The sequence below is a fragment of the Haemaphysalis longicornis genome, unplaced genomic scaffold, assembly GCF_048455015.1.
Source record: "Haemaphysalis longicornis isolate Haplotype H1 unplaced genomic scaffold, Haemaphysalis longicornis Haplotype H1 scaffold_4, whole genome shotgun sequence".
Classification (NCBI taxonomy): domain Eukaryota; kingdom Metazoa; phylum Arthropoda; class Arachnida; order Ixodida; family Ixodidae; genus Haemaphysalis; species Haemaphysalis longicornis.
Genome location: NW_027526361.1, coordinates 151,958,398 through 152,021,827, shown reverse-complemented (window position 1 = coordinate 152,021,827; position 63,430 = coordinate 151,958,398). Strand labels below are relative to the sequence as shown.

At 49.3% G+C, this 63,430-nt stretch overlaps 1 protein-coding gene across 1 annotated transcript; it reads right to left on the bottom strand.

Annotated features, from left to right (window-relative positions):
* Positions 1-14,877: 14,877 nt before the first annotated feature.
* On the bottom strand, positions 14,878-50,769 carry LOC144179446 (uncharacterized). Its single transcript, XM_077707805.1, has 14 exons — positions 50,665-50,769; positions 48,054-48,867; positions 47,189-47,605; positions 44,502-44,661; positions 37,490-37,607; positions 32,818-32,933; positions 31,591-31,785; positions 29,170-29,232; positions 27,775-27,866; positions 23,379-23,452; positions 21,280-21,508; positions 19,058-19,193; positions 15,706-16,000; positions 14,878-15,053 (listed from the first exon to the last, which is right to left on the bottom strand). Exons 1-13 carry the CDS (start codon positions 50,743-50,745, stop codon positions 15,721-15,723), a joined length of 2,775 nt encoding a protein of 924 aa, XP_077563931.1. The 5' UTR covers positions 50,746-50,769; the 3' UTR covers positions 14,878-15,053; positions 15,706-15,720.
* Positions 50,770-63,430: the final 12,661 nt, after the last annotated feature.

Genomic DNA, 63,430 nt, shown 5'->3' with positions numbered 1-63,430 from the left:
TGAGCATCTGTACAGCGTAGTTGGCCTTTAGGATGCTCTGTATCTAGAGTCCGAGTATCCTGATTAATGAGACTTCTTTGATTTTTTGTCCCTCCAGAATGGCATTAAGGTCTCCCGGGCTTTTGTATCTGCTGTTATTGACCCTAATTATTTCTGACTTCTCTGGAGCACACCGGGGGCTACTGTCCTGGGCGAGGTATACTACGAAGTTCGCCGCCTCCTGAAGTGCTTCTTCCTTTTGGGCCAATGAGCATTTGGTAGTCAATATGGTTATATCATCCGCATATAGCGTATGCGTAATGTTTGGTAGTTCTTGGAGTTTTTTTGCTAGCTTTATAATCGCTACATTGAAGGGTAGAGGTGATATTATAGATCCCTGATCTGTGCCTTTGTTTGGCATTTTGAGCCTTTTCGATATGACTTCCCTAGTCCTATGCTTTCAGTTCTGTCTGATAGAAACGCTTTTACATAGTTGTAAAATCTCTCTCCGCAAAGGATGTTATTGAGCTGTTTTAGAATAGCGTAGTGTGACACATTATCAAAAGCCCCTTTTAAGTCTAAGGCCATGATTATGTGTTCCCTTCCCTTGGAATATTGGTGAGCACCTCTTCTTTCAGTCGTCTTGCGCTGATAGGCCTTCTCTGAAGCCTACCATGGTGTGCGGTAAGTGGTCGTTGTCTTCCAAGTAGTTCTGTAGCCTTCTTAATGCTATTTTTTCGGAAACCTTCCCCAAGCATGATGTCAGTGAGATTGGTCTAAGCGCTTCAATTCCTGGTTTCTTCCCTGGCTTGGGGATGCTATTATTTCGGCATGTTTCCATTCCTATGAGACTTCTCCTTTTGTCCAGAGTTCTTCGTTTACGTGCTTTGTTAGGGCCTCTATATCGTCTTCGCTTAAATTTCTAATCATTGCATTTGTTATGAGTTCCGAACTCACCGCCACGTTCTTCTGTGCCGCTGTGATTGGCGCCCTAACTTCTTCCTTATTTATTTCTCCGTCCAGGGCTTCATTCCTGTTTACCTCGTATGGTAGCTTGCATGATGCCGTCTTCTGTGTGCCTAGGAATTTGTCTTTCAGGGATTTTAGTAATTCTTTTTCCGTGCCTTTAAACTGAATTAATAGATTTTTTAAGGTTCTGTTATTTCCGGTCCTTGTTTTGGCTGGGTCAGTCAAAGGGCCCAGGTTTTTGAGGTGCTCAACGTGCCCTTCAAGAAATTGCTGAATTGAGCCCCATGTTGTTGTCCCAGTTGGTTTGCGTATTCCGGTGCTCTCCGTGTCATTTCTTTAATTTTCTTCTTGAGCTTTTTGTTGCGCCTTTGCTTTTTCCACCTCTTCACCAGACTACGCCTTGCTTCCCATATGTGTAGTAAATGTTTGTCCATATTTGATTCTAATTCTGTGCTTCTCACCGCTATTGTTGCGTCCGGATTTGTTTGTTTCAGTTTTTTACGCCACTCTTTTATATGTGTTGTTTGAATTAATGAAGACGTCCTTTTCCTGTATTTCTCCCAATTGGTGATTTTATCTTCTTGTAAGGTCCTCCTGATAATAGCTGTAGGGAGGTATAAGCTTATTATACAATGGTCACAACCTAGTGTTTCCTCTAGATTAGACCAGTGTACTCCTTCTGCGCTCTTGATTATTTCAAGATCCGGGCAGGTGTCTCTGCTAGTTTGACTTTATATCCTGGTGGGACATTCGGGATTCGTTATCAAGGTATACGTCTTCATTTTCCGTGGCTTGTATCAGGTTTTGTCCTTTGTGTTAGTTTAAGTGGTAACCCTACTCTCCATGGGGTGCATTAAAGTCGTCCATTATTACGAGTTGGTTCTTGTTTGCTATTTTCATGGTCTCCCTGAAGGTTTCGGTGAAGGATTCTTTCTTGTTGCGATGATGACTGTATATGTTTAGGATGACTGTGCTCCCTCCCCCCCTCTTGTTTTGGAATATTTCAATTAGAGGTGCGCGCGCTAACTCTTATGAGCTTAGCTTGTGCTCAATTGCGGTGAGGTCTTTGTTTATCAGGGTCGCTATACCAGGGTTGTCTGTATCGATGATGACCTGGTATCCCAGAAGCGCTACCTTTGAGACTGCCTTCTGAAAACATATAACGTTTGATTTTACATGGCATTGATCAATATACTGTCTCAGGCTGTGTCTTTCCCCGCCACATGGACAAGGAACGCAACCCCAAACGCCGTCTTATTCGTGCCGCATACTACGCCAAGAAAGTAAACCGTGATACCGACATCCGCCACGTATTCACAGATACGGCATTTGAAGATGACCTCGGTGCGGCCGCCTTCATCACTTCAGGGGGTACTCACTACTCCATCACTGGACGGTGCACCTCCCCAGAAGAAGCCGAACTTCTCGGTATCGCTTTTGCCGCTGCTGACAACACATCCCCCATCCGCACGACAAATACCTACACCGATTCTAAGTCAGAATGCTACCACCTGGCTCAGGGTCTCGCCTTCCCCTCCACACTGTCCCTCTTCAACAATGTTAAAGGGCCTTTTCACATGCACTGGATCCCTGGTTACGCAGGCGTTGCAGGGAACTAACGCGCTCATCAGCTTGCCCGCGAAGCTTTCCTCCGGGCCCCTGTCGACGCTCGCGACACAAATCCTTGCCCTCCTCCTCGCTCTTCACCTTAGCAGACCTTCTAAGCATACGCCGCACGTTCCCTTCCCTCCATTCCGGGCTTACCCGTCGCGAGAAAGTAGTCATTCGGCAGGCGCAAACATATACACTGCACACACCCACTCGGCTCCATCTGTTCCAACGCACGCCAGACACCCCTGTCCCACTCTGTCCCCACCGCCTTATTCCTCCTACCCAGGACCACATTCTGTGGGAGTGCCCCTACAACCCTACCCTACCACACAATTACTCCGGAGAGTGGCTGGCTGTTCCGGCAAGTCTCCAAGAGCAACGGGAACCGGCGGCCCACATCATCAGGGCCCTCAGCGGCTGCATTGACCGAGGCGGCTGATTCGCCCCACCATCCCTTGATCAATAAAGTCTCTATCTATTTTTTTTCTTTTGGGAGTTCCTGCAGGTCCACTGCCAGGTGAATGTGTTCATTAGCATCAAGTTTTTTTTTTGCGAGAGTTTGCCTTACGGCATAACAGTCATATATACAACATTACATTGGTTTCACGCAGAAACGTCAACAGAGACCGGTACTGAGGCCCCCATATCCACCGCTGTAGATCAGGGGGTCTCCCAGGATGGAGCCCTGTGCCCCGGAGGTGTTGCAGGCGAGAGGTTTGAAGGGCAGGGTGGCTCGTGTCGGCTTCAGACGCAGGGACCGTACAAAAGGGACAGGTGTCCGCAAACGGTGCGTGATAGCGGGCAGGCCAAGCGTGGGTCACTGCTGGGGATAATGCCACCCCAACTCGAAGCCTCCGCAGCAGGACCTCCTCCCAGCGAGCGAGCCCACTGGGGAGGTCGGTTCCACGCGGTGGAAGTAAAGCACGCGTGGCGCGGCGGAGGTTCTCCTTTTCCACCAGCAGTTCTTCTCGGGTGGACACCGGAAGAAGTGGCAGCGGCCTTTGTAGGTCTATACGGCGACAGGCGCGACCCGCCGCTATGTGTGCAGGAAGCATGTCCCGGCGAACCCACAATACACGCACAGGGCATGGGTATGTGTCCAGGATCGCGTGAATACGTGCCGACATGCTGGTGCTACGCGCAACGCGACGTAGATCACGTATCGCCGTCGTTGAGTCCGTGTAAATTTCCAGTTTCACACCGGTAGTTACTGTCGATGAGAGCGCTTGGAGACCATCCCGAATTGCAGTAAGTTCTGCCAACAGGCTTGGGAGAGGTCGGAGGGTCTCGTAGGCGCAGCACTGGTTTAAGGTTGGGTGAGAGGGACAAGCCAAGGCTGTGGTTACGAGGCAGTCATGTGCCCCGGCGTCCACGAAAGCCTGTATGACTCGTGTCCGCGTCGCAGGCGCCCAGTGACGGACATGAAGGAGGGCTGCATCCGGAGGTTGATGAAGGCCAGAGGTTCGGACATGTAGCCTTGCCAGAGGCTTGTTGTCCGTCACCTGATGGTAGAGCCAGGGTGGTCTAGCCGCAGAAAAGGCTGGCATCGTATCAGGAACGTGGCCCATATACGCAGCGAGAGCCGCTGCCTCCGGTACATATCCACGCTTTAGCAGGCGAGCGGAACGACGCTGATGGATGATCTCATCTAGGGTGTTTAGCTGGGCTTCGGCTTGTAGCGGCGGGATTGGTGTTATGCGTGGGAGGGTTTTTCTTTCCATGAACCCAACCACTGCATCTCCTCGACTCTTGCGAGTGCCGATTCCAAATTTTCCCATTTGCCTTTCTGCTATTTGCTTCTCACCTACATTTACTTTAAAGTCCCCCATCAAAATAGTGAACTTTGTTGTTCACTTTTTTGGTTTGATGTCCTCGTGCGAACAATCGACGGCCTCACCATCGTAGCCAGCTCTTTGCGCATACGTTTGTACCATATTCAACAAATTAACCAGAAATTTCAAGTCTCCGGTCCGGCACCCCGTGCTGGCCGTTTATATCAGATCTTAGCCATTTCATTTCAAAATCCCGATAGCCTTTTTCTTGCTATAGTACAAAGTCCGAAGAAAAGTTTCCGGCTCCCGGTATAGGTAACGTTTGTAGTTTGTAGAACTTCACATAGCAGGGAACTGGATGTGGTTGCTTAGTACCAGAGCCCAAGGGAAGGTTTAGCAATCTCTGGCCTCGAGTCGAGTAGTTGACGGCCGTCCAGGTCAGCGCTTGTCGTCACGTTCTCCCACAACTCGGGAAAGGGAAGAGTATGGTAGAGGAAAAAGGGAGAGGGCTGGGTTGTGGGCATACCCGATGGCGATGTGGGTTAGGGTGCATAGTTGAGAAGAACATTCCCATTGTGCTGGGTCTTTGGTTGGGTAGGTGGCGTGTAGGCCGGTGGGTTGAGGGAAAGGGTTTTTGTGGATTCGACGCACACTAGTCTGTTTATTTTTCCTTTTTTGAGTGTATAAGGATAACGAGAACGAGGGGATTGTCTAACTGCGCGGTAATGCTGTGTGATGTCCTGCAAGGTGACGAGGGATGGAGTGCCAGAATTTGCATGCAAAGAATAGGATTTATGGAAGAAGTGAATACACATGAAGGAATCCGTAAAAGAAACTTATTAGCGCAAATCCACATTCGCCACATTATGAATTCGTTGTGGGGAAATCAGGTAAAACAATCCTGAGACCTTATGCGGGTTACCTATGTCAGAGAGAGCATGCTCGATATTTAAATGGACGGGACTGCGAGTTGAACAGAAATTATTATTCAAAGAAAGCAATTACAAATTCCCTCCCATACTTCTAGGGGGGTAATTTTAGAAGCCAGCGATTGTGAGCTCCTACACTATAGTAGGATTGTATACTCCCGAGATGTCGAGTTTCTAGGACCTTCATTTGGGCTGGGCGTTATCGCAGTATCCCCCGGCCATCGCCCTTACTCCTCCGGTATCACCCTTTGCGCACCCTCAATTCTATACGAACGAGCGACTACTCGTTTTCACTGCATGCGGAAGCCGTCGGAGCCACCGATTGGTTCGGTCGGTAACCGAATACTGGTCGGTGGCGGCTCCGTAGGCGCCTCAATAGCGCACGTGGCCTTAGTAAATTTCCAGTGCCAGGGGCACTTTCTTAAGGTCATATGGGGCGATATTTAGCGGTTCATTGATTTATACCTGCGGTACTTAGGTTCGCCTAACAAAACAACACAATGCTAAAGCAATTATTATGATGATAATAGGAGGAGACAATCCCACTACCGGAGGGTGACATGAGTTCTGTGTAGCCAAGCATGTGTGCCCTATTTGGTGTAGGTATTGCTAAACACGGATAATAGCCAAGCCTGTTAGTCTTAATAACTAAGAGCGATAGCCAACGCAATAGGAGAAGGGCAGTTACGGCATTGATGAAAAGATTGTAGCACCACTGGACAGCTTTCTTCTTGGCTGTGCTGTCTCCACTGCTGTGGACTTTGAAGCGTATACCTCGCCCACAGCTGTGAAGCGTGGTCGCGCGCGGAAGTTTGCCGGAGAAAAATGTGCTATGGAACACAGAAATGTCGCAAACAGACAGCTGCTCACTGCAGCTACAGCCACCGCCCGCAGACACAACCAGGACAGGTCTGTCGCAAAGATGCATCGGCACCGCAGAATGGGTTATTATCACGAATGACCTTCGATTACATTGTGCACGATGATACATTGTGCACGATGAAAAGTTGGGGTGTTTGTTTTGGTACATTACGGCAAAGTGCGCGAAAAAGGCGGTGACACAGAATTGTGGGGCGTCTTTCCTACGCCCTCTTAAAGCGAAGCTTTAGTGTCCACACCCGTGCCGTTGTGCGCCAACTTTCCCTGACTTTCTCTGACGATGGTGGTGGATGTTCGTGGGGTGAAGTGAAAGAAAAACACTACCCGTGTCCGGAATAGAACTCAGGTCACTCGCCTTATGCAGCCGGCGTCTACCGATTGCTACATGTCGACATGGTCTAAACGAACGCCCAGCAGCAGGTTTTAACAGATTTGCGCCGTACACCCCAAACTCGAACGTTAGAATTACGGATTGCGCACCCAAGACTTGCTCTCGGCATTCTAGCAAAGTGGTGCGTACCTACAGAGTAGCATATACTCGCAGTGTGGGATTGGCCATCCAATGAATTCATCACGAGAAAGCTTCGCGTTGAACCATCGTGGAGCGGTAGATGATTTTCTCGTAATCTACCATTACACACAGAGGGCCCCATAGTCTAAAAGGAAATTGTAATGAATAAACTTTATTACGAGATTATGGTCTAGGGCTCACACATCACGTATAATTGATTTCGCAACCCATTCACGTAAACAGTCTGAAGTATCCACCTGTATTCTAGTTACTAATTGCGATAATCGAGATTTGTTTTGTCATACAAAAGATTTTTACCCCACTGGCTTGTTTTATATTCCTGGATAAAGTGAAATTTATGACCTGTTTACGTTCAGTTAATAGGGGAGAATCCCTTTAGGTACTCGGGCTGTTGGAGTCTCCTGTCGTTGTCGTCATCGTAATCGTCGTTTAATGTAGTCATGGTACTAAAACACCTGGACACTCGTTTACGCCCCGCGTTAGACCGTAACGCGTACTACAAAAACACCGGGACGCGTGTTTCCAAACGCTTCGCTCCACAGAGCACCACGTGGCATGTATGATGTCACAGCGCGCGCTATTCTTTTGAGCGCCTGTTAAAACGAGCCCTCCGTTCGGGCTCAGGAAATACCGCAAAGTGTACTTTACAAAAACGGAGGCTTCCTCCATGGTGCACAGCTTTGCCGTACATGAAAGAAACTGGCTATGGTGTAACCAACCGAATAACGAAGTCTTTTTGCACGCGATTGACCCGGAGTTGAAATCAAGACTTCCAAGACAGCGCCCTCGTACCCTGGAGACATTATATCATCGCCTACGAGTGAACTCGGCTTACACCAACAGTTACCTTTTTCGCCTCGGACTGACGACCAACCCGTTCTTCTGAAAAAAGCATTGAACATATTTTATTAGAATGGTCGCCTACTTGGCACAAAGATCCCGTTTTTTTTTTTTTTGACGATATTGAACGCCTAGATTGAAGGCCTGTAACTCTGAAGACTATCCCATGCACCATGGACGTGCCCCTCAAAGTAGCGTCAGGCTCTAAAAAGCTTGTTTTCTGACTTTGAAAAAATTGGTCACATTTTAAAATTGTAAATTCTGTGACACAATCTGAAAAATTCCCCCGCATTTCCCCGAGGGGGAGAATGTGAAAGTGCGAATGCACGGTTGTCGGCCCGCTTGCGGCGCTTGCGCTCGGCCCCCGCAGCCCACCGCCTCGCCGCCTTCTCTTCCATCTCTTCCATCGGGTTTGTAGTATCACGTGTACACCACGCAGTTATCAAGCCGCTATAACGCCGCTGAGTCGCCAACGCACGCCGCTGACGACGTAGTTTGAATGCGTTAAAGATATAAGGCGCGTTACTGACAATATCAGCGTCGCGTCCGTGGCTTATTCCTTAGTCAATGCAAGGGCTTCGTGAACACTACGCTTGTCAACACAAAAATAGGCAATGTCATCAGCATACGCAAGAACTTTAACTTCACATGACGCTAACGAAAAACCACGTACTCTTTGACTCTTTTGTATGCTAACACAAAGAGGCTCTATGTACAGTGAAAACAGTAGCGGCGATAGAGGACAGCCCTGTCTAACAGACGATCTGATCTGAACTGGCTTCGAGAGGATGCGATTGACGACAAGTTGTGTAGTGCAATTCTTGTAGCAAAGCTGAATGCCTCTATATAGCACATCACCTACATTAGCCGCTTCCAAAAGTGCAAATAAAAAGTCGTGAGACACCCGATCAAATGCTTTCGCAAGGTCAATTTGGATAAGGGCCACCTGTTCAACTGAATCAGACACGCATTCCAATATAGAACGAGCAATATGTATATTCGTTTGAATACTTCTGTTACGAATACCGCACGTTTGGTGAGAACCAACTAAACTAGAAATTACGTGTTGAAGACGGTTGAAGACGATAAAACTTTGGCGAATATTTTATAGTCAACATTGCAGAGAGAGATTGGCCGATAGCCGTCTACAGATCGCAGCTTGTGTTCATCCGCAGTTTTTGGTATTAACACTGTGTGCCCTAAGTAAAAGGTAGGGGGCAAAACACCGTGATCGTATGCGGCTATGAATATGTCCAAGAGGACTGGAGCGAGGATATCAGAAAACTTCTGATAAAATTCCCCGCTCAGTCCATCCGGTCCAGGGGTCTTGTTTGTCTTGTGACGTGTCTGGAGCGGTCATGAATATGGAGAAAACTAAGGGGTTTTGGCTTGGCCTGTGGGGAACCAAACCTTCCAAATTTGCAGGTATTAATTGGGACAGCACACCGCTTGAGTACCTTGGCGTGCCTTTGCACCAAATAAGGAACTCAGGACCACACTGGTCTTCAGCACTCACGCATGTCAAGCGTGCCTCGCAGGCATGGATGGGGCGAGAACTTTCTGTATTTGCCCGTGCGCAAGTCTGAAATGTCTTCTTGGTAGCAAAGCTTGTTTATGTGCTTCAGGTACTGCACTGTGCGCGGGCGAAAGTCCAGGCTCTACACAGAGTGTTTGCTACCTTCGTGTGGGGATCTGAATGGGAGCCAATGCGCAGAGATAATTTGTTTCTTCCTTTACGGTCTGGTGGTGTTGGGTTAATGCATTTGTTTGTGCACCAACTTGTGTCTCGGTTTTTCTTCTACAAGTCGGCGGAGCATCCATTTTTACGTACTGTAATTCAAGAGCGCATAAGTTACCATTTGCCGTTTCTCCTTGTTTCTACGGGTGAGGTCAACCAAAAGCCGCCATGGGGTTTTCTAAAAGAAGTTGTAGATACTTTTCATTTCCTTACTGCGCGGTTTTCTCTGGAGTACCTGTTTAGTCTTTCAAGGACAGCTATGACGAACACTTTAATTCATAATCTATTCCCCGTGCCTCTTTATCGCCAGCCATACTTGCGGGACCATACGAATAATGTTTTAGACCGTGTCAAGCGTATGTGCGTGCCGCCAAATGCTAAAACGTTTTTCTTTAAGCTTCATTCGCAAACGCTTCCAGTTAAAACATGGCTGCGAGACAAAGGAATGTCGATCCCTTGGTCAGACAATTGCCGCTTGTGCAACCAACCAGAAACTATTGACCACTGTTTTGTGCTGTGCCGTGACGCGGTGTTTTTCTGGGACGTTTTGCAACGGACACTAAAAAAGGACATTGACATCACCCCATACACCATTCGCTTCTTGCCATTTGAGGACGTTAATCGGGTGCCGTATGACGTTTTTGTGCTCCTAGGTTTGTTTAGCTTGTGGAAGTGCCGCATGACTGATCGGCATGCTGAACCCCCTAGGCCGACCAAGGTCATTTTTCGGGAACAGGCGGCGTTGGTACGGAGCGTTTACGTCGCGCAGAGGATCCACCAGAGTGGCTGCATCTTTTGGATGCGTGCGTTTGCTTGCCTGAGTTTTGAATTGGTGCCGACCTTTGTTAGACTGACGGGCTTACCCTTTTCTGTCTGTTAGTGTTTATATTGTGTGTCAATTGTCTTGGCTGACTTCTCTCTAAAATTTCCATGTATTAAAGAAAAAAAAAAAAAAAAAAGTCCGTGGCTTATTCAGTAGAGCGTCGGGCTGCGGCCCGCGAAGTCCTCGGATCGAAACCTGGCGCCGGATGCTGTTTCTTCTTTAAATATAGAGGAGCACTGCGGACGCCGACGCCGCCGCCGCCGGCGGTGGATGGTTTGGGGTCGCTTATAAAGTGCATTCGCACTTAAAAAATAGTCCGTAGAGCACGTCAAGCCACGCCAGTGTTTTTTTTTTTCTTTCTGCCCACCTCTTTATATATGCCTGTTTTCGCTACATCGCCGACCCCTAGCAGGGGATTGCAAACACCGGCAAAACTCTCTGCTTTTTCAAAGCCCTCTCTCTCTCTCTCTCTCTCTCTCTCTCTCTGTGGCCTCGATGTAGAGCAGCGAGTACGGGCGCTGATGGCTTGGGTTCGAGCACGACCAGGTCAAGCTCTTAGTCTTTTTCAAAGCTTACCTTGTTTTGTACAGCTAATTTTTTTCTTAATAATTAACGTGTTGTTTTTTTTAATAATAGGGATTTGGTATCGCTTTTTGGTTAGGGGCGCAGCCAATTACCGTTTTGCCTCGCGCGAACCGGCATGTCACGTGGGTGCTCTGTGCAGCGAAGCGTTTGGAAATACGCCACCGGGACACTCGTTTACGCCTCGCGCTGGAGCGCTTTAAAATGCGTACTAAAAAACACCACGAAAATCGTTTACGCCTCGCGCTGGGGAGCTTCGTGCTTCAAAGACAAGATACTTTTACAGCATAGCTGTATGCCTCTACCCCCCAACGGTTTCAGCCCCATTGACAAAAAAAAACTCCCCCCACCTCCCCGAAGGGGATCGTGCGGAAATGCGAATGCATTGGGTGCACTGATGAGTGCGCTGCGGCAAGCAGTAACGGAGAGAGGCGTGCGCTCCACTGCATTTATATACATTTTCCGAGCGCAGCGAGCGGAGAGAGGGTACGCGGAGAGGAGAGAGAGACCCGCGCAACACGCCCGCCCCGCGCGCGAGCTCTCTCTCCCGCCGAGCTCCGGGATGCAAGCGCCCTCACACGCCCGAGCGCGCTCCTCCTCTCCACTCACTCTCCGCTACTCCGCCCGAGCTCCGCGATGCAAGCGCCCTCACACGCCCGAGCGCGCTCCTCCTCTCCCCTTGCCCTCCGCTACTCCCGCCCGAGCTACCACCTGCTCCGGTTGCTAGGCGCGTTACAGCTGTTGCTAGGGGCGAGGAGGAGCGCGGAGAGATAACACCTGCGGGCGCACGCCGACGGAGCACTACAACCCCCGACTGTAGCGGCGCGGGTCCGCCGCGCCGATACGACGACGACGACGACGACGACGAAGGCAGAACTACGAGGCGCGCGCTCACGTGCGCTCGCGCTGGAGGAATGCAGGCGCACCCCGACGGAGCACGACAACCCCCGACTAAGAAATGCATTCTCATTTAAAAGCAAGGCACCAAGAATACACTCTTACACTGCATGCTTCGCCCCTCCCCAGGTTTCACTTTAGTGGAGATGGCTCCGGATATTTTTTCAGAAAAATGAATCAAAACCATTTTTTGGAATTTTGTATCCTGTGCCCACCACTCATTCTTTTTATATTCGCAAACGCTTTAGGTTTTGTTTTCTGAAATGACTTACAATGACGTTCGCTCTACTTAGACTTCCCGACCATTTTGGTATGAAATATTAGCCTTTGTTGGCCACTCCTTCCGATAGGTTGCGCGGTGTTTTATGGCCCCACCGCCAGCACCACCATCGCGACAGCCACCGCTGTGCAGGAAAGTAACAGCGTGTGTATCTTTTCGCTTGTTGACGAACGCCACCGCCCCTACAGCTTTCGCCTTTACAGCAAGCACTGTGCCAACCACAGAGAGCCCCATCGCAACCGCTTGGCTTTCCCGGCCAGCTTCGCACCAGGTGGTTGGAAAAGGAAAGACCCCCAACCCAGCCGGGATGCCAAACAGCCTGGCGTCGCACGCTGTGGTGCTGAGACGTACTCGCGAGGCCTCACTGTCCTACTCCCTGCGGGACAATCTAATCGGGCTTGTAATCACCAGCGGCCTCCTGGCGTTCGCGCTCACATTGATCGGCATCGGCAGTACTCAAGCCCCGCTCAGAGCTCCTGGTTGACTTTGGGATTGCAGGTGTACGTGTGGCGCACCGGAGGATGCCTAACGTAAACATCGAAAGCGCCAACGGATCCGCATCAGATTGGCTCGTTCGGTGCACCAGAGCGTACTACAGCTGCTGGGCTTCCGACGGACTTACGACTCCGAACAAAAAGGCCCGCAGAGCCACGACGACTACGGACAGCTCCGTGACACCTCGTCTGGTAAACCTGAGAAGGCTGTTGATGAATGAAGCAGTGAAACCAAGCACACGGATTGGATTGGAAAAACATTTATTGTGCCTGCGGTTGAAGAAGCACTATTCCTTCCATACACTTCACCGTCTCGAAAACACAGCAGTAGTGTTGCTACCTAAGCCTTTATACTCCTGTTTTATTTCTTTTTACTTTCACGCTCAATTCTCCAGTGACACAGGTATCGTGGAGAGAGCGCTGTGCTCGGCGCTTCCGTATCAACATGCAGTAGCGCTTCCCGTTGTACTCAGCTGAGCAGGTTCACTGCCGTCATATCTTTAGTTCGTACTTCCCTGTATTTGCCTTTTCCCCCGAACCCTTATCGTCGTGTTTTAAACGGTGCTTTGATTTCTCGTCCGTTTTGTTTTAGTTTAATTGCCAGAGCATCACCGTCACTTTGACATACTCTAGTTTGGGCAGTTTCCGAAGCCCGTTAACGCCCGATTGCTTTTGACCACCGTTCGCGATCAGTTAGACGGTGTGACTTCACAAAATGCGTTGTTTATAACGGCAATACTTGTTTCGAAGACCACCGCCATTAGTATCTGATCCATTTTATAATTATTAAAATATTACGTATAAATGGCAGCGGGGTTCTTGTGTTTAAGCCAAACTCCCACACCCAAGCCCTCCCTCTCCGGATGGGAAGCCGCTGTTTCCAGCGCAACCCTGGACGACCAGCGCTGGCGGATCGACCGGGCAAAATGAATCGCAGAAGCAAATGGGGCGCTGGAGTTTGGTAATCGCCAACCGAGAGATCAATACTCAGCAAGGTTTAGTACTACTAGCGCGTCGGCAATAAAGAATTTTGTAGCCATTTAATTATGGCAGTCGCGGCTTCCACTGCCGGAGACCCCAGGTCAAGCATGGGAGCACGTAACCGCATCTATAGTATATAAAACAGGCTAAGTGCCGTCACGGCTTGTCCAGCTTTTCAACAAAGTTCAAGTTCTGTCACGCCTGATCTCAATACACCGCCTGTGTCTTGGACAAGACAGAAGGCACGACTTGAATAATAAGTTGCTCTGCAGAAAGGACATGTTAACTTCAACACAGGATGCGAGACAATGTTTTTGCTGCCTCGTTCGACCTTCCCCTGCAACTAGCCTGATGGTGACTTCCTTTATTGTGGTGCACTTCGCGGTACGACTAAGAATTGTATTTTCCGTCCACCAAGCTGTTACCTTAAATACTAACTGATCAAGATAACCTTGTAGAAATCTCCAGCACTCGACAAACTCAGGGCCTATATAAAGTGTAAAAGTAGCCCATAGTCTTTATCTGTTCTCAACTTATTAGATCCAAGCGTAAAAGGTAACTTGGTACTCTTAACACAAAAAAAAACATCCCAGCACACTTATTACGTTCAACGTAATCATGATGTTCACTGTAATGACACTTCCGAAGATGCTTAGCATAAACTCCTCCAAGCACGGTTTCTTTTCCTGTGGGGAGGGGGTATTTTGATTTCGCGATAATTAAAATTATGATTAAAATAAGAAAGACACCATGCAGATGAAGGCCGGATGGCTTCACCTCATGTTCATGAAGCAAAAGATTAGTTCTAGAAAAATAACTTCAGCACTGTTTTCATACGGTGAGCAAAGCATTATTACCGCACTGGACAAGCAGCGTGGAATCGTGGGCCTGAAGATTAATACGCACAAATGCTCAATAGCCTCGGGAGAGCACAGCGGTTTGAGATAGGTGGCGAGGCAGTGCAAGTGGTAAGCGTATATATCTACCTAGGCCAAGTTGTGACCATGGATCCCAACCATGAGGCAGATATTATTAGGAGGGTAAGAATGGGGTGGAGTGCATTCGGCAGGCATCCTCAGATAATGAATGGCAGCCTACCATTGTTTCTGAAGAAGAAAGTGTATGACAGCTGCATCTTACCGATACGCACCTACGGGGCAGAAACTTGGAGGCTCACTAAGAGGGTTCAACTTACGTTGAGGACGACTCAGCGCGCAATGAAACGGAAGATGATAGGTGTAACGTTAAGGGACAAGAAGAGAGCGGAGTGGGTCAGGGAACAAACGCGTGTTAAGGACATATTAGTAGAAATTAAGAATAACTGGTTGTGGATAACATTACCGTTGGTAAATAAGGGTAGCAGAGTGGATCCCTAGAGAAGGAAAGCGTGGCAGGGGGCGGCAAAAAGTTATATGGGCAGATGAGATCACGAAGTTGGCGAGGATAAATTGGTCGCAGTTAGCACAGGAGCTGGTGATTATGATGATGATGATGACATGGCAAAGTACTTGACCGTTCATGAAACAGGCCAACTTAAAGTGGCAAAAAAGACAACGACACAAATGCCACGTAAGGGACCCACGTCGTACTTTAATCAAGAAATCTACAGAGTAGCTGGTGTACGTATACACGCAAGAACGTTCTCATATCTTTGAGATATCAAGAAAATCAAATCCAGTAATCGTTAACGAACAAGTAGCTGATGTCCACTCAATCGCCTATTGGAGTCGGCTGGTTCCAGGCAAATCTAGACAGGAGGAGAAAACATAAAAGAAATGGTCACTTTCTTTATATCATTTCAAAAACTTCAGCCCCAGTGCGAACATTTTTACAAGCAAGAAAGTGAATGTATGCACTGGCAGAACTTCAAGGGAAGTGGAGTCAAGCGCACCGTCGTTCAGTTTGATAGAACTAGCCATTCGTTATCTTGCTCAGCCATATTCTAGCCACGAAACACGTTTTTAATATAGAGAATGCAAGAATAGTTGTAAAACATAGAAATTTAGCGCTTCAGTGACGCAATACTGACAGCAGTGACGCAATAGGGACCAGCACTAAAATAGATTATTAAGGGCACGTCAGTCATCAATCTATAGAGGTAAACATAACTAAACGATCCACTACAATCGCCCAGTCACGTTTCTCCGCCGACGCTTACGTCGGCGGCTGCCAATTGAACTGTGAAGCCACTGTGACGTCATAAAAACTGTGACATCATAAAGACAGCCAGAAAGTGGCTAAGGAGTTGCCACTGCTTCATCTTTTTTTTCTTCATTGTCTAAGTTATGTTTCGAAGTTTGCGATAAAAGCAGTATCATTGTTAACACGACAAATCAGTCTTTGTAATGGAGCAGCCGTGCACTTCGTCCTCTTTGCGCCTTGAATGTCACAAAGCTCACCGCTTGCGCGAAGCCTCACTTCCGCCGCAGCGCCATGGCGTGGTATCCGGGTGGGGGGGGAGCGTGCTCCTTGCGCCGCTTCCGGTTGGCCGGACGAGGGGCGGGAAACAGGCACTGGGTCACGAAGGCCCCGGCCGACGGGAAGGACGGCAGCTGGTTCTGCCACTCGGCGAGCCTGGCGCACATAGGCGGCGGGACGCCACCGGGGCATCTCGGGCGCTTGGCCAGCAGCTTGCGCGCCGTGTAGTCCAGCCACATGACGTTGGTGAACGGGTCGTACGTTTGCCAGTCGTTGCTGCGAGCCGTGTTTGTGGAGAGTGAACGAAGCGAGATCGCTGAGTGCACCGCATTGCCAGGAAGCTCAGAAGATGCCACCCAATATACCCTCGAGTATGTTCCCCTTGCCCTGTTTGGCACTGAATCACTATTAGAGGCAAAGCACGTGAGTGGAAAAGCACGCGTATGCACATGCATTTGCCGCTCCGCGAACCGGTTTCACGGCTGGAAGACCCGTGGGTCTGCCGGTCCGGCACGCAAGTGAGCTGCTAGAATCATGTGCAAGCTAAGAACGGCAGTAACTCATGCAGTCTATTAGTCCGCCGAAGCGATGAACCGGGTGTCAATGCGCGCGCGTTTCGATACGAGTTTGCGCTGAATGCGTAACATCGTTATCTTTTTCACACCTTTTTTTTTTTGTCGTCGCTGGAAGAATTTATAAGCAGATTAAGTGCGAGAAATCACGCAAAACGACTCGCATTACTTTCAAAATACTCGCAGTAACGCTCCGTTCGCGCAGCGCGGAAGAACGTCCGGCGGCGGTTATGAGACTTCCCTTGCCGTTCATAAGTTGTCCCCGAGTTGTTAAGTTTAGGTACTTTGCCGCGTTGCATCAGAAGCCGGATTTCTCAGACGCTCATGTGTCACGCGCTCTAGCTTACCTCTACCGCCTGCGCGAGGAATATGGGAAGCCTGTTATAAACCTACATTATAAAGCCTCGTTAATTGAGCCTGCCGTATTAACAGCGAAGCTGCGGAGCCAATCGTTTGTTTATGGTGTCCGCAGTTTTTAAAAGCACCAGAAAAATGCCGAACGCTCGTGCACGCGTGCCTCGAGCGCGCGTTCGTCAAGCTAGGCATACCCACTTAAGGACATTGGTCATCGTCGGCCACAAAAACACTCCAGCGTTCGCCGTGTCGTGGCAACACTTGCTCTGAACGAGAAAGACACGCGTTAGCGTACGCCCCTCGTTTGTTCGTCCTCGTGTCGTCGGGAGCATGCGCTCTGTACCGTAGAAGAGCCGCGACTGCCAAAGCTGCTGTAAGTGATCACTGACTCCATACGGCCCGGCTGTGGATAGTTCGCAGTGTCGAGGAAGAGGCCGCGCTCCGAGAGGCTCGGCGTGCAAAGCGTACGCTAGAGATAATAACTCGTTCTTTCAGATTGGCCTACAAAAATGTCGACCAAAACGACGCCCTCACTCTGGCCTTGATGAACATAAGGTCATTGAAATGCCACTAAACCTCAACTTTGTGTCCGCCACTGCTCACCTACAACAGCTTCGCCATTCAAGTCTCGGGCGGGAGTGCAGGCTTCCTTGATTTTCTTATTTCTGCAGTATATAGCTCGCTTGCGCGAACGTTACTTGGCAGCACAGCGAAGGGGCGACGAGGGTAGCCGAGACGGCCCAGCGTTTGACCCAACGCCGCCCTTTGGGGGCTAGCATCATCAACCGGTACACGTAGCTCGATGGACAAGCCGTGGCTGTGCTTGTTACTAAACCCAACGTTAAAATTTATTAATCGTTCAAGTTGCCAAACGGTAATCGTAAGCATTGGTCATTAGGCGTAACGTCATCCTTTGAAGCCCGACGTCGTCAACCATTACCCATTGAATAAAGCACTGAGCTTATTGATTCAACTTCATGTTGCGGGTAGCGGTTGACGTCGTTAGACGTTAGGGAGTTTTAGTATAGCGGGAGTTAGCGTTTAGCGCGCGCACTGGTGCGCATATGCCGTCCGCAGAAAGAGGGTTTGCGTTTCGCGGACGCATGCAACTTTCCTGAGTTTGCGGGCGGTGTGTTGCGGGCTTGCGGGCCGCAAGCGGCGGCCGCTGGTCCCGCGAAACATGTTTTCAGGAGGGGGCCTGTCCCCACTGGCCGCTGCCGGCCGGAATGGTTCTGTGCACAGGAGCCTCTCCTTCACCGACGCTCTGACGTTGCTGACAGTGACAGGTACCCGCGGTCACACAGAATACTATATAAAAAAACTATTTACTTCACTTCACTGTGTCGCTGTGCCAAGCCGTGCCGAACACAGTCGATGCGAGGGGTACCGCCGTTTACCTTTGCTCGCGTTCGTATGGGCTGGTTGGCTTGCCAAAATAAAGTTGCCTGTTCATAGCCTAGATGGCGCTAGCGACGATTATGAGCAGCGCCATGCTATTAGCGGAGCGTTGCGGGCGCTGTACTAAAAGCGGGATATGTAGAAAACGTTTCCGGAGCGCAAGCGCAATATTTTGCGCGCGCTAAACGCTAGCTCGCGTTATACTAAAACTCTCTATTAAACCGTAATGTTAAGCTCAAGCTCTTACGCTGAGGGCAATGCCCGACAGCTGCTGCCATTTGTTACAAGTGTGAGTGGTACATGTACATAGATGTTGACGTGTATTTTATTTTAGTTTTAATAAATACACAATAATGTTAAGCCTTTCGGTATTTTGAAACTATTTTTGCGCGAGTTTTATGCTCCAAACTGTAGTATAAAGTGATTTCGAAGCTCCCCGGCTTCAGGAAATATGAAAGCGTGCCTTCGTGCGAATCAGAGTCCTTAATAAGAAAAGAAGCTTCGTAGTGGATAGAAATGGCAGCATCTGCACTCCGTGGGTGATGGCGAGGGTGCGGAGTACGGGGACTCGAAATGACATCCAAGTTGCGCCCAGAGTGACATCCGAGTTGCACCCCGACCGTCATTCGATTTGAGCCTTAATTGAGCCTTGATTATTCCCTAAATGAAACCAACTCACGGCTGAAATCGAATTTCGCTTGATTTTCGGTTGGTGGTGTGCGCACAGAATGGACGCGGACGGACGTTCGGAGGTCCTAAGGTACTCCGCACCGTTACAGGCGAGGGAGTAAGCCGTTTGACTCTCGGGTACTAACTTACGGTTGTAGCACAATCGGTAAGACGACTGACACTAACTCTGTCTGGCCTACAAGACACAGGCTGGAATCTTGCCGGTGCCTGCGTGGTTTTTGCGATTGCAAATGCTATGCGCACGGACGCGAATGGACATTGTGCGGTCCTAAGGTACTCCGCACCTAAAAAGTGAAACAGCGCTCCTGCACACACGTACCCATTGCGTTCCCTCATGATCCGGTATATGTCATACTGGTAGCTGCCCGATCCTCCGAAGAGCTGCGAGTCGAGGGCGAGGTCTGTAAACAGCACCGACTGGGGCATTTTGGTGGCCGCGTATTCCGCCTCGTGCCCTGGGCGGCAATAAAAAACAGAGTGACGCATCCCACAGTCACCTCCCAACCTTCATTACCCACAATGAAGAGTGCGTCCTCAGGGGCGCCCGTGAAACAAATATCGGCCAACCTAGCGACGTAACGAAGTAATTGATTGCCTCCTTAGTGCGCACGATAACCGTGTAGAGCGTCCCCAATATGACCTGCAACGCTCATTGGTATTGACACCATCATGCAAGTATTTTCAGCCGCTTCATCAAGTAGTAGGCATTGATTTTATATAGCCCCAAGACAGGTCGAGCGTGAAGATGAAGTCATCGTTTCCCAGATGCACATCCAGAGCGATCCACTGCGCGTGCGTGTGGGGGCGGGAAGGGAAAGATGGGTGTGAAAGGTTGGCTACATCGGGGCATGGGAGAGAGGGTGATGACACTCACTGTAGGTGCTACAGTTGGCACAACGTTTTGGGGCACTCAAGGGGCGTCCCTTGAAGCGATCCCCCCCCCCAGCCGTGGATACCCCAATCCCCCATTGTCGTTTTGACGAAATGTTCCCCAGAATACTATTGAGCGTTTCACGTTCTACTGGGCGTGACTATAAATGACTCTTACGCTATGTACACACGCCAAGGTCCTATCAGAGCGAGGGTGAATATAATTTACTTGGTTGGTCGTACTTTGTATGGCTTGTGTGCATTCAAGCGTACGTTTTTCCCTCCTCCTTGGGTCATTCACACAGCTCTCAGCGGGTCTGGGACGCTAGCGGGACCACATTGCGATGAGCCGGCTTGGCGCGTCTACGCTACACCAATCTAGCAAGAAACCTTATGACGCTTTGGTTTTTGGGCTATGAGGATCGCCCAGATTGCAGTGGACATTTCAATCACTGATGCATGCTCGCGACTGTTACCACGCTACTCAGTTCTGGACACTCGAAAGTACCATGCCACAGTAAGATATATTTTTGCAAATACTCTGCTTAAGGTGATATTCTTGGAGCCCTTGTGTAGCCGAGCCTGCTCATTTTTAACCTGCACCCACCCAGTACGACTGCAAAGGAGATAAGGTTCTTGTTGCTGAGGTGTGTTGTCTCGACAGCAGCTCGTCCTGAGGACGCTCGCTAAATGAAGGCAGCCAGAAAGGCACAACCCGCAAGCCGAAAATTCCTCAGGGCACATACGTCTGCTAACGTACTTTAAAGGCAAAAGCCCAGTTATTCTAATCAAAGACACCTTTACTGCTACAAAATGTCTCCGTGCATTTGTACGCTATCGTTTCTTCGTCTGGTGGCGTGCATTACTTCGACAGGACCACTGGCAACCCTTCACGCCACAAGCTTCTACGTGGCCGGCGTGCACGCGTTCTACCAGTCACCCTCGCCTGTCACAGAGCGCCCGCCAATGTAACCGTTATTCCACCAATAGCCGCCCGCTCGGGTAGTGCGACGGTGCCGCATTCTGCTCAAACAGTGCAGACCCCGCTTCGATTCCCGTACGACCTCAAAGGCGGTCTGTGTTCAGGCCCCACAGCGGCAGCAATTTTCTCAACCGGACAACAACAGCAACAACGGCGTTTTTTGGAAAAACGCGGAACCTAATGCCTCCGCTGTAAAAAGACCATCAATACAAAATACAACTTTGTTCACTTAAAAAGAACTAGACTTTGGTGTCTCCCGCTAATTTATTGCATACTCCAAGGGATTCTGAAAAACTTTCAAATTTCCCGCTACAGTGACGCAATATAATCAAGTTTCTGGTATTATGGCAAGCACCGAGAACAGAGTTATCAGGGCGTTAACCGCACCCTAACATTACAGTGGTACGCTCAAAGGGAACAGGAATCACCGCTACCATCGCCCAGCGATTTGCCTTGACGGTTGCTTAGGTTCATGGCCGCCAATCGCAACAAACAATTCCCTCTGACGTCATAGAAAAACCCTCAGAAAGTGGCTGTGAAACTGCCCATTGTTGTTCTTCTCTGTAATATCCCAGTCATTTCTTTAAAGTTTACGACAAAATTGGTGCCATTATTATGCGACAAAGGGGCATTTTTAAGGAACCGAACTTGTATTCACTGCCATTTTGGGAAGACCACGGGAAGCGCACCTTTGGAGATCCGCGACAGGGTGTAGTCGATGACGGATGCCCAGACGCCAGCCGTGGGCACCTTGAGCACCGTGCCCTGCAGCGCGTACGTGGCGTGCTCCTCGCTGGTGCGTCGCACCAGCACGTTGTCGGTGTGCAGGTCGCGGTGCTCGAAGCGAAGCGCGAACTCAGCCGCTGCCAGAGAGCAGCTCAGTTGCACGAACACGCTCTCCAGCTGCTCCGCGGAGCCCTGCGGCAGCCGTCCAGCACACCTTCAACCGACTGCCAGACGGCAAGGATCAGCTGCATGGTATGTTAGACTTTGATTCCCTACGAAAGTTGCCTGTATTCAGTTTTCGTCCTACTCTGCCGAGCCTGCCAAAGTGATGGTGACTGGAACTTGAAGACGTCCTCTTGCGCGTCTCTTCGCGCATGGCTCCTGACAAGAAATAATTAAAACACAAATTACGTCGTCAGTGGAAATATATTACAACCGGTCAGCCACTAATATATGCCAAGATAGCTAATGGCCGGAGACTACCCTGAGATCATATCACCATTATCCGACTATTTACGCCCACTGCAGGGCAAAGGCCTCTCCCATAGATCTCCAATTATCCCGGCTCTGGGCTGGCTTCGACCAATTTGTCCTCGCAAACCGTGCTTCTCATCTGCCCATCAGCTTTCTGCCGCCCCCTGCCACGCTTGCCTTCTCTAGGGATCCACTCTGCTACCCCTAATGATGAACGGTTATCTTGCCTTCGCATTACATGTCCTGTCTTCTTAATTTCTACTAATATGTCCTTAGCACGCGTTTGTTCCCCGACCCACTCCGCTGTCTTCTTGTCGCTCAACGTTACACCTTTCATCTTCAACTCCATTGCTCGCTGAGGCGGCCTCAAGTTTAAAATGAACCCTCTTAGTGAGCCTCCAAGTTTCTCCCCTGTATAGGTCAGTACCGGTAAGATGCAGCTGTCATGCACTTTCCTCTACAGGGACAATGGTAGGCTGCCATTCATTGTCTAAGGATGCCTGCAGAATTCACTCCACCCAATTCTTATCCTTCCAATTATTTCTGCCTCATGGTTGGGATCCAGACATCAGGGTGCGGATCCGGACCCTGGGATATCGGATGAGAACTGTATCGGCTTGGTGAGTTGCTTTATATCCATTTCGTTGAAACGGACCGCTAGACGGCCGGGCGGCCACAAAGGTAGGACGTACAGGCGCCGGCCTTGTGTAGCCTTTCCTTTTGTCCATCATCGAGGAGCGCGCTGTTTCAACGAAATATATCAAGAAATCCAGGGATCTTCTAAATCAGGGGCAAAGGAGCTTTTCTCATATAAATCCAATAGTACATCGCACTGTCACGTGGTCTGTGAATGTATCGGGGAAACAAAGGTATGGTGGCAAAGGCTGCACTTGTTGCTCTTCTGTATAGCCATAAAAGGAACATGCTGGAACACCGAGAGGATGCAAGCGAAGATGGCCACGAACACTTGGCAAAGGCAACCTCTCCCCTTCCTTCCCCCCAAAAATGCATCGGTTGAACGCGGTTAAACCCCTGCTGTAGAGCGGTAGCTGAGTCCCTGCGTGAAAGTGTGCAATGAATGCGCGCACAATAGCATCGAACGACAAAACACCGACAGTCTGCCTTGCAGAACAAACTCGCAGTGAACACGGCTGCAGTCAGCGCCGCCGTGTATAATTTTATAATACCACGCGTCCTTAGTCTTTTCTGATATCCCCTTCTCCGCCCCCCTCTCTTCGTACTGTACGAGCTATTCGACGCTTTCACTGAACAACCACGCGAGGCGTTGGATTGACCATAGCTGATCTTGAAGGTCAGATGGACGCTATAAGCCGTTTTCTCGGTTCGAACTTAGAATAATAACGCTTGCGCTCTACAATACGTTCGCCTCTGCATGTAGCTGTAATGAGAATCTTTCTATACAACGGTGCCGAGTTTACTCGCGTTCAACACACCACCAACAGACCTGGCTGACTTTCTTCCAACTCTTGACTTCCCTGTTTCGCCCTCAGTGTGGGTACTCGCCACCGAGTCAGGGGACGCAATGAGCAGAAAGTAAGACGGGTGCAGTGTCGACTTCGAAGCTCACCTTGAAGTTTTCCAGCGGTTTGCCTCCGTATTCGAATTCGAGGATTAGGTACAGCTGCTCATCGCTGAAAACCTCTGCAAAGAAAACCGCAATGAAGCGAAATTTCAATATCCCCGGCCTCAAAACAAGAACCACGTATCTCCGTAACTTCAGTACAGAAAGAGTAACATAGCCGTCACTGACCAAGTAAAAAAATAACATTTACGAAGTTTCGGAACCCATACGGGTTGTCTGTTCATAATGACGCGGGCAAGGGGCCGTGGTCGATGGCGCTGCTATCATAGCTAAAGAAATAAATTTGGCTTCCCGACTTTTTGTCGAGTAGCAAATTCTAGCCACACCTTATGCTGCCCATCGGACTGGTGGTGACTTGCCTGTAATCTACTCGAGATTATGGTGCCATATTTAATTGTTGTACACACTGCAGCCCTCCCTCTGGGCTGTGGCAGAAGTAAGCATGGAACAGAACAATTGAAATAGCAATAAAACAGAGCAATCGGGCCAGGTACAATTTTTTTTCCAGAGGACGGGAACGTATATCACCAGGCAATCCATTCCAGTGTACAGCATTTCAACGAAGGAAAAAGTAAATTTGAATGTATTGACTCGACAACGGTAAGACCTGATGTTAAGATGGTGATTCCTCCTGGTAATAGACGGTGAGGCAAATGTGATGTATGTATCATCAGACATGAGTTACGCTGAATGAATAAAATAGTAACAATTTCATTGAGTCATGGAACCGGCGCATGCGTAGTGACGTAAGTTCCAGGGAGGATAGGGCAAGGGAAGGCAAAAAGTAACGGTCATAACGATTGCAGATAAACTTGTTGGCTGTTTTGGATGGGCTTCATTTTGTCCCTTTCGTCCTGCGGGTGGGAGTTCCAACGGGACATGCATAGTCAACCTCACGGCGAATCAGCGGGTTGTACATTAGTAGTTTAGCGCTTTGGGGGGATTTGGACAACGTCCTCTTCAATAACCTCATTTTTAAGATTTTGTGAAGAAAAACTTCATGCGCTGAGAGATGATAGATTGTCAGTAAGGATGAACCAAGGTATTTGTATTCTGTTAACTTTGTCAGGTAGGATCCGTTAAAATAATACGTGAAGCTGGAAAGGGACTTGCTATTGCTGAAAGGCATGAGCACGCATTTGTTAATAAAAGTAAAAAGGTATAAACATCCCCCTCGCGAGGGGCACGATCAAATGCAGAGCATTTCTGCGGGGTGGCGCGCCTGCAAGTCGTATGGATTACGTATTGGTTGTTGTTGTTGTAATTGTTGTCTTCCAGCGTAGACATTGTCGATGAAGTCGATGGTGAAACGTGCCGTCAACCCCCTGCCGCGGCTATGACGCAACGTGGAGCGGCTATGACGCAACGTGGCGCGGCTATGACGCAACACAATCCAACACAATCCACTTTAATCCAATCCAATCCAAATCCAAGCCAATCCAATCGAATCCAATCCAATGCCCCTCGCGAGAGAGTGTTATAGCGCCGAAATCGCCACCACGCGAACGCGTGATGCTGACGTCACGATCACGCCACAGATTGTAGCGACCGCAGCGCGCGCGAACCACATGTGGTTTAAGCGCGAACCGACCGCGGCGAGAGAGCGCGATGCGAGCGCCCCACCTGTTCTTGCGCGCGAACCTAACGCGGCGAGAAAGGGTGTTGCGCACGTCCACTCCCCACCTGTTGTGCGCCCGAACCGAACGCGGCGAGAGAGGGCGTTGCGAGCGGAGAGAAGGCGAGGAGGACGCGGGGGAGAGGGCGCACCTCTGGCCGACGGTTGAATGAGTCAAGGATATAAGGCACGTTCGTAACCTTCCGTTCTGTGTCGGCTTTGTGGCTCAGTTGGTAGAGTACCGTGCACCTTGCGTTCCGCCCGCAGAGTCGTAGGATCGAAACCTGGCGCCGGCAAGTATTTATATAGTGTAGGGGGAGCGATGCGGACGCGGACTACGGACGCCAACGCGGGTGACATCGTGAGTTACTGAAATGCTCTGCATTTAAAATTAATAATCATTTGCCAGGCTGCGCACCATTCAAAGAATTGAGCAAAGGAATCGTTCAGATGGTGATGAACTTCAAGAGAGTCAACAGAATTGTGTCGTTCGACCGTTGCCTCCGATGCCACCCTTCGTAGCATTCTACTTGCTTAAAATGCTGTCCTTCGCGGGGACGGGCCCAAGCCCACCTTGAAGTGCTCGCAAGGCTGGTGATTCCGCCGAAGGAAGCCGGCGTAGGAATTATCCGATAGCGCGATCCTGCATTCTGGTCTGAGCACGAGACGACGAGGAGCGCCGGTCTCAGAACCTTCCAGCAACACTGACAAGCGGGCCCGCAGCTGCATTCCGAGATCACTCCCACAGCCCAGCGGAGTACGCGTTCCCCGGCCCGAGAACTCGAGTCCCCCACGGATCCAGCGGCGAAACTGCGCCTCCCGTGCACCTCGGCGCGAGAGCGAAGTGTTTCACCTCCACGGCCCGGAACCAGCCACCCGCCTTACACGCTTCCACGTGACCAGGAGCCGGGTGAGCGCCGACGCTACCCCGCGCTTGAGACCGGTGAGGGAGTCGGCACCGTTTAAACCCTTGTTGATTAAACATAGTTGTTATCTGGTGATACCCGTTCGCGTCTGTGTCTCCTTTCCTCTCAACTCTGCGCGGACCCACCCAAACGGGAAACAGTGACCAAGCCCCTAAAGGGCTCCGCACAGAATCATAGCAAACACGACAATCAGCAAATAGACGAGTTCTAGGGCTGATGTTACTGGGCAAACTGTTAATATCAAGTAAAAACAGTAGCGGTTCAACTACAGAAAGTTGTGGAACACCTGACACCTGAAAATGGCAGTCAGCCTAGTTATAAGAAACGGACTGCGAGCTGTGTGAAAAAAAATTCGAAATTCATGTAACTAGTGGCGGGTTGTTCAATAGGGTATTGAATTTACATAGTAATTAAAGTGGAGTACAGTGTCGAACACTTTAGAAAAGTCAATGAATAAGGTGTCTACTTGATTCCCATTGTCCATTTTACAAGAAACATCGTGTAAAATTTCGGGTAACTAAGTAACAGTATTATAACCTCGCCTAAATCCGTTATAGAAATTAGAAAATGGATTGTCTGATTCGAGGAGTGCAGTGATATGTTCAGAAATATGCTATAATAGCTAGGAGGAATGAGGATAAGAGAAATGCGCCTGTACCTGCGGAAGATTTGCTTATCACCACATTTCAAGGTACTGTTTTGCCATTTTGCAATATCTGGGAACTGCACAATATTTGAAGGATTTAATAAAACTTATCGATAGGTAGCGAGGGGTACACAGAGAGTATTGAACGAGAAACATGTTAAGGATACCACCGCGACCATTAAATTTTTAGTGTCATAATTAGCTACGAGATATAGCCCGCCTGCTTCAGTGATGACTACATCGCGGATTGGAGACGTTAGATTCCAAAAGGAAATAGAAGGAACAACGAGATTGTCGACTGTAAAAACAGACTGAAAATAGTGAATAGTAGTATTCGAAATTTTGTGACAGCCATTTGCGGACAGCCACTTCTCCGCATCATTGTGAACAAGGAGCCCGCATGGGTTCCGAAACAGCAAACATGTTATTGTTGACTTGGTCAGTGACTACGACACCACAACTTCAGAATATGAACCCTGAGAACACTGAACCCTGAGAACCCTGAAGTTTCGCCGAACACTGAAGTGCAGCAGTATAACCTGGCTGATTATATCTTCGAAAGAAACTCCGAATTCAAGGGATCGCTGCCTGTCTCTTAAGATTCGGTAGACAGAACTCTAACTGAGCTCTGCCGCAGCGGGCGCTCGATAAAAACACGGCATGACCTCGAACAACAAGCTACCCTTCCAGAACGTACGGAGAACTTCTCTCAGGATGGCTTGACAGAATGCCTGTCTTCAAAGCAAAATGAGTCGCTGTTTAAGCAATGCGGACCAGACTCTTGCTCTGTGCCCAGATACGCAGATTAAAGTTCTTATTTTTGATGGACTCCGACGGCTGCATTGGCTCCAGGATGATGAACAGGTTTTCTATCTAGCCAGGGAGTATGTTCACGACATTTGGTGTACACCCGTTCCAGGACTCGGGACGCATTTTGGGTAAACTGAAATGACTACATTAGCCCAGTGATGAAGAATAGAGCAGCACATTTGCGTGAATGTCACCCCATAGTATATTCCCATAGCTACATGCCCCAGGACCAAAACTAAGAGACGTACTGTCCCAGGCGGTTCCACCGGCATACGGGGCGCCAAAAATGTCCTTCCGCGGGCCTTACCGCTTTTTTTTCAGCGGCCATCGAGCCAAATCATCGCGAGCATCAGCCTATCATGAAAGTGCTGATTGGTGTCCCACCTGGGTTCTCGTTCTGTGAACACAGACGCTCCTCATACTCCTTCCAGCAGGCAAGTAGAGCGGGATGGTAGGGCCCGTGGACACAGTGCGCACTGCGAACGCAGAAGACAAGCACAGGATGCGGCACTGGCTTCGCTACAGCTAGTCACCATCACTACTGTTGTCTTCATTGCCCATGTTCGTCTAGCGCTTCCTGTATTGCGACACCCTCGCCCATTCTTGCCTTCCGAGTTTTTCTATTCCCACCCTCCACCGAGTTAACAGCCTTCCCCTACATCTAGTCCCGTACCTGCATATCTCTTTTTAACCGCGGAGTTCCTCCGGTTGTCAGTTCTCTATATTACACGCCCAGCAAAGTACACTTTTCAGACTGTATATAGCTACCCACGTTGTTTAGAATACGAAACATCGCTCCGCCTATTCGTCGCTGTTCTCTTCGCCCGAAGAAAAGCTAGTTTTCCGACGGTTCTGTGCGAAAACTGCATTTCCTTTAGAAATCGAGTTGAAAGGCTACAATGGGACAACCGCAATAGAAGTCTAGGCTATGACAAAAGCGCAGGCGCTCGCCCCGTTCTGCGCTTTCTAGCCCTGTGTGCTTGCCTCTATCCAGAATACCGTTCTGTTATAATGGTAGCTTTACCTTAGCACAATGAACGTTCTGTAGCACAGACGTTAGACTGGATTGTGTTAGAAAATGTTGCTAAACCTTCTTTTCGGCTATGCTGTTCGGTTCGTGTCTTCTTCTTTTGTGCTGTCCTATCCTGTCTGTCTGTCTGTCTGTCTGTCTGTCTGTCTGTCTGTCTGTCTGTCTGTCTGTCTGTCTGTCTGTCTGTCCGTCTGTCTGTCTGTCCGTCTGTCTGTCCATCTGTCTGTCTGTCTGTTCGTCCGTCCGTCCGTCCGTCCGTCCGTCGCGGATATCAATGCGCAGAGCATAGCATTGCAATTATAAACCCGACAATCAGCGCGGAGACAGGTACACTACTCAAACTAAAGCAACGTTGACATGGCTGACTCTTTCTGAATTTCCGACAGCTATGAATTAGACCCTAGTATTCTAAGCCACATGTAAAACACCTTAGCCTATAACACAAGACATTTTTCGCAAACCAATGTCTCTTGCAACCCAGAGGCAGTATACTGTGTTCATTAAATGCAATGATGGGCTTCAAACTGTCACCCATACTTGCCTGAAAATCACCGCTTTAAGCCACTGGCCCAATCCCGTGCCTTTCCCCATAGGTGTACCTCGTATACTACTACCTCGACTGTCCGATTGCTTATGTCGGAGCAGTCCAAGCTTTCGTTCGGCATCCAGGATCCGCCGTGTTGGTGATATCGTTCAACAACAGTTGCTAGAATTCTTTGTGACGTCATTCGGATGATAGACACACATACCCCTTCAGGCCGATGAAATTGGCCGTCCGGTTTGTCGCGTTGAAGCGAAGGTTGCTCAGTTCTCTGCGTCGGGAGAAAGAGAAGAGCGCTATAAATACCAACGGCTGTAGAAAACCAAACACGTGATGAAATTGGCGAACGAGACAGTATGTACTCGCAACTGCCAGGAGACAGCAAAAAACAGGAAGTTTTGATTCCCCGACAATGCAATATGCCTTTAAAATGTAAAAAATCATGTACGTATAACAAGCGACGGAAAAAGGAGTTACGCGTGGGAAAAGTGAGGAATTTTCGGGCCGACATCTCCAAAATAGCTTCGATCATCTTCACGCGTGTGCGCCTTCTCCACCCTTTAAGATTCTCAAAAAACGGATAAGGTGCCCGGAGGAACAATAACGATCCACCGGTAGATCTTAGAGACTGCCTCTCCCTCTCGCGAACATGAGACTTTGTCCGATGAGCACATACTGCTCAAACTTTTAGGCGTCTGCCACACTGCGGTTGTCGCACGCCCCTCGCACAACGTACTAATAATGCTTTGCGTCTCAGTGGTGCAGTTTTCTCGCTCCATCAGCGGCATTGGATGCCTCCCACTCCTTTTGCTGTCCACAGGTATCGCCATTTGATCGCACTAATTTCTGTTCCATCCCGTTTTAATCTACTTGTCACACACTACTTCGGTGTGAATGCTGCGCCACCGCAGACAACGTCGCTGCCAGTTTGGGACTCGGCTTGATGTTACCCGCTCCACACGCGCACTTTCATTCTCTGTCTTCTCGTACTGTGCCCGCGGATCGACGGGGAAATTTTTACGGACATGCCCCATCTGTTGCTCATGCATTAATAAAGGGGCCATGCAGACAAAATACAAGTTTGTCTTATTCGAAAGATTTTGTGTTTTGTCGTCCGCCCCGCGCTTGCCGGGAAGCAAACGATGCTTATTCGCTGAGAAATTAATCAATTTAAGTTAAAATTTTCATTCTCCCGCGAAATCATGTGTTCTCGCGACGTCTGCAATGGCATCATCGGAACCGCTCTGCAGCTGATTGTGGAGCCTTGTTTACTGGGAACGAGTTGGCGGACGAGAGGGCCGGTGCTGCTGCACTCAGGAACACTGTCGACATAACAAGCGTACCATATACAGACCTCAAGCCTCACATAAAACAGCACCTGCGCAGAACATGGCAAACACACTGGGACGAACAGACAGACAACAAACTACACGTAATAAAGCCACACTTGGGACGGTACACAACTGACTCACACAACAGACACACAGAAGTCGCCTTGGCAAGGCTACGGATAGGGCACACCCATGCGACGCACTCGTATCTGCTGACGGGATCTCCTAGACCCCAGTGCGGCAGGTGCGGAGAGGCCCTATCCGTAGTGCACATACTACTAACATGCAAGTAACTTCACACAACACGACACAAACACTTCAGAGAACTCTACAGACAACATATTCCCCTACATCCATCGTTTTTCCTAGGTGATGATGCCATTGTTTCCGTGAAACGTGTGTTTGAGTATTTGTCCGACGTCAAGTTTTTAAACCTCATTTCCTATCACGCATCATGAAATCTGGCCCTATACACCAGCCATGCTCATTGTCGTGTTGTAATTTTACTTTTGTTTTTGCTGATTTTACTTAGTGTTTAAGGTTTCACCCCTATCATCGACTATTGTTTTGTCGCTCTTTGCCCCAGTTGGCCTTGCGCCATAAACATCCAACGATCATCATCATCATTGTTTACCGTTAGTCAACATAGATGGCGCCCCCACAACGCGAAGGGCCGTTTTCCGCCTCTGCTTTGTTTTTTACCGTATTTGTACCTGACATGTTTTTGTTCAGGTAGAAAATATTTGTTGCTTGAAACACGGTATCAGCTCGACATATACGCTCACGTCAGACACAGTCGCTTACGTCATTCGGCCAGTGTCGACTGAGACAACCTAAAAGTGCCGCAGTTATGTGCAGCGAAAACAAGCACAGTGCGCGCAGTACCAATAGCAGTACGCATCGGTACTTCTATGTTTACGTGCACTTTCGTAGCTAGCGCTATTTACCCTACCATTCTAACTGCTATTAAAAGAATGTGCCCTTAATTTAAGCGCAAATAGCTCGTTCGGCAAGCTGATAAGTCCTGTCTAATGTGTGTTTGCTTTTTCCGGTCTCAGCCAATCGCACAGCTGGGCATATGACATCATAGGTTCTGTTGCGAGGAATGAGCTAGTCGGTCGCATCGCCATTCCATTTCTTCCTAATTATATAGTTTGTTTGAGCAAAGTTTACGTTAAAAGTGGTGTCAGTATGATTGTAATGACGCCATCTTTCGAACGAGCCAAACATGTGTTTTATCTGCATGGCCCCTTAAAGGATTGGAAGCAGGAAGCAATAGCGGATAGAAGCTCGCTCACCGAGCGATGGCGACCTCGGCGCTCGCTCCGGCCAGGGACTGGGGCTTGAGGCCATCGACGAGCCGGTTGCCCCCCACGGGAACCACCTTGAGCACGCTCTCGTCCGCACGCAACGCTCCTCTCCGCACGAGGTACACCTCTCCCGCACAACCCTCGCCAAGCTTGCGGATCACTTGTGGAATTCCCTTATTTTGGCTGCATGGGCAATGAATAAAACGAAACCAGGTATTTCCAAGCACATGCAGGCAGGCGGCAGTGACACCACAGAGGTGTGGGAGAAAGTTTGCATCAAGGCGTCTTTAGTAATCAACAGACCTTAGTAATCAATCAATCAATCAGCACAGCATTTAAGGAACCAGCTGCAAAACTTCCGCGGATGATGATTGTTGGAACACACTCTGGTACAATGCCAGTGCCAAATATTTACACGAGGTAGGAATTTGTAGGACGGCGAAGTGTTGATTGTTAAAACACTTGCGCACCGCAATTACGAAGGAAACAATGTAGAAACCATTATAGCAAATATTTTCTAGGTATTCCAGCAGTGACAAAAGCAAAGTGGGGCAGGTGGGAGTGCATTTTAAAGCAAGGCAAGAAAACGGCTGGGGCGTTAGCAGACGTTGGCGACACGTCGGTGCGTTCATCACGGTGACAGAGGCCTACAAACCAGAGTAGCCGAGTAGGGCCGAGGAGTTGCTTATATAACCCCCCTCATCTGCTTCCTCTTCGTGCCACCAGGCCTGCGTCTAGCTTTAAACCACAGCGGCCTCCGCTTTTCAAGCAGACGGCGTCTTTCAGTGCACGTCGTTTCGGCGTTGCTTTGTTAACAAGTTCCCGTGGTCTTCTCCTGGGAAGACCAATGGGAGGAGCGCCGCGGTGCTTTTGTTGGGATTTATTTTTGCGGCACGGACTTCTTCACCTTGACCAGTATGTGTGCCGCTATTTCACGCTTATTTCATTCATCACTATTCTTCCTTTCTTGTTTTTTTTTTCCTCTCTTGGTTTTCGCCTATTAGTAATGCTTAGCATGACGCCTATAGGTAGCCCTCTACCGGGTTGGTGCCCTAACATCAGCCCCTAAACGCTTGTCTAATAAAATTGAAATCAATCAATCAATCAATCAATCAATCAATCAATCAATCAATCAATCAATCAATCAATCAATCAATCAATCAATCGATCAATTAAATCAATGTGATTAATACAGCGCTGCGTTTGGACACTTACCCAAGTTGCAGCGCCTCTTCGAAGGTAACAGGTCTCTCCTGCCCGCACAGCTTAAGCAGCTGATTTAGTATGTCCTCAGGCTCCACGTTGTAGGAAGCGCCAGAGGCATTCAGGTGCTGTGCCGTTGGACGAAATGAATCACTTAGCCACAGAAACGATTTACGTTTAATGCGCCGAGTCTTCGGCCAAGAGGCGGCTGCGGAAGTACCCTTTTCTGCTCGTCAAACCTAGTAACAGCTTCGGCGAAGATAATGGCACTTTTAAACAAGCAAACCGTGTGACCTACTCTTAAAAATTCTCTGGCCAGTCAATAAAATAAATGTGCCCTTGCGCATTTGAAACACAACGGGAGGAGCTCTGAAGTACCCTTTCCCCCACAGTAAAGCAGCGTATATGTATATACAGTACCATACACGCCGATGCATTTCCCTTCACCAGAACTAAAGCTTGAAGCACATTTACAGAGACGCTGAATGCATTTGTAAACATTGCAGGAATACAAAAGAAATTGTAGTCTGGAGCCTCTAGGCTTCAGACTGCAATTACCGCGTACAGGTGATATAATATATACGTTATACTTCCACCCCTGGCAGCGCTGGTTTTTGGCTGAGTGGTCTGGAGCCCTAAGGATATTGTTTTGCAAGCCGCAAGTTCTTCCCCCCATAGTGCATGTTTTTTTTTTTTGAAGCTGATTTATTTGTTTCTGGGCAATTTTTCTATACCGAATTCACCATTTTTGCGCTGTAACGTGCAATGCTCCACGAGCGAGTTCGCAGAATGCGTGCAGACACACTGACGCACCGGCGAGTTCTAATTCGCGTGGTGTTGCCGTAAGCACCGACTCCTTGCGGGCAGTGGGCACAGGCCAGAATCAGCGGACCCTTGGCCTGGTGCGAACACGCTTTTTATGATACAGGCACGGGCGAGACAAGCTCCAAAGATGGGAGAAAGTGCTCCGCATTTGAGGGGTCTGCGGTGACGCTGAGGGCGTTCATTCACTGCCAACGCCTCGGCTAGTGATTGTTGCGATTCCAAGCCATTCTGGTAGGCTTATCGGACGCATTTTACAGCCGACAGAATGCCACAAGCGCGGTTTGCCGATTACTGAAATATCGAGAATGCCCATCCAACGATAACATCGGATGCCAAACATGCTGTTTCACAGAACCGAAACCGAAACTAGTTTTATTTTTAATCTTGGACATCGTCAAATCACGTAGCACCTTGTATTGGCGTCACTGCTGTTAGTTGGTGCGGCCGCCACAAACCACGCATGATAGTTTTAAAGCGAAGCTCTACTACTTTCGTCTCACGAATTTGCGGAGGATGCGCAAGGTGACCTTTTGTCCGGAGACACTCCCCCGGCGACACACCCCTCAAAGCGCATCGCGTGATTCGCCGGGCCTGCTGTCGGCGGTGTGCACAAGGCCAAGTTTTCAGTAGTTCTGCACAGAACGAGCAGCGGTCGCCGCCGCTGCTGTAGCCGTGGCAGCCGACCATCCCCGTAGCCCCCCATGCACGCTGCGCTGGGTCATCTCTGGCAACATGACTCGTCTCGCGGCAATCAAAGAGGAACGGTGCGTTCGCCGTGATGAACGCCGCGTTCGCCCAGCCTCCTTCTGTGAGCGTTGCACGGAACCGAACGGCTTTGAGACGTGGTCAGCAATACAGGTAAATCAAAGGTTAACCAAACAGAACCAAGACTCAACCAGACTGATCCAAGCTTTTGCTTTGTAAATTCAAGGTTAAACCAGACTAAGCCAAACTTTTGCTTTCTATATTCATGTGCACGGTTAGCCGAGCTAAGCCGCAACCATTTTTCTTCTTTCAGGCTTTATAAAATAAATGTCGCGTTATCGCCCGGATAAACGAAGAAAAGTGTGTTTATTTGAGTCAGTCTACGCTGTGCAAGTAAAAACAGGAACTCGACAAATTTACTTCAGTGTAACGTATTTGACCGCTGGTGTAAAGTGGCGCGGGACGCCCCGGTGGCCGCTTCTTATCTCTGAACAAAATATCGCGCAAACAAATTACTCATGCGGGAAAGGAGCTAATAACGTGGCGGAAATTGCACTATACCTCGTCATCTGCGTTGCTTATGTAACCCGCCATCAAATATCCGCTGGGGTAGTGAGCCCAAAGTGTCTCTAGACCTAGCCGCAGTCCAAGCGCTTTAAAACGCGCACTCAGATCATTGAGTGGCGCCCCCTGGCGTCAGGTGTGAACTCCTGGCGTTGTCGTCTTCTACGTTCCCACTGACCATGGCCGCAGCTTGTGCATTCGCAAGCATCTGCTTTCATGCTTCAGCGCACTGACAAGTGATGTTTAATTTGCTCAGTAACTTTATGAACTTGTGCCACCTGTATACAAGGTGTTACGACATTAAATCTATTTTTGGTGAAAAAGACAGGCAAACGAATCACCCTAGTTTTTTTCACTCTAAAAAGACGTGTTGTCATCTACGTTTGTAGCCATAGCTTTTCTGGATTTTCACATATATCTGCACTGAAAAAACCTTTTTCGGCTCAAGGACGCGGGTTCGATTCCCGGCCGTGGCGGCCGCTTTTCGCCAAGCAAAAGCGCCCGTGTGTATGAGATTTCGGCGCACGTTAAAGGTGCCCAGGTGGTCAAAATTAATCCTGAGCCCTCCACTACGGCGCGCCTCATCGCCTGCGTTGCGGCGGCGCGTTAAACCCTACAATCAATCGAAACTTTTTTTTTCCAGATAGGTTTTCTCCCATAGCCGGAAACTGGTTTTAAATCGATTGCGAAAAAAATCAAGCACCTGTTCAGGATATAGCATATTAAATCAAGAAAGGAAAAATATTGGGAATTTTCTGCAAGCGTTTATGGCGAACTATTCCCTGGTTTATATTGTTAAATAAATTAAAATAAAATGAATAATTTAAATTAAACTTGTTCGAACACTGATTTATTGCTGTAGCCACGGTGTGACATCGCTGGGTGTATCCAGCGACAAATAAGAATTACTTCAAGTATACTGGTCCTCATTAACTTATTCGCGATGTTCACTGCTCAAAGCTGCGTGATAAACATTTAAATTTCGTAGGATTCAACTGAAGTAGTTTTTCGATGGAATCGAGAAGACTCAATGGCATCCACTGCCGTGCACAAAGCAGTATACATCAACGGTTGCACTGCGAAGCTGGAAATAGGACTTTCCCAAAACTGTTCTTTTATTTGCTGACCGGCGTGATATTGTTATGCGACGCCGGTGGACATATTGGCAAACGACCAAGAAGTTGCAAAAGCTGTGAATGCAGATCGATGCTGGGATCTGCCGGCTTGCGGATTGTCTGCTCGCCATCAACACCCACCAATTCCTGTTATGTCTTCTATTCTGCCTGACAATATAAATATTTGACGGTTTAGCTGTTTCAGAAAACAAAAAAAAAATACAATGGAGCTGTAAACATAAACGTTGTAAACATAATAAACATAGTAAACAAGTAAACATAGAAATGCTGCTTGTGATCTTCAACGCTTTGATATTTCTGTGTACCGTGATGATATGCTAGCTGGAGGTCTAGGGACCCTTCGAAGGCTCACAGAGAGAACATTCGCGTTGATATTAGCTTTAGTCCGCGTATAGATTTCACTTCCTTAGTGCCCGGCCACCATTAAGGCTGCACAGAATATGTGATTATGTGTAGAAGGTTTGGGCTAACTTATCGAGGAACAACGCCGGCAACGCTATCCACAGTACGCAGAAGCGGCTTCTGAGTGGGGAATATTTATGGCTGTCACCGTTGCCACAACGATACGCGACTTCAAAGAGGCCAAAAAGACAAAATCGACGTTTGCTTCATTCGAAAAGATTGCCGTGTCTCGATAACAATGACGCCGATTTCATGTATAAATTCGAAGAAATAATGGGGGCAATAAGAAAAAGAGATCAATCAGTGGCGACTCCATCGACACTTTCTTGCGAAGTCCTTATGATGTCACGGAATCTTGCTTGTGCGATTGGCGGCCGCCGAATAAAGCCAGCGCCCAGAAAAATAATTGAGCGATTGCATAGTCGTTCCTCTATTCCCTTGTGATCATACCACTTGAATGCTAACGTGCAGTTAATAGTTAACGCGCTGATAACTATACTTGCTTTGCTTGTTTTATCGCGTCACTCTTGCCCATATTGCGGCTGTGTAGCGCGGTATTCGAAGATTTTACACCATTCCTTTCCATTTCTTGGCTTAAAAAACGGAATTCGTCACTATAATGGAACTGAGTAGGCTACGAAAGGCTAGTTCTTGTTGCTACTAAGCCCAGCTTCATCCATTTTCAGTGCAATGCAATTGCATTAAAAATCTTGAAGATCCCCAGATGGTCGGAATTAATCTGAAGCCCTCTACCACGGTTTACCACATGTCCCAGGAGTTGATTCGGCGCGTCAAACTCCAAAAATGTAAATATTTTCACTACAAATTTATGTACACCCACTAAAATCTGTTGAAGGTCAATGACGCTGAACCTGTATAGAAACACGCAATACGCACGCTGCGGTTTCTGTATTCCGTCGTCCAGGGCTCCTTAACAACACGTTTAAGGGACGCATGGACGCAAACGTGGGCTTAAAAGCAGCTCTGAGCTACGGGTACTCCAAAGGCGTTATGCAAAACGCAATGGTACGACAGACGATGTTTGCGCATGCCTGCTCCGGGGGCTCCTCCTCGCCGCAGAAGCTGGCGATGGCCGACGTCGCCGAGGCCGCGTTGGACACCAGCACGCGCTCGCGGCTCCATCCCAGGCCGATCCGAACCACGATGCTCCTGCGAAGGGCAGTGCGGGGTTTTTTCAAACGGTAGATCTTGAGTTACTTGAACACCAAAATTTTGGTTGGTGTCTGCATGTCTGCCTGTTTGCCTGCCTGCCCATCGATTCAGCCGCCCGGCCAAAAGTTGGAATAATTTTAGAACAAGACGTTTATATAGGAAAAACATTTACGAACCACCAAATATGGTTCCAGTGTCCATATTTGTTGAAATTTTTGTGCAAAAAAAGAATACTACGCATATTTGAGGCAAAACATCAACCCACAACTGTTACCCGCACTGTTCGTTTAACTGAAAAGATATGTTTGCTTGGTATTCACGACAGAAAATGAAGAATATGCGTCGAAGCCAATATTTTGACCCAAAAATACAAAACGAGCTCGTGGGAGTCTCGATCTCGTGGCAGTGTTCTACGTTCAATCAAGAGTAGCAAAAGGTTGCCGAAGATTGTGCGAGCAGGGGAACGCGGGAAAATTGAATTGGGTTTAGCACAGCATCGCCATGAAATGCGGGCGGGAGAGAGAACAGAGCCATTTACGTCGCAGAGGTAGCAGACGACTATTGTATTTCCGCGGCATTTGAAGCGAAGTGAGCATATGGGCGGCCGATCTGTCGTCTGCCCGTCGTTACTGGTTGACGCGCATTGCTAATAAGGCGAGCATTTGAGATGCTTCTTCAACAGGAATAAGTGACCGTCGCTGGTGTCCGTCAACACAAAACCTACCGAAATGAACGCAGCTGTGAAAAGAAAATAAATAAATTAAAGCTGTTCCACCTAATGTGAAAGCTAACGGAAGTGCAGAGGTAGTGATTCGCCGTAATGGTCTGTAGCACCGTTATCCGCTCACTGCTACCACCCAAAGCAATTCAAATTTCCCGCCTTCACAGTGCTCGCGCTGCCCCCGCCAGAAACAGCGGCAGCGGGAGTTCTCTTCTTTTAGGGCGCAGCCCTTTGGTGGCCGTTTCTGGACTGAGCTGGATGTCGGCGTAACCAAGGGAACTATGGCCTGGACCGACGAGTGAAAGGAAAAGCGAACGATTAAAGAAAGCAAAGGAGGCGGTTCGCCGTGGCGGCGCGAGCCAGCGCTCCGCGAAGTGTGTGGTGCGGGTGGGGAGGGGGCAATATGCTGTGCCCGCACGAGGCGCTCGAGGGCGTGACGCTTGGCGAAACAGTTGGGGAAGGGGGGGTGGGGCGTGACTATGATATGCGTTGACGCAGTTCGCAGTCCCTTCCTGAGACGCACTTCGCGCCGCCGACGCAGAGGCTCATCATCGCTGCCGTCGAGAGAACCCACGATTGCTGCCTCAGCGCACTGCTGCTGCTCCCATATATCGCATTGGGGAGTATTGCAATCGGCCGCCATTTTTTTGTGTTTGATTTTCCTCCCACACGTGCCAGCGTTGCACCGCCACTTTTAGGGGCGAAGCTCCTTAAGTCATGGGCCTGTCCATTCCTTGTGTCTCGTGGTACGTGACCGCCGCATGCTTTCGGAGATGTCGCAAAGTGGGCCGCGTTGCACGCGCAAGAACCGGCTGCAACCGGCAGCGCAAACTCGGCACCGGGAGCGCGAGCTTGTCTGTATTCGCCAACGGAGGCGTGAGCGCACGTGCACTGCGAGGGGGAGATCACGCAAGAGATCACGCCACGAACGCAGGCAGTCGTTCTCGGAGATCGAACGAGACGCAAGGACCTTTGCTCGTTTCCTCTCGTCTTGTTCGGGCACAAGTTCGCCCTAAATAAAAGTTCTTTCTTTACCGTTGTGTCCCATCCTACGTGACAAATTGTGGTAGAGGTGCGGGGTAGTCCTCGATGGCGCGGGGTCTTTCACCAGGTCTGGGCCTGGGAGCATTGACTCCGAAAATAAAAGTTGATTTGTACAATGTACGCACACAGTCTTACGTCTTTCTTAATGATGTAATGGGCGAACTTTCACGGGAGAGTTACGGTTACCGATGATCTCCCCCTCTCGAGCTTCGCCATCATCATTAATTCCGTGGATATGGCGTGATTTTTTTTTTTCGCTTCCTATTGCCAAAACCAACCCAACGGGCGTTCCGAACTATAAGTGAACGCGGGTACTGCCGGTTAATCAAATATATTTTCCGTCAAATATACCTGCAGTGTTTTAGGTGCGGAGCACCTTAGGACCTCAGAATGTCCGTCCGCATCCGTGCGCATAGCATTTACAATAGCAAAAAATCACACAGGCACCGGCTGGATTCGAGCCTGTGTCTGGTAAACCAGACAGAGTTTTTTGTTTTCCTTATTAACTGGGCTAGGACCTTGACTCAGTGCCCGAAAGCCAAACGGCTTACTCTCTCGCTTGTAACGGTGCGGAGTACATTAAGACCTCCCAATGTCCATCCGCACACCACCATCAAGTGAAAATCTGTGCGGAAACTACCTAAAAGGGTGCAAGAACACTCCAAAAACACTCGAAAACAGCCGCACACATAACCTAGCAACGAGAAAACGCCAAAAACACCGGTGTAGTCAGGTTGTCATCAAGCTGTAATACACAGTGACTGCATCGAACTGCGCTAGATAGCGCTACGTGCAAACACGAGATGGCGCTGCGGTGTACCGCGATTTATGCGGGTTCCGGAAATCACACACCCTTTTCCCGCCATGGACGGAAACGAACGAAAGCGTCACGCTGCTGCTCAATGTCTACGAAGACAACGAGCTTCCCCGAATACGAAAGCGCGGCAAGCGGAGGCAAAGTGACTCAAATCGAATGACGGTCGGGGCGCAAATCGGATGTCACTCGGGGCGTAACTTGGATGTCATTTCGACTCCCCGTACTCCGCACCCTCGCCATCATCCACGGAGTGGAGATGCTGCCATTTTTTTTCGCTAAACAACGGGGAGGTGTATGGCAAGCGTCAGTGTTTCACGCGTTTCGAGCGGTTATGACTATTGAACCGCTTGGTTTTCGAAGGCTCTGCGGGACGCCCTATGACGGAACGCCTGGCTCTAATTGGGTCCGTTATCTCGCGGCACCGCCTCATTCCGGCAGTCGTTTGACATCGACCGTTACAGCAAGCTACGACAACAAGGCCAGCCTCTAAAGTGCTCTGCACTTAAAACACATTTGGGTAGTGCAAGGATTTCAACAAGAGCGGCAGCTAAGTCCGAGCGGGAGCTAAGTGCGTTGCCACTGAGCTAACCCGGCTGCACTCAGCGAAAAAGGAATGCGAAATCAGCCTCGTGCACGACACGTGACAGGCGAACGTGACGGCGCACGAGCAGAACAGTGCGTGCGGAGGAGAGCTCAGACTGCGGTGAGGCTGCTGTGCGTATCGCGGCCAATGTGGCTGTCGGAATAACTCGCGTCAGAGGACAAAGACACGAAAACAAAAAAAAAACGTGTAAAAAACACAGTGCAATAGTCAAGACGTTTTTGATAATTGTTACGCTTTCGTCTTCGGGCCCCGCGAGCAGACTGTTTTTTTTTTTTTTTTTTTTGCACGTACGAGCGACACAAAAATGCATTTTTAAGCCTGACATGGGAAGCATCTGAATTTACCAATTTCGTATTTTTTCTACGTGGTCTCATTAAAATATTTACGCCACATTCGCGCTGCCTGCGCGAACAACCGAACTTGAAACTGATTAAAAGTGGTCCTGAGGACTATGTAAAACTTCGTTAAGTTCGAAATAGCTAGCGTTTCATAAGTCAACCTAATTAGGTCGCCGCAATACGTTTTTGTAAACAGCAACACTACAAAAAATTAAAGCCGTTCCACTCAATGTGGAAGCTGTCGGAAGGGTAGAGCAGTGATTCGCCATAATGGGCTGTACCGCCGTTATCCGATTACTGCTACCACCCCATGCAATTCAAATTTTCCGCCTTCGCAGTGCTCGCCCGCCCCCGGCCTGAAACTGCGCCAGCGGGGGTTCTGTTCTCTTTATGCTTTTCTTCCCGCAAGTGCCGGCGTTGCATTGCCACATTTTGCGTTTGCTATCGGAAAAACCTTACCAACAGGCGTCCTTAACAAAAAGAACGCGGGCGCTGCCGGTTAATTAGGTATATTTTTCCTCAAAAGTACCTGCAGTTTTCTTTGCGCTAAACAACGGGAAGATGTATGACAAGCACCAGCGTTTCACGAGTTTCGAACGCTTATGACTATATAAACCGCTTGGCTTTCGAAGCCTCTGGTTTACGCTTCGACGACGGCCGCTACGACGAACGATGGCCGCTACTTGGGTCCAGCAAGCGAGCTACGACGACGAGGCGAGCTCCTAAGTGCACTGCACTTAAAATACCTTCAAATTTCGTCCTATACACGTCAGCAGTCACGCAATAGGGGAATGGTAAAAAGAAAATTATCAGTGTGGGAACGGCACACCAACATTAAAGTTCAGTGATTTAATAGAGTAGAGGCTCTACTACAACCACACTGCCGTATTTCTAAGGGGTAGCTTTGGTTGTTTTCTACCAATCGCACACGCCCCTGTGACGTCATAAATACAAGTTCAGAAACTGACAGGGCAGTCGCCACTGCTTCGCCTTTTTCTCATTGCGGTTTAGCTTAGTTGCTAAGGGTTTGCGTTAAAATCGACGAACTTTTCATTCGGCATGAACCAAATTCTCACGGTACTGCTCAGGCAGACTCACCTGATCGCAATCCTATGGCTTTAACTAATTCACGTCCCACGGGTTTAAATTACACACCGTCGCGCAGCGAGACGACATGTCGAACGAATTCATTGAAATATTCGTAATGTCGTAATTTGCTTGTTTTATCATTAAAACACATTTCAGATAGCTGGTTTACAGAAAATCGAGCTAGCGGTGTTGCAAGCGAAAGTTTTATTTTTTCTTTCAGTACAAAAAGGATATATTTCTAAACCAAGCAGACTACGCCGCTAGGCATACATTTCTATAAATTTGGAAAAGTTCGAATTGGTGCAGGCTGTTCTCTTACGGGGGCCATGAAGACAAAATACAACGCCATTGGAAGGGCTATGCTCCACTACCTCACTCAGCTACATTGAAGTAACACGGGCGTTTCTTAACCGAAAAACGCAAGTAGTTTCGAAAAGCTTTTCAATTTCGCGCTACAATGACGTGTTATGGGTAGGGGTGACGTCATGTGGTTCAATACTAAAAAACATTTTTATCAGTGTGCTAACTGCACGTTAGCGTGTAAGTGCACTTAAGCGTTCACAGAAGTAGACGCCCCACTACAATTGCCTAGTCATGCGTCTTAGCGGTGATCTACGTCGACGGCCGCCAGTCGGGCAAACATGATTCTGTGACGTCACAGAAAAGTTTCCGGAAAGTGGCTAAGGCGTCGCCACTGCTTCACGTGCTTCCTTTAATATCTCAATCATTTCTTTTGTTTCTCATAAAATGTACACGATTGTTACCGTACAGAGCCGCCTTTTACTGCGAAGCAGTATGCCTCCAACCAGCGAAGGAAATTTTCGTGTCCGCGTCAGCAGAATACTCCCAGGCTACTACTGGCTACACACACATACATCCCAGGCTACTAGTGGCTACTGGCTAAAACCTGGCTACACAAATAAACCGCTGGCACCACCATGAAGCGAATCTCGGCGCACATATAGTAGAGGAGCGAGACCTTATCGTCTTGCCGACTAAGCTACGCCCAGACCTATAGGAGGAAGAGACCGACGGTTGTTTGGAATAAGCGTTCGGGGAGGGGGAGGGCGATCTTTAGTTGAAATGCATGAAACAAGAGTGAGGAGGAAGCAGTGAGAGAGATGACGCCAGAGACGCGGTGTCACCCTCCGCCTCTACCTTCGAAAGACGCTAAAAGTGGTCGCAGAAACGACGCGTTCTAAACTTCGCTGTAAGGTGCCGGCACGTGCGACATGAAAGCAAGCAAAAAAGAACAGATCTCCGGCTCGCGCTGTGTCAAGCAGGGGGTGCGCGAACATTACGAAGGCGGAAAAGTTGAATTGCTTTCTATAAAACTCCGCTAAATTCATCAAGAAAGGAGTGTGACAGGAGGTGAAGAGCGTGATGAGTAGTAGCAGTGAGAGGATGCCACGTGTAATTAAAGTGACGCCGTATGGGTAATCGTTGTGGGTGTGTTCAACCACCTTCACATCGTCGGTTGGCGATAATTTTTTTTTAAATGCAGAGCATTTAAGTAACTCACGATGTCACCCGCGTTGGCGTCCGTAGTCCGCATCGCTCCCCGTCGGTCTGGCATTGGATTGGATTCGATTGGATTGGATTGGATTGGATTGGCTTGGCTTGGATTGGATTGGTTTGGATTTGGATTGGATTGGATTAAAGTGGATTGTGTTGGATTGTGTTGCGTCATAGCCGCGCCACGTTGCGTCATAGCCGCTCCACGTTGCGTCATAGCCGCGGCAGGGGGTTCACGGCACGTTTCACGTTTCACCATCGACTTCATCGACAATGTCTACGCGGGAAGAGAAGGCGGCGCGGCGGCGTGCTGCGGATGCTGAGCGCAAGCGCCGCAAGCGAGCCGCCGACGCCGAACTTCGCCAGCGAGAAGCCGCAGCCATTCGTGAACGTCGGGCGGCGATGCGGGAGGGAAAACAAGCACAAAAAGAACGGAACTCCTGGTGGCGCAGTTTCCGGCAGGGGGCGCGCGAGCACTGCGAAGGCGGGAAATTTGAAATGCGTCGGGTGGTAGCAGTGAGCGGATAACGGCGCTACAGCCCATTATGGCGAATCAGTGCTCTGCATTTCCAACAGTTTTCACGTAGAGTGGAACGGCTGTAACTTTTATTTATGAACCAAAGTTGTGTTTCGTTTCATGGGCCTTATAAAATCCGCTATTCTTCAATAAGAAAGTCCCATGGCAATGTTACCCGATGAGTGCCCCTTAAGGAACAGATGTTCGGCAGCAAAATCCCTCCGGTGCCTGTCAACTCGGCATCACCTGTGGGCGGTGCTGGAACCCGACGAGCCCGAGGTGAATGCACCGCTCTGCGCTGGCAGCCGACCTCGCTGCTGGGAGGAGCCGCTGGTCCCGTGATGCTGCATCGCCTCCGTCTGATCCGTGCCATGGGCGGCCACTCCGGCAGAGGACGCCTGCTGGCCTGCAAACGCCGAGATGTGTGTGACGAAGACAGCCTCAAGCGGAAGTCTGCAGTCTGACTGCCCGTGGGTCGTCATCACGGCGTTCCAGAATGACCAATTGAAGTGACCGTGAATGAAAATTGAGCGAATGACGAAGCCCAACGTATCATTTCAATGAAAAAATTAGTGGCTTAGCTGGGCTATGCCAGGATATACGTAGCGTGAGCTAAGGTTCAGCTGTTTATTCTTCGCTTTCCGGGTTGTCTAGGATTATCTTGCTTACTGCGGCTAAAACGATTTTAAATGCAATTCCATCCAATCCAATTTAACTCAATCCAATCCAATCCAGTCGCGGCGGCGGCGGCTCCGGCGCGCCAGCTGTGCGCTATGAGACGTCACTGCTCCTCCCACATGCGCAGCACGGCTCTCCAGGAGCCACACGTAACTGCTCAACCTCGGCCAGTGTAGCTCACGATACAAAAGCCCACGTGCGCAGGGACATCATCCAAGGCACGAATGGCGTTTCACATTGCGCAATGTCCCTTTGCAGGTGACCTTTTGTTTCAGATTTAATGCTCGGCAACGTCATTCGTGGAATTTGCACATTAGGTACTTCGATTGTTCCTTCCGAAGTACACCGTGAAGACGCCCTACTGGGAATTTTAAAGAGTGTACCCTGGTTTTTGTACCATTGAAGACTGCGAAAACATAAAAAAAATCATGACCGCCTCTTTAGGGTCGTACAAATAGGAAACATAATAAGGAAGCATAAATAGGAAACCCGTCGTCATAATCAACAGCCTGGTAATTTTAACTGACCAAAGCCGCTGCCACAGACTTACGACTGCAACTGTGTTGTCCAAATACCCCGAGTCTTGTCATCGTCTGCTTATGAACCAGGCTTTGCGAAAGGGTCTCGCGAGAATTATTTTTTACGACTGTCGAAGGTGCGTTGCGCTTAATTAGGCCCTCGGATAGGTGATGAGTCACTTTCAACGAAAACGTTTCTGTTCATTGCAGCCTTTACGTCGTTTCGACTTTGCACCAATGTTAAGCGCAACGACTTCAGCGAACAGACGCGAATAGACATTACTTCCGGTCACGGTATCTTAAATGCCTCCCCTTCAGGTTATGGTGCGCTAAAGATTGGCATCAGGAACCGCTCCGACAATCGGCATACTTTGATTTCGAGAAAGTAGCCTGGGAGAGCCCTTGAGGGGGCCCTGTGCCGCAACTAGTGCATGGCGCCGCGTGGCGCACAACGCAGTGTTTCATACTAACATATACTAGAGGGAACTCTGGTGCCAGTGTCCAGGATAGCCGTGTTTCAGCGAGCCTGCCATATTGTACCATGGAGGCATGTTCCATTTGTCCTTGGCATGACTAACGAACAGCCTGAAAAGTTTCCTGTGGCTGCAAAAAAGCCACAATATTGTGTAACAGACTTTTAAAATGAGCTTATTAATATAAAAATTCAGCTCCATAAGAATTTGTGTCAGCGATTATTTAAAAGCTTCATACAACACGAGCAAAAAAAACATGTTACCATGTCTTTTTGATTTTGCTTCAAGAGCGAAAAGAAGTCATGTGGAAAGCCAAGCAAAGTAGGCGAGGAACATCGCTCACTGCCATGGTGGCGGCCACGACCGCGCAATAGCAGCCACAGATTTCCCTCCAGTTTATATTAGTGTTAAACTCTATTATGCCCGGGACCGGTCTGGAAAAGGATGCACGCACAATGACCTACTACCTCAAAGTCAAGACGTACGTAACAGCATCGTAGCCTCTCGTGCGGCCACATTGGCTAGTGATGTGTTTTTATTAACGCCGAGTGTTGAGTGGACGCTTATAAAAGTCACAATGGCAATTTCCAGGGCCGTCAATGGCAAAATATTTCAGTCGCAGGCCAGCCATCTCGAAAAAGTCTACACCGTCGCAAGCGGGGTAACGCGCACATCTCCCAATAAGTTGTGGACACCTTCGTCCTACTCCGACGTTTCGCAAAGCGCGCGTGGACGCGTTCAGGCGCGTCGCAGGCGCGAGCGTGTGGGTGCCGATTTAAGCGTGCGCGGTCAAGGATCGATTAAGCTATGCCGGAACAAGAGTTAAGGAAAATATGCATAATGCGTGGACAAACTTACCATTACCAAAGTTTGTTCCTTTCCCAAAGCAGCCGCACTGAATCCTTTTTAACTAAATTTGACTCCTGTCGGATATTACAGCTAATGAACATTATTCCTAAAATGTATCATCGCAATTAACAGCACCGCTGCTTTGTCGCACGTGCTTAGCCTCCAGGGAAAGTGCTGCGATTACATCTGCGTTGCTTCGTCGGCGACGCCGCCGATCACGCTCCGTCCTGGCATCCCTCATGCAATATGCGGCATCCTCCGCAATACTTCACCAACAGGGGTGAGCACAAATAAACGACAAAGATTACTGCCCCGCACTTTAGTCCAGGGGTCAGAGGCACGAGAATTCGTCTGTGAATTTTACACTTTCTCGCTCACGAATGGCTTCAACGCCGGGGGGCTTAACTCGGTATACCTGGCTCGGAGATTGTGAGTTCGACTCGGATGTCTCCCCTGTCCAGGGCTCTCCTCCGCAGGTTCTCGTCCAGCAGGCGGTCCGCTCCCGCCGCGAACATTTGCCGCGAAGAGCCGTGCACACAGCCCACTCCTGTCGGCGAAGGAGTGGCACGAGGCCACCCAACTACCGGCGTCGAGTGCCAGACCGAGAACGCCGATCCAGCCTTGCTGCGATGAGTGTCTTTTGAACCGCCGGATCCTGAACTGAGTGAGGAAAGGTAGTGGACACTTTGGCGCTTGCGGGACGTTGGAGTAGCAAGCTGGCCCAGAAGAGCCTCGGCGTCAGAATCCCCGGCTGTGGAGTGCGACGTTGCCGGAGAATGTCTGCGGTGGTTGCCATGGGACGACAGCTCCCTGGTGCGAAGAGGCAGATGGTCTGCTGGGAACAAGAAGCGAAGCCCTTAATACACTGGGGACGACTAGGGCAGCGATAAAAGAATAAGCTACCTACAAGGTTAATGCTACGAGCATGTTAAACCCAAAGTACAGACAGGAGCCCGTAATCCAACCCATCACCTGCCCCTTCTACCCCCGCGATATCTTACGTACTTCACTGTCCCCGACCTCAAAGAGCGCGCTAGGACTGGGAACTTAAGTTTCTACAAGGGGCACTATCGAACGAACTATTAAAACAATTTTAAGCTACGCTTCCCATCAGCGTTCGAAAACAGCGATGTGTAATATAGCTCCCAATTCTATTTGACTGTCGGTTTCAATATAGCGAAATCTAGAGTGTCAAATGCCTGCAAGCTGGCCTGGTTCATCCAGGGCATGAACTACGAACGGGACCGCAAGGCAGAAGTTAGGGATGCAAGAGAACTCACCTGCGTCGCCTGAAGCTCGGCTTCTCGGTGCGGCGAGCGGGAATCGACGTTCATGGGCGGCTTCTCGGCTCGATGTCGACTCCGCGCTTGAACTGCGACGATTTGACCAGCTGCGGTACAGACTGCGTTCGTGCTCTAAGATCTTCCTATGCTTCCTTCTGACGTTTTCCTTCGTCACCGATGTCGGCGGTGCCCCCTCCGCGCTCGCTCTGGGCTCCTCGAAGCCCTCCTCGTGATCGAGCGAGGACAGCGTACGCGCCAATTTCGGTGAGGTGGGTACTTCTGGAAGATTCACACGTGGCCGATCACCTCCGTCTGTATCCGATGTGTCCCAGCCACCAGCGCCAGCGTCTGCACTGACGACCTCGGAGTCAACGCTGTGCGATCTGCCACAGTTGCGAAGCGGAGGTGCCCGCCTCTGTGAGGGTGCCAAGCTTTCGTCGTCGCTAGACACAACATAGCGATACACAAAACGCTTAGCCTTCTCCGGGCTGTCACATACGGTGTCGCTAGTGGAAGTACCGGGCAAGGTAACATCCTGGAGCGTGTCTTGCAGCGGAGCATCCTCCCATTCGGGCCGTCCGGGCGGAGTGTGGGGGCTGAGCGAGCTCTCGCGCGTCTTGTACCTGAACGGCTCCGTCTTGATCTCGTAGTCGTCGATTTTCGCTTGCTCCGCGATCACGTCCTTGAGTTCTTCTCGAAGCTTTTCTCGCTCGCGCTGCTTCTGCTTTTCGCTCAAGTCGAAGAACTTCAGGCCTTCGAAACCGCCGTAGTTTTTCCACTTCTTGCGTCTCTTTGCTTGCTTGTTCTTTGTCTGCGCACAGGTGAAATAAGACAGAGCTTTTCTATGGTGCTGTGTTGGCGGCGTGGATATTACGCCCCGATATCACAAGACTGCCTGGTAGTTTCGTTGCATAGGTGTTTAACTTTGGGCGTTAATACCACGCCCCGACCACTTGCACAGCCACTCCGCGATCATGTAAAGGCACGATGCCACTTGTGCATCGCAGACGTCGCGCGACGTTTGCGACGTCGCCAAACGACGAGCCGGCTGTCACTTTTCGTCGCTTTGCGCCCGCACAGCCGATCGCTATGGGACCCTATACCGTCGTCGTGCGTTGGCATCGCAAAGCAGGTAGCCAATCATGGCCGGAGATACCGCTGACGTAGCCGTAACCAAGCGTTTGTTCACTTCCGGCATTGCAAATGGAGACCACCAGCCGGCGGCAAGCGACTGGTGGTTGTAGCGTTCTGTGGACGAAGGTTTCAGGCCTAATCAAACGAATCAACGAACGAATCAACAAACATCGTGGTACCCATGAGTGGACAGAAACGAGTTTGAATTGGAAAAACAAGTACTTCGTAGATGGCTAGATGCACGATTGTGGGACGAGATATGCTGACTCGCAGCCCTGTCTTACCTCCTTTGGTAAACACCGCGGAGTTGAAACGCTCCAGAACTTTTGCGCTTTTGCGTCTATAGGAAGAAGCAACATTTGCGGCCCGTGATGCGATGCGAGTATCGTGGCGTGAAAATAAACGTGTGTATTTCTACCTCCCACAAAATATCAAAAAGGTCCTGCTTGGGGTCGTAATTTTCGGCTCCTCCCGCAACCCGCAATGTTCTAAGCGCTCTCAAGTAGTAGCGTATGTTCTAGAGTTATTTCTGCCTGTTGTTGTCGCAATGGTGTAAAAGATGTTTTGGGTGCCAATGTTGGAAGCACGAGGGAAGTCGTACAGGGTATGGAACAGCTCCGCTAAACGCAGTCGCATCAACGCTCGCGGAAAGTGTGAACACCGCCTGATCGCGTGACACGCACCGCCGGCCGTCGTGCAACATGCCCGAGTCGCAAGTGGGAACGTGCCTTAAGACACAGCAGGTGTAGAACAAAAAAGAAAGGAAATAAAGCCGTCCCACTCATTGTGAACGCTGTCGGAAGTGCAGAGCAGTGCTTCGCCATAATGGGCTCTAGCACCGGTATCCGCTCAGTGCACGCTACCACCCACGCATCTCAAATTTCCCGCCTTCGCAGTGCTCGCGCGCCCCCTGCCTGAAACTGCGCCAGCGGGAGTTCTGTTCTTATTGTGCTTGTTTTTCCTCCTGCAGTGCCCGCGTTGCACTGCCACTTATTTTTCGCTTGCTACCGTAAAAACCAACCCACCGAGCATTTGTAACTAAATGAACGCGGGCGATGGTGGTTAATTACGTATATTTTGCTTCAAATGTAGCTGGAGTTTTTTTTTTTTTTTTTTTCGATAAACAGCGGGAAGACGTATGACAAGCGCCGACGGTTCACGAGTTACGAACGCTTATTACTATGTAAACCGCTTGGCTTGCGAAGCCTGTGGGTTACGCCGCAACGACAGCCGCTAAGACGGGACGCCGTGTGGCTTTACTTGGGTTCAGCGAGCGAGCTCCGACGACTAGGCGAGCCCCCAAAGGGCTCTGCACTGAAAAGGACAAAACTCGAAGCTTGGCACCTCAACCCCACCTTCGCTGGTATCCCACATTAACAGAGTGAAAAGGCCACAATTTTCGTTACTAGAAGTGTCCTAGGAATGATAATGACTGAAATTAGCCGTCTTCATTAACTTCTCTCATTACACTTACCAGCGAGCGGAAGAGTGGAAGCTCGTCAGCTTTCGATGCTTCGTCCGCCGAGGCGTCACTGGAAGCGCTGAGACTGCTCATACCAGCCTGTTTACCAATGTCTTCGGCCTGGACGTAAGGGAGCACATCAAATGGCGCAGCCAAGCTTTGTAGTTTCGAGCAGTAGCATCGAGTATTCCTTCGCGCTCGCTTCATGACCGATAATGTAGTCTAGTCATTCTCCGAATATACATCGGCAGTAGAGCTGTGAAATACCCAGCGAAATACCCAACGCCGGGAAAGTGAAGCGACCAAAGATGTTAAAGGAGCCATGAAGAGAAAATATAACTTCGTTTAACTTGAAAGAACTAGGATTCAGTATCTCACGCAGCTCCATTACAGCCACAAAAGATGTTGTTTAACGAAAAAAAAGCAAGAAGTATTTAAAAATTTCAAATTTTGCGCCACAGTGACGTGTTATGAGCAAGAATGACGTCATACGGGCCAGCAATATAACATAATTTTCATTGCGTTAACTGCACGTTAGCATTCAAGTGATGGGGTCAAATGGAACTAGAGGCCCCATTACAGACGTCCAGTCATGTGTCGTAGCGACAGGTCAGTTCGGCGGCCGCCAATCGCAATAACAAGGTTCCGTGACGTCATAGAAAAGTTGCGGGAAATTGGCTAGGGGGTCGCGACTGCTTCAGACCTTTTCTTTCATATTTCCGTTATTTGTTCGAAGATTGCGATGATATTGGTATCATTGTTCTCGGGACTAAGCAGTTTTTCTAATAAACGCAACATGTATTTTGTCTTCATGGCTCCTTTAAAAACCAAATTTGACCCGATGCTGTGGCTCAGTGGCTAAGGCGTTGTGCCGCTGAGGCCAAGGACTCGGGTTTTGAACCCGGCCGCTGCAGCTTCCCTTCAGATGAAGGTAAAAATATAAAACGGCTGCGTGTCGAGATATCGGCGCAACATAAACATCCCCTGCGGGTGGTCAACACTAATCCACCGCCCTGCACTACGGCGTGCGTCACAGTCGAAGTGTTATGTCGGCGCGTTACACTTCCAATATTTCGAGGAAACCAAAAGGAAATATGACGTGTACAGCGAGAACCAGTGGGCAAGTGCTCACAAGCATAGAGGAAGGAAGGCTGCAGGAAGGGCCCACGCGACCCGTTACTTGGCCAGCCTATTTCCGCCAATAAAATAAAGCTGCGTCTAATCTCACGGCAACCGTGAGAATTACCTCCCGAAATTCTCACGGCAGTTTCCATAAAAGCTGGCTGGCCTAAGGTTTGCTGAATAATATTACCTCCCTACGTAAGCTGAAAAGGCCTAACCTAACGTATCCCAACCTAACGTATCATAACCTACCGAAATTCAGCCCAACTGCAACAATCCTAGCCTAACCCAGCCAAAAGACACAGAATACAATCTATATTTAACCTAATCCAAAAGTCCTGTGCGTCGATCTTTATTAATATCCAGGATAAAAAAGCATTAACAAAATCACCATGAGCTGAAAACTTCAAAAATTTCGAAAGGGTAAAAGAAAAGACTTAGGCCATGCCGGACTCCAATCCCAGCCTTCTCGTTTAAAATCAAGTGCTATAACAGCGCCACAAGAGTTGCTAAGAAATATTTGCCCCATTGAATCTCCTGGGGGCGTGCTTAAACAATCAGAGGTGACTGCCGTGAGAAATTCCTGACGGTAATTCTTACGGTTGCCGGGATAGTAGACTCTCTCACATAATAAGGTGCCCAGTGCGCCATACTTTACCTGTGCGGAAGGTAAAAAAACAAATTGCAGAGCTAAAGCTTCCCGATTAGTCTTCAATTACATCAGCCTCGCCAAAAATGTCGAATTTGTTGGTGAATCCAAGGAACAGAACGTGCTGTGGAAGCACTACATGGCTACGCACAGGGACACCAGCGCGGCGTGCTCGACCGTGCTGCAACCCGCTCGTGAGGTGAGGCATAGGCGTACTTGCCAGGCTACCCTTGCCAGCTTCATCACACACCACAGTCAAGCTGTCTCTCTCCCTCTGTCTAAGCACGGGAAGCTCCGCGAATCATCGAAACCTCATTCTGGAGAACAAAATTAAAACCGTTCCACTCAACGTGGAAGCTGACATAAAGCTAAAGGGCTATAATATAAAATAAAAGCCCAAAGCTGACAGAAATGCAGAGAAAGTGATTCGCCATAATGGGCTGTAGCGCCGTTACCCGCTCACTGCTGCCACCCAAAGCAATTTAAATTTACCGCCTCCGTAGTGCTCGCGCGCCCCCTGCCTGAAACAGCGCAAGCGGAAGTTGTTTTCTTTTTATGCTTGCTTTCCCTCCCGCACGTAACTGGGTTGCACTGCCACTTTTATCGCTTACTATCGTAAAAACCAACCCAACGAGCGTACCGAACCAAATGAACGCGGGTGCTGCAGTTTAATTAGATATATTATGCGTCAAATGTACCTGGAGCTTTTTTGTTTCTGCGCTAAACAACGGGGAGATGTATGACACACGCTAACGTTTCACGAGTTTCGAGCGGTTATGAGTTATGACTATTTAAACCGCTTGGTTTTCAAAGCCTCTGCGGGACGCGCTACGACGGTACGCCGGGCTCAACTTGGGTCCGTTATTTCGCGGCACCGCCTGATTCCGGCAGTCGTTTGACATCGACCATTACAGCGAGCTGCGAAGACAAGTGCTAAAGCGCTCTGCACCTAAAATAAAGCACGAAGGTTTAAAAGTGCGCCCACTTGCCGGCACGTTGAAGAGGCGCGGCCAAGACGATCGCCGGTGCTCCGGTTGGGAGGGACACGGATCACGCAATAGCCCCTTAATCCACAAAGCTTCCGATGAAGCAGCTGTATGCGGGACAAAAGGATAGCTTTCAGAACACGGTCTCAGGCCTGGGAATTCAACGGGCTGGGCAGCGAGTTCCGATCGGTCTCGAGGCTTCTTCTTCGAATTCTCAGGGGGATGTAGCCTCGTGCTTGTTTTGGCCCGCGCGCCTTACACGCTCCACGTTCCTATTGGTTGTCGTTCATGATGATGATGATAATGGCTCAAAGAAACTGGCGCGACCCCTCTCGGTTCGAATGGGCCAGAAAGAATACGATTTGATTATTTATTTATTCCAATTATACAACGGCAAAAACGAGAAGATTCCAACTCCGTCCATGCTACGGAGTACAACAGTATTTTTAGTCAGTCCGCCTAAGTGTAACCTACGCGTTTAAACTAAATGGCCCGTTCACAAGCCTTGGTCATTCCCCACCCCCCTTCTGCTGTCACGTGCCATTCTAAAAAGAAGCACAAGATGATGAAGCAGAATTATGCAACCAACCAATGAAATGCATATCCCATAAGCAGCAGCGGTGTCTTTTTAAATGCGGAGCATTTCTTAGGCTCGCGATGTCACTCGTCGATGTTGTCGGCGCCGTCCACACGCTCACTGCGCATGCGCGTCGCGTCGAGGCGCAGGTGTGCGTCTCTCCCCCGTACCCTCCTCGCTCCTAACAACAGGTGCGGCGGTGCGGGAGGAGCGCGTGTACCCCGTGCGCTCCGTCGCTCTCAACAACAGCTGCGGCGGTGCGGGGGGAGCGCGTCTGTGCGCGCATGCGTCGTAGCTACCCGTGCGCTGCGTCGCGCTCAACAGTAACGGCGGCAGGGCGTGTACACGTGATAACGGCGTGGTGGGTGCGTGGAAAGTTCGCGCGCTTGTGTACGGAAGTGTGCGCATGCGCGCCTCTCCCCCGTACTCCTCTCCCTCGAACGCGGGCGGTGTGTATATAAGCGGCGGAGCGCGCGTTCGGAATTCAGTCAAGGGCGTCTTTGCTTGGCTTTCGCTTGACTTGACGCTTTGCTTGACGGCACCAAGCAATAAAGACAGACTTTAACTTTACACTCCTTGCCTTCGCTTCTCCTTCATTCAATAAATAAGAATAATAAAGACAAAAGAACAATTAAGCATTCCCAAACCATACCCAATTACGCAACATTCACGCGATACCCCCACCACTCTGCGACGCATTTACTCGAGTTCCCCCCTTGGGAAGATGCGGGAGGTTTTTTTTTCGTCATTCTTTTGGTGTGTGATGTTTAGGCACTTTCAGTAACGTCATTTTTCAAGTCAGCGCAAAGCGAAAATCTCGATTTGTAAAGATGGCTCAAGGTCGCAAAACCAGAGAGCAGGAGGGCTGGGAAGGCGAAATGCTGAATTACAGAGTCGCATGGCCTCGAACGCGCCATCTTAGGATATCGCACGAGAGCGTCTGCTATCGAGATGTGCCACAAAGCCGATGGCGACGGAAGAATCTCCATAGTGGCGCGTGGAGAAACATCCGTGGAATTACTACGTCTTTCCGCGAAGAATTTCTCCCAATAGTCTTGGCCCTTCGCAAGCTTGGTTCCTCGAGACGACAGGGAATAATTCTCACGGATTCATTTTCTGTTTGTTCTGCACTTACTTCCTCAACTTCAACCCCCCTACTTCTAACCCTGTCTTCTTTATCGCTTTCCTGCCTTCGTTTACTTCATTTGGTCTGGGTACCTGGACATGCAGGTATCTGGCTTAATGAATCGGTGGATTATCTGGCGGGAATGGCATTGGGTGGTCCAGGAGTGGAGGTTCTGCCACCCATTTGCCTCATAACTTCGGCACGCTTTCGTAGGCTGTGCTTACTTCAAAGTATGCCTGATTCTGCTTACGAAGACTCGGAGCTCGAGCACCTCCGGTACTCATGGGAGTGCAGCATAAGTCAGCCGCAAGCTTGCCAAGTCACCATCCCTAGCTTTCGCTGTCGCGTACTAAATGTAAATTATTACTTGCACCGCTCTAATCTGGCCCCGTCGCCGCTATGCGCTTTCTGCAATGAACCAGAAACGATCGACCATTTCTTCTTCTCCTACCGACGGTTCTCTTCCATAAGACAAAGATACTTAGAAAGCACATGCAGCCGGCTGAACCTCCCGCTGTCTGCTACACTGATTTTGTCATTCGTAGCGAAGGAACTGGGATTCTGCCATGGGGATCTTTGCCGTGCGTTGCACTCCTTCATCCTTGAATCAGGCCGTCTGCCTTGTTAGATATCATTTGGCCCTGCTGGATTTCCCTGTGAGGTATATTCGCGCCCAGCTCACTGCTTCGTTTGCACAACATTCTTTCCTCGTTATTCTTACTTCCAATTTTCATTCAGTGGTGTTCGTTTTTACCTTTTTTATTCCTTTCTATAATCTCCTTACTTTTATTTCTGCAGTCATCTACTGCTAATTCATTCTTATATTTAAACATTTTTCTTTCCTACAAAAATGACATAATTTCTTTCGGTAAGGCACCCATTTCCTGGCCAATCCCCCTGAGTGGGTATGAGCCATTTCACTGGCACCACCACCACCGCAATGACACGAGCTCTCCAACGCCGATTTCGACTGAGCGGCGCCTCCCACAAGGCCTCTTCTAAACAGGGAAGCTGGCCTTTGTCAATGCTTTCAAGGGACGAAATGTGGTAACGCGGTCGTAGCTATATGGAGAGGGCATAGCTTTACCGGGAGGAGAGCAAGCGCCAGGAACACGTGCAGCAAGTTTAAACAGTGCTTGAACTAAACGCTTATATAGGCAAACAAGAAAGGACGCTGCTGTATGTACTACTATGTAGTGAAGCCTCACCGGAAATTGCTATACGCACTACCCATATAGCGCCTTCTATTCATGCGGCCAGAAACACTTTTTTGTATGTTTTCACGTACCTGCCTTACGTTCTCTCAAGCGGCCAAGGGGCCGACATGACTGCTTTTGGCCTCAATTTTAACCAATCCACGGATCCGATCGATGGCTCGATCCCGCCAATCTTGTTGCGACAAATCTTGAAGCGCAAGTTTTTAATCGTTGACCGACCAGACTGGTGCGCACGATTCACGCCATGGCCTTCAAGCTGGCGTGGAAACTTCCCGGTCTCGGCGTCAACACACCGCAGTAGTTCGAAGAATCGCCCAATCTGATTGATTGATTGAAAAGACGTTTAAGAAGGTAGGTATTTCTGGCCTCGTTGGTTTGGCCCGTTGCGCTCGCTTTACTGATGTTGAAGTAAGAGACCCACGTCGACCGCCGAGCTGATATTTCCGTCACAAGCTTCTCCAGCCGGTAGGCGAGCAGGCATGTATGGCGCGCGGTTCCTTGTTAAACAGCCAGCCCGTGCAACTGAACGGTGCGAACGCGTATTTGATGCCTTCAGCGCGTTTCCCCTCGCCTTGTTAAATGTCGTTGCATGCATTGTTACCACTGGGGTAACACATAAGGACAAGCACTCCTTTGATCAACAAGTGTGAAGCTAATGCTATGAAAGGTGGGAAGGGGGAGTCAGTGATGCTGCTTGGACGCTTCCTAGTACGTCACGAAACTGCTCCGTAACTCAATGGGAGAGCTTCATATGCTGCGTTTGGGCGCCGCGCGGTGGCGCCACCATCTCACTGAGGTCACTCCTCGGGCGGCGTTGCGCTGCTTCGAACGGCGGAGACGCAGCAAGTTGTGTTTGTTTTGTGCGGGGAAATATTGTAACGTGCATCTCGCGCTGTTGTGATGCGACTTAAGTAGTTGGTCTGTTTACCGAGCGACGGGGAGCTGCGTGAGAAATGGAGGCGCGCCATTCCAAGGCAAGAAACTGGAGATGACAGCTTCGATTATAAGTGTGTGACAGTGTGTGGGAATGCACTGTGTGTGAGAATTAAAAAAGTAATGTACTCTTTTAAGAGCACCCTGGGCCTATAATTGTATAAGGCTAACTTAAAGCCGGATTTTTGTCAGATCAGTCAGGTAGTAGTGGTGCTTTATTACCTGTTTGCAAACTTGTATTACCTTGCGCTCATGCTCCCATGTAAAAAAAATGCCCCCACCTCCCCGAAGGGAATCGTGAGGAAGTGCGAATGCATTTCTTGCGCCGAGAGTACACGGCGTAGTAATTCTGCCATCGCCTTGAGAGGCGCAGTACCGGCGAGGGGGAGCTGTCAGGCGAGGGGAGAGGCGCGCGCCGAGGGTGAGTGCAAACCTAACGGGGGAGAGGCGCGCCAGCTGCAGAGCATGTGTCGTCACGGCGCGAGGAGAGGGGGAGCAGACGCAAAGGCGCCAGCGCGCGGTCACGTGGGAGTGTGACGTCACGGCGCGAGGAGCGGTGCGGGAGCCGGCGCGGGCGCGCGCAGCCACGGCGCGGGAGGCGGAGCGCGCGCGGGTCACGTGGGGTGTGACGTCGCTGCGCCGTTGCTACAGACGCTCCTCTCCGCTCCTCGCGCCGTTGCTAGGGGAGAGGAGGAGAGCGCGGATGACGGCGGATTCAGGGTCGCTTATAAAGTCTTAAAAAAAGCTTTGGGACGTCCTTGTGCTTTTACTTCTCATATTTCCGCGAATTATCCCTTCGGGTTTGTTTTGTTTCTTTTGTAACCGCGCGTGGCCGCTTCCGGTTTTCTTATCTGGCGTTTCAACCGAAGCGCCCGTTTGCTCTTCTTGTCGTACGTCACGTCTGGCAATATTTTTTGATATGGAAAGGGTGTCACTTTGTCGCTAACTTGATTATTTGTTTCTTCGACAATGTTCTGGATCCTATTTCCATGGATCTGAAATTAACAACGTTCCGAGAGTTATGCATGCATAGCAAACGCTGCGCAACGAACTTTATCGACGTTCATCTCTGCACGTCACGCTGCGGACTGCTTCTTCGACGTTTGTGTTTCAGTCTAGTTTTAAGTGCGAATGCACTTCTTAAGCGAGCCTGAATCGTCCGCCGCCGTCGTCCGCATAGCAACAGCTGCGGGTGCGCGCGATCCTCGTCTTCCCTAGCAACGGGGGGAGATGGGCGCGCGCTACTCTCCTCCTCCTCTCTCCGCTCAGTGACTGCGGGTGTTGGGCGCCTCCTCTCCACTTCGGGCGGGAGAGCTCTCGCTCGCGTAGCGGGCGCTCCGCATTCCGACGCGTGAGGGCGCTCGTGTAGCCCTCGCCGTAACGGCGGGCGCTACTCTCCTCCTCCTCTCTCCGCTCAGTGACTGCGGGTGTTGGGCGCCTCCTCTCCACTCCAAGATCACGATATCCACCGTAATCGCGCAATCAACAACCGTGCATTCGCACTTACACACTCTCCCCCTCGGGGAAGTGCGAGGGAATTTTTTTTGTGGAGCAAGATGTCGCTTTAATAACAGTCGTTCAGAAAAGCTTTGCGTCGTTCTTGGCTACGTGGCAATATTCCGTTTCCTCCGTGTGCTGCACATCGCAGCGCAAAAAAATAAATTTTGTACGCTGTGCCACGCTCTTTTGTATCCCTTCGTAATATTGAAATTTTTTGTTGCGTGTGATAAAATCAGTTTTATTGTTATTTTTTCGCTTCCTTTTTTTGCAAGGACTGCAAAGCGTGGAAGCGGAAAGACACACGGTGCAACATATATCTCTTCGTGTTTTGATCCTTCGCGTTTCTGCAGCGCTTTTAGATGTTCTCAAGTATGTACCCACTCATCGAAACGACAATACTATTGGGCGATCTCTTTTAGCGTTCTGTGTAGTAGTAGTAGTATGAAACTTTAATGAGCCTTATAAAGTAGAAGTGGTTCCCTAGTGTTCTGTGCATTCAAGAGCAATCAACGGATTCATTAAGCGTAGTCTGAACGACGCGGGTTTCTTTCAGTTTTTTTATTGTATTATCGATAGGCCTGCAGCAGTCCGTGACTACGCAGCTACCGTATGTGTGGTATTTACAACTTTTGCTTTAAGAAAAAAAGGAATAGATATATAAAAATCCGTAAACACGACGGCGCAGCGCTTGTGCCAGAGGACGCAGAAGCCATTGCCGTTCGGGGCCAAAGTCTACGGTAATTTACTTCGAAAAATAAACCCCATTGAAGGCAGGTGATATACACAACGATTGGACTATTTATCGCTAACTACTACTACAAAAAATCACACTTAATCAGCGCGCCGACACCAAAAGCAGCGAGCGTTTGCAACCCAAGAGCTGGCCAATATGCCGCACGCGCGGCGGCTCGATGCCCTTCGTGCGGCGGTGGCGCTGTAGTGGCGCCCACGGTCCCTATATGAAACGAGCGCTGTAGTTTCGTGACCAGTACAGCATTGAAGGACTCTGTTAGTATGTAGTACCGTATGAATAGTGTACTTAAGCTTCCTCAGGGCCGAAACATCCTTCCAGGTTGTAGTGAAAGTTGTCAGAGACCAGGAAGGCACGCCTGCCCTTCTTCTCATCCTTTCTCTTCGAAGCACCCTTGTATTTATGCATTTAGGACAAATTTGGCCAGTGGTGGGCTTTATCGATTTTATGTATATGGGTAATATTTTACAGTTAAACATGTGTATGTTCTGTTGCATTCGCGAGGGCGTATCCGAGACGAGCTCCGTCGCTCCCAGCATGCGTGTGGTAGCGTGGTGAAGCGAGCGGCCAGCAAAGGTTGCTGCATTGAAGATGACAAGAAGCCGCAAGCCAACTTAACTGGTTCACTGCATGGCGAGAGATCAGCCAAAGCAAGACAGGAATAATGCCCTGACAGGCGAGTTCACAGTGCAGAACTCGAGTAGAGTGAGGGCATTGAATCACTGCTCCAACAGGAATGAACTTCTGCGCTTTGGGGGGCTCGTATACCCAAAGCGCTAAGCGTTCCCTCTGATTTGCACAGACGGCTCGAAATGGTACAGACACACACAACTCTTCGAGGGGTCGGCAGTAGCGGCGCACGCTGAGTCCGAGAGAGGGGAAAGAGGATGTCTCCGCAACGGTGTCCGCGTCCTTCGGGCGTGTGTCCACACGTCGCATTTGCCGCCGCCGAAGTTTGAATCACGCAGACAGAGAGGTGCCAGCGATCCGCCCTTCCCAGGCGCGTTGCGGCGTGTTGGAATATGTTGGCCTGAGCCGCTGACACAGAGGCGACCACTCGAAAGGCGCACGTAGTGGATGCCCCACCACAAAGCAGCAGAAGGCTGCATGAAGCTTGACGCACAGCGGCGCGCTGATTCGCAACAGTTCCCCTTCGGTATATGTTCCCATTGTGTTGTATGATTCTTATCTTGTGCATGGATCTTTTGAATCGGAAGTGATTTTCTTTCAGTGGCAATTCCTTTCCTCTAAAAAATGTTTAGTGCTCATATTAAACGGGACCAAACAGCAAAACAAGGATATCGGTTTTAACTGAGGAAGGAAAGGGTTCACGCCAGTTTATGTGTCAAACACTAAAGGGTATGTCAAAGACTATAACAGTCCCTGTATGTGCTGTGGTGCCAGTCGGGCTAACAAGTGATTTGCAATAAATTGGACACCACTTTGTGTATTGCTTCCACATGCAGTCCTACACCAAGAGCATCTGCCACCTTTTTTTGTGACTGGCAATGAAAACTAGCAGCTTCAAATTAATAAAGAAATTTCTAGCCACATTTAAATTCAGGCAAAAAGTATTGCGCAGCAATGCTATGTAAAGCGCTTAATTGGTATGGAAAGTTGTGCTCAATAGGTTTTTCCGAAACGATGGTTTCAAGGATTGAATTGCGCCAGTAGGACAAAAAATAACAAAAAATAAAAAAAACAGCACTACAAAGGTCCTGGCAAGAATGACGACTTTGGCTGGTTGGTGAAACTGCATGACAAAACCTGCAAAAAGCGCGACACTGAAAAAACGCGACACAAACGAAGGGAACACAGAACGAGCGCTCATTCATAACAGAAGTTTAATCAGGAAAGACGAAGAACATAAGCCCTCCCAGTCACCAGACCACGCATGCGTCTCCAATAATCAGATGGGAGCAACCCAAAAAACAGCAAACAACAACAAAACCCACAGAAACAAAAACGAAACAACTGCATCATCCTAAGGCGTTGCGCTGCTGAGCACGAGGTCGCGGGTTCGATTCCCGGCCGCGGCGGCCGCTTTTCTGATGGAGGCGAAAAGCAAAAACGCCCGTGTGTACGAGATTTCGGCGCACGTTAAAGATCCCCAGGTGGTCAAAATTAATCCGGAGCCCTCCACTACGGCGCGCCTCATCGCCTGCGTTGCGTCGGCGCGTTAAACCCCACAATCAATCAAACAACTGCATCATCAACTGCCACCGGGTGTGCAACTCATTAACTACCAGGATACCTGATTAAACTTCAGTTGTGAGTAAGCGCTAGTTCTGTGTTCCCTTCGTTGGTGTCGCGTTTTTTCAGGGTTGCGCTTTGTGCAGGTTTCGACATGAAAGGTCCTGAGTTTTGCAGTGCATATTTTGAGCTCTTTTTCTATCATTTATACAAGCAGCATAGCCGTATTGCTAATTATATTGCACCTTTGGTTTTACAGGTCACCCAGAAAGGACAACCTCAATTGAAGCTGAGAATGTGGTGCAAAAAAATACTGTATGTTTTTATATTGTAAAACAATAGGAGTGTTCACGTCTTCTTGAAAATGTAAGCGACAGCCTATTTTGGACCTTTTTCATGCATTCTTATTTTTGAATAGCCTGCAAAAAATGTAGAATAGTTGCCAGTTTCTTCTTGTCTTCTTCTGTTTTTAGGGTGGGAAGGCCCGCCTCTTTTCTTTTAGCTTGTTTTGAGTTGATTTTATTATGAATGAGGAGTTACTTAAGCATTCATTAGTAGAGATATTTTCAGTCCAACTCAGTGATGTTCCGTACTGTGGAGAAGAATTCCAATTTCTATGTTCAGAAATTCCCCAATTTTAGCCCTTTCCCCCCGACGTTTCTCAAGAAATACCTGAAAATTTCCCTGAATTTTCTTTTTGCAGGTGATAGATCTTTACGAGGATTCACGTACCGTTTTGGTTGGCCAGCGCCACCTATATTTACTTTAAGTAGCCTTATGGACGAAGACGCTGTTCAGAGAGAAGACGCTGTTCAGAGAATCAGTTTCAATGTGAACTAAATTTCACTACACCTACTACGCCTGCCGCTCTGCAGCATTTGACTGCGTTTCACGTTTTGTACCAAACAGCATGCTCACTTTGCAGGCTAAAGCTTTGAGCTGAGACTGCCCGCATGCAAAAGAACAAGATATTGTTGCGTAAGTGAGGTAATTTTAGCTCAGCGCTGGGGCTCCTGGCGCCTTCTCCTGTTGACAACACGCGGACTAAGGTGCACCCGAAGTACGTTATTGTAAATTGCGCAGGAATACATGCGAACAAGCTTCAGTCCTTCAGCCGCCGCCGCTTCACAATTTACCAGCTCTTTCTAGTGCAGTATTGTTTTGCTCCCGTTTTATGAATAGGGAGTGGTCTGGGATGTTTGTGGCTTGCGCGAACACGACTGCGGATATTTGAACATAAATCCGGCGAAGTTTTGAGGAAGTAATGCTGTGAGGTCCGGTTTACTGGCATTATTTTTCTTTTTTACTCCATGAATCCTAAAATTCCCTCTATCTATTAAAGATTCCCTTTTCCCTTACGGTCAAAATATCTGCCGAAAATTCCCTGAAAAAGAAAAAAATACCCCGTACCGAACATCACTGATCCAGCTGAGTAGACGTATTCTCACGTTTGTCATGCTAAGCGTCACACTTGCACTCTGCATGTACACCATGAGCACGGACGAGTTTCGGTGAATGAATGAAGATACCACGGAATCTTTTTTATCGGCATGTAACCGCCTAAGTGTCCATGTACATGAGCGAAATCATGGACCTCTTACGTGGCGTAGGAAATAATAGCAGTTCCCCTGCCAGCTAGAAACAAACCCGATTTCAGACAATGCAGATGCTAATCAATAGTTTTCCTTCTTGTTAGAAACGGCTTGTTTTCTGCATTTTATAGA

Excerpts from the sequence above, each read along its gene's own strand:
- LOC144179446 (XM_077707805.1), bottom strand. The coding sequence starts at position 50,745 with ATGAGCAGTCTCAGCGCTTCCAGTGACGCCTCGGCGGACGAAGCATCG. Across the intron at positions 27,867-29,169 it reads AATTTCATCGGCCTGAAGGG|TGCGCACTGTGTCCACGGGC; the intron begins GTATGTGTGTCT and ends CTGCGTTCGCAG. Across the intron at positions 21,509-23,378 it reads AACCGCTGGAAAACTTCAAG|GGCTCCGCGGAGCAGCTGGA; the intron begins GTGAGCTTCGAA and ends CGGCTGCCGCAG.